Source organism: Eubalaena glacialis, chromosome 19 (assembly GCF_028564815.1).
Source record: "Eubalaena glacialis isolate mEubGla1 chromosome 19, mEubGla1.1.hap2.+ XY, whole genome shotgun sequence".
NCBI lineage: Eukaryota > Metazoa > Chordata > Mammalia > Artiodactyla > Balaenidae > Eubalaena > Eubalaena glacialis.
Genome location: NC_083734.1, coordinates 51960160 through 52015495, shown reverse-complemented (window position 1 = coordinate 52015495; position 55336 = coordinate 51960160). Strand labels below are relative to the sequence as shown.

General features: G+C 55.1%; 1 long non-coding RNA gene across 1 annotated transcript; it reads right to left on the bottom strand.

Annotated features, from left to right (window-relative positions):
* Nucleotides 1-49724: 49724 nt before the first annotated feature.
* LOC133080284 (uncharacterized) lies at nucleotides 49725-53410 on the bottom strand. The gene is made up of 3 exons (XR_009698450.1): nucleotides 53289-53410; nucleotides 51349-51444; nucleotides 49725-49807 (listed from the first exon to the last, which is right to left on the bottom strand). It is a non-coding gene; the product is annotated as an uncharacterized LOC133080284 (long non-coding RNA).
* Nucleotides 53411-55336: the final 1926 nt, after the last annotated feature.

The window sequence follows — 55336 nt, the reverse complement described above, 5'->3', positions numbered from 1 at the left end:
TTCCTCCTCCTCTTCCTCGCCTCCGCCTGAAATCCTTGATATTAAGTGCTGGGTCTCAGGCGGCCCAGGCACAGGCTTATGTAGGACAGGCCTCAGCTCCCCAGGGGCAGCAGACTCAGAAAAGCAGGTTACAGCCAGTGAGCCTCAGGGCCGGCGCGTTCTTAAGAAAGCATCAGGAAATGCGGGTGGGCACCGTCGGGCCTCCAGGGCCTCCCTAGCATCTCGGGACAGCTGGAAGGTGGTGGCTGAATAAACAATTGCCAGTGTCATTTAGGATCCTCTCATCCAGGGGCTCTGGGCCTGCAAAGGGCTGCATGAAGAGCAGGCATCGAATATATCCCCGTTTAGGCCCCAATTTTGGTGGTGTGGTTGCTTTTAATACACTGTATTTTCCCATGCCTTCGAAACATTGTTTCCTAACTGTAAACAGACAAAGAGAAAACTCACGAAGCCAAGGGGGGTTAGGTGCCCACATCTGGATTGACACCTGCAGGGCCACCCACTGTCCCACAGTGGGGGGTAGTTACAGAGCAGTGAATCATCTGGGAATAAAAATTCGGGGGGGGGGCATGCATAGGAGACCTTGGGGGTGGGGACTCCCAGGCTGGTCCTGCTACATGGGGGGAGTCCGAGGTTCCTCTTCATTATCTCTCAAGGCTGAGAGCAGGAGTCCCTCCCCCAGGCTCCACTCGACAGCCCGCCTGCTCACACCTGACCCCAGGCCCCCAGGGAAGCCGGGCAGGACCACAGCTCCCCTTTCCCAAACACACCTCTCTCTCCCACAAAATAATTTAATGCAACTTAATGGCTTGAAGTTGATGTAAAAATTACAGGCGTGTGAGGGTGGGGTGGGGTGGGGCCCATGTAAGAAATCCTTTTGAAAATATAATTGAGTTAATGGAGCCATAACCGTGTCTCATTTTGGGGGGTAATTGGCCTGCTTTTTGTCACTCTGTCCATTTACATACTCCTGTTTTCTTTTAGCTATTGATTTTTTTTCTTTATAAAGTGGGCCACTTCACTGCAATTTTTAAAGCCCCAGTGATGAATAAAAACCTCATCTTCCCACTCATTAAGACACAGGAATTAGCCAGGCTCAGGGCCCCACCAGTCCATTTGCGTAACAACCCTGGGCTGCTGTGTTTTGGTTGGGGCCCAGGGGCTGCCTGCTAATGGCAAGGGGTTCAAAGGCAGCAAGAGGGGCCGAGTCAGTTTCCGGGAGGCGGGTCCTGGGTGAGGGGCCCGGAGCACCGAAGGGATCTTCTAAGCCCTGATCTAGGGATGGCTCTTTCCCCCCTCCCCTCCAGGTCTTCCTCCGCTGCTGAAGAGGCCTCAGGCCCCTCCCTCGCCCTGTACCTGCCTCCCTGTGGCTGTAATTCAGAGGCCCCACCCACCTGCCTTCGACTGCAGACCAAGGTCACACATGCAGATCAAGGTCACATGTCCTTTAGAATATATTTTTTAATTATACAACCCATACACACACAAAATAAATGAAGCCAATGGCACAAAGGATACAAAGCGAAAGTAGTATCTTCCAGAGCCTCAATCTCCAGAGGAAGCGTCTGTGGACGGCCCCACGCCACCTGCAATTTGGTTGTTTGTTTGATCTCACTCACAGAGTCTCTCGGACACCTTGCCCGTTGGCACACGTAAACCTACCTGTCATTTTTCCTGACTTTGTAGTACTCCCTAGCTTATCTATACCGTGGTGTGTCCTGGTATGAGGGGGCTTGGGACCCCAGGACATGGGATTGTCAGTGCTAGTGCCAGGAAAACTGAGACGGTTGGTCAGGATGGGTCAGGTTCCGTGTATTCAGCCAGCGGCTACTGTTGGATGTTTCAGTTGTTGCTAGTTTCTCAACCTAACAAAGGACATCTCTGTTCACATATCTTTGTGCCCTTATGCACATGTGTCTGGAAGATAAAATTCCTAGAAGAGAAACTGCTAGGTGAAAAGCATGCATATTTCAAATTTTGATTGCTATTGCCAAACTTCCGGGCAAAAGTGTGCCAATATATACCCCCACCAAGTGTGAGAGCTTCCGCTTCCCTGCGTCCCTGGCAAAGCTAGAGATGATCAGTCATTTTGGCCTCTGTCATCTGATAGGTGACAAATAGTGTCCGGTAGGATTTTTTTTTAATCAGCTTTAAGTTATGACTTAGATACAATAAAAGTGCCCATTTTAAGTGTCCAGTTGGATGAGTTTTGGCAAATGGGTACAGTTGTGTAACCACCCCGACAGTCAAGATGCAAAACTTCCCAGCAGCCCGGGAATCTTCCTTCAGGCCCCTGATCAATCCCCATCTCCTGCCCAATCTCAACCCCGGGCCACCACGACCCACTCTTTCTGCCCCTGCGGAATAGTTTCACCTTTTCTAGAATTTCACATAAATGAAGAAACCATGCAGAATGTATTGGCTGCTTTGCTCAGCAAATGACTTTGAGACTCAACCAGGCCATTGCTGTGTGTGTCCTCTTCACTGCCAGGTACCGTCCACGGCCTGGTGGCTGTGTCTGCACTGTTCACCTGTGCTTGGACACTTGGGCAGGTCCAGTTTGGGGCTATTAATAAGCCAGGCTGCTAGGAACACATTCAAGTACAAGGCTGTATGTGAACGTGTTTCATCTCCTGGGCAAACACCTGAGAGCAGAACGGCTCGGTCACAGGGCAGGTGGATGTGACCTTTTCCAACGTTGTCACCTGCTTCCCCACCCCCACCCCCACCCACCAGCCTGCACCATTTTCCGTTCCCTCAGGCGGAGCAAGAGGCCGAGCCCTCCACATCCTCACCAGCATCTGACACCGACTGCTTCTTGCATTTGGTCACATGGGGAGGTGTGCAGTGCCATCTCTTTGAGGCTATAACTTGCATTTCCTGGGTCAGTTTGCTGTCTTTGACATTTGTCAATAACGATGTTTTTATCGTGGAGAAATTTCAAACATTTTGTGTAAGAAATTTCTTTTTCTGTTTGTGGTTTTGGGGTTTCATCACATTTTCCTTTTATACCCCAAGTGTGATGGCTTCAGTCCCCAGAAATTGTCCCTTCAGGCTGACCCCACTTATTTCTAGGGGTTTCCAAAGCGATGGAACTGACACCCAGGCTCACAAACCCCCCATCTCCCCAAGACCAAGCAAGCTGCTCGGTCTTCCTCTGCCAGGGTCCTCACCTGGAAAAGGGTTTGAAGAGGGTGATGGGGCACAGGCACACAACCCCCGGCCATCGTCCTTACTGTACTGAGCAGAGAGCCTCAGGGAGGAAGGCTCTGAGAGGCCTCTGCCTGGTGGGAACAGGGGCTGAGCAGGACAGGGTCAGAGGCCATTCCCTGGCCCTCACGCCCCCTCTCTCCTCTGCAAACCTGGGCCAGGAAGGGCTGTGGTAGGCAAAGACACAGAGACCTGGCAGTGTCCCTCTGAGAGACGGGCACGGGACCCGAGGCCAGGAGAGCAAAGTGCCAGTGCCTGGAGAGCACAGCTGGGCCTCCCAGGATGGACTGGGCGGGGGCGGGGCTTGAAGAAGCAGAAATGCTGGGGAGGATGGGAGAGCTGGCTTTCCACACCATGTGCCCTGGGCTGGGGCCCACAGGCCACTCACCAACTCCCAGCCCAGCCAGGTAGCCTCCCCAATGCTGGGCACACCTGAGGTTTCAGCTCCTGGACCTGTATTTCTGTCTGTTTCGTGTCATAAGGCAAGGGTCACTGGGAAGCATGAAGCTGCCCCAGGCTGGAGCAGAGGCCGGGCAGAGAGCTGCAGTTCTGGGGAAGGAACAGCGCGGGCTGAAGTGGGCAAGTGAGCAGAACTCCAGGAAAATCCCATTCGGAAAAATTTCCCTCGAGTGTTCAGGAAACATTAGAAACACTGCAACGGCAAACGAGCACTACTGGAATTAAACTGGAAACCTGACAGATACTGTGATCCCGTTGCAGAAGGCAAATCCTCCCCTTAATTCGCTTCTCCAGTGTGGGGGCACCCGCATCCCCATCTCAACACAGGTCCTGACCAAAGATGCAGGCGGGAGGCGGGGAGTGGCCCCGGTACACCCCGGGCAGGGCCTCCAGCAGGCTGGAGGATCCTATCTGCAGGAACACCACTGTCTGAGGGCTGGGGGGATTTGGGGGGCTGAGAAACGGAGCTCCAGTGACACTTGCCCACCCAACTGGGGCGGCCCTGCTACCAGCCTGGCTCCACCCCCACCCCAGGGTCCCAGCCTGGTTCCAACTTCACCCCAGAGGCTGTCCCAGAATGCTTTGGGCCAGAGCTGTTGCCTAAAGTGTGACCTGAGCTCCTCCCGAAGGGAGGGAGGTACCACACCTCCATCCCCATCACCCCCATCCCCCATTCTGCACAAGTCCCCAGACTCAAACTGGTTTCGGGTAACACCTGAATTTAAAAGTCCTCATCTGGGGCTTCCCTGGCGGCACAGTGGTTAAGAATCCGCCTGCCAATGCAGGGGACACGGGTTCGAGTCCTGGTCCGGGAAGATCCCACATGCTGCAGAGCAACTAAGCCCGTGCGCCACAACTACTGAGCCTGCGCTCTAGAGCCTGTGCTCCACAACAAGAGAAGCCACTGCAATGAGAAGTCCTCACACCGCAATGAAGGGTAGCCTCTGCTCACCACAACTAGAGAAAGCCCGCGCGCAGCAACGAAGACCCAACGCAGCCAAAAATAAATAAGCTAAATAAATAAATAAATAAATAAATAAAATTTATAAAATAAATAAATAAAAATAAAATAAAATCCTCATCCGCAGTCACCAGCCCTTCTACGCGGCCCTGCCCGAGGTATTGCTGGCTATTTGTGGGGGAGCATGTCTTGGGTCCCACTCTGCTCCCTGTGCTTGGGCCTTGTCAGTTATCCCCTTCCTAAGCCTGGGCCTGGCCCCAGGGGCCCCCTTGCATCCCCTCACCCCTTGTAGATGAACCCTGAGCCTTCAGCATTTCCCGAGGGGGTGGGTAGGGAGTGTGGTTCCCCAAAAGTGAGAGGAATAACCTGGCATCCAGGCCTCTCTGCCCATGGTGTGGTGCTAGGGGGGTGGGCAGGACAAGAGACCCCCACCCAGCAGTTGCGCCGACCTGGCCTTGGCTGTCCCCTCCCACCCTGGGGTCACTGGGCTTGGGTTTCGCTCCTGGAGCATGCAGTCTGGGGGTGCTGTTGGCTGGAGTCGGGGGCGAGGGGATGCTTAGTGCATTCCTCTGTGGGGTAGGGACAGGGATGTGCTGAGATAATGTTGGAGGGAAGGGAGTGGCCTTCCAGCCTAGAAGTCCCAGGCCCCCCAGAGCCCCCTCCCTACCTGCCCTGGGAAGCCTCCCAGCAGCTGTTTTCTGGAACAACTAGAGGCTGTGGTCAGCGGGAGGCCAGTGGGAAGAGCCCTGGTGAGGGTGAGGATGGAAGGCCCTGCCCCCCAACAGAAGGGTCCCTGGCGCCTTGCCTTGCGCCCCGGGGCCCCAGGAAGACTGGGGTGGCCTGGCCAGCCCGGGAGCCTCAAAGGGCATAGAGAGTGCAACGCTGGGGCGAGCCACCAGCAGGGCCGAGACAATGTGGTTTCAATCTAATTGTCCCAAAATATTGTTACAACAGAAACCACGTGCCATCCACTCACCTGCAACTAATCAGCGGCAAAGCTACCGAATAAATCGGTTCCACACCCGTGGGGCCGGGCAGCCTGGCGCGTGAACCCGGGCGCCCAGGCCAAGGCCACCGCCGCCAGGGCCTGTTTCCTGTGGGGGGTGAGAACGGTCAGGGGGCTCCTCCTCCCTCTGCAACCCCCATCCCACTCTTGAGGGCAGAGCTGGAAGGGCCAGCCCCTCCTGTCACACCCGTCCAGACCCCAGAGGGTCAGCCAGGGAGCTGGGGCCACACTGGGGCTAAAGCCAGGTCAGCCAAGGTCTTCCCGTGGTCTGAGGGCCCAGGGAATCCCCAGCATCCTCTCTGCGCCCTGACCATCCCATCTCAAGACTGGGGCCTTGGGGACTTCACCCCTCTGGGAAATACTGGCATGCCCACTGCAATAATAACACAACTGCCTTTGAAGGCACCGAGGGCTTTTGGTAAACACAATTGAGAGATTCCTCCAACACTCACATGAGCTGAGGATACCCTCCGTTTAGCCGACAAGGAGACTGAAGCTCACAGAGGACCCCTGATGTGCCAGGGCCCGTTGCTGGCGGGCTGGGGCACCCACCCCCGGTTCTTCCCAAGGTCCTCGTTGCCCTGCTGGTACCTTGCACACTGCCAGCCAGTTGGACTGGACACAGGCCCTCTGGGAAGGGCCTGGGCCCTGAGCTTCAGGGGAGGGGACAAAGCAGAATCTGAGTGCTGGAGTAGCGGGCGGCTCTGATCCCTTCCTGGGAGCCTGGAAGGCCCCCATAGCAGCCTTTGAGCTCAGCCTTGAGGGCAAACACTGTGTCCATGGTCAGGAAAGACAGCGCAAGAGTGAGCTCCACAAACTTACCCTCAGTGGGGTATTGGGGGGAGGCTGGCAAAGACCTTCTTTCCAAATAAGGTCACAGTCACGGGTTCCAGGTAGACATATCTTTTTTCTTGGGGGGGGGGGCTGATACCTACCATTCAACCCCCGACACAGTGACAGCCTCACCTGTAACTACCCTTGAGAACACAGTCTATATTAGGTACCATACCATGCAAATAAGCACTTTCCCACATTCATTTTCACAATATTTCTGGGATGCAGATGTTATTATCCTACTTTATAGATAAGAAAAATGAGGCTCAGAGATGTTAAGCAGCCTCCTGGAAATGGCACAGCTTGGAAACAGTGGAGCCTATTCTAACAAGGCCTGTGCTCTTTCTACAGGACATTGTGCTCTGTTACAGAATAAAGCTTGAAAACTGGCAATAAGGCCTCGTTACAGAAGATGCTGAACACGCACCGAAATGCCCCACGAGGAGGAGCAGCATCCCTGAGCGCCACCACGCGCCACCATGAGCCGGTGACTCCCATTCACATGCAGAGATGACTATTCCCTGCATGTTCCCTGGGTGACTCCGTGTAGAATCGGCGGCCCAGAAAGGTTGCAGGTGTTCCCAACGCCACACAGCTGGCAGTTGCAGAAGAGGTCCTAACTCAGGATCACACTGACCGCAGCATCAGGTCCCCCAGGACAGGTTTTCCGGCAACAGCGGTAGGGGGGATGGTAGAGAGGATACCACCCCCGAAACCAGGCAAAGAGGATGGTGGCAGCAACGCCGCCTCCGGGCAGCTACTCCTGCTATGGGTGCAGGACGTGAGAAACCCGCACAAGACCCCCAAACCTCATATGTGCCGATGGTGTCAACTTCTCCTCCATCTGTCTTTGAATAAGGAGCAAAGTGGACGGAACTGCTTTTTATCTCCTGTTAAGCTGGGCCTGCCTGGCAGGGGAGCTGCCAAGGAGGTGGACTCTGGCCCTCAGAGGGATGGCACAGGTACGGGGAGGCCGCAGGGGACCCCCTACATGCCTTTCACTGGGCCCCTTCCTTTTAAAAAAATCTTTCTTTTTATTGTGGAAAAATACATATAACATAAAATTAGCCATTTTAAGTATTTTTTTAAAGTGTGCAATTCAGGGACTTCCTGACAGTCCGGCGGTTAAGACTCCGCGCTTCCACTGCAGGGGGCACAGTTTCGATCCCTGGTTGGAGAACTAAGATCCCTCAGGCTGCGTGGCGTGGCCAAAAAAAATTTTTTTAATAATAATAAAGTGTACAATTCAGTGCCTTTAACTACATTCACAATGTTGTGCAACCATCACCACTATCAATTTCTAAAATTTTCATCATCCCAAACAGAAACTCTACCCATTAAGCAATAACTCCCCTTTCCCCCCTCCCCCCAGCCCCTGGTAACCTCTATTCTACTTTCCATCTCTATGAATTGGCCCATTCTAAGAACCTCATATAAGTGAGATCATACAATATTTGTCCTTTTTTGTCTGACCACTTTCACTAGCATAATGTCTTCGAGTTCATCCACGTTGTGACATGTGTCAGAATTCCCTTCCTTCTTAAGGCTGAATACTATTCCATTGTATGGACGAGAGCACATTTTGTTTGTCCTTTATCCATCAGTGGACCCCTGGGTTGTTTCCACCTTTCGGCTGCTGTGAACACCAGTGTGCAAATATCTGGTTGAGTCCCTGCTTTCAGTTCGTTTGGGAATATACCCCAAAGTGGCATTTCTGGGTCACACAGTGATTCTATGTTTGAGGAACCACCAGACAACCCTCCCTTTTTCAACCCAGATTTTATTTATTTATTAAGGTGTTTTTTTTTTTTCTCTTTTTTTGCTGTGGACCATTTTTAAAGTCTTTATTTAATTGTTACAATATTGCTTCTGTTTTATGTTTTGGCTTTTTGGCCGCGAGGCATGTGGGATCTTAGCTCCCCGACCAGAGATCAAACCTGCACCCCTGCATTGGAAGGCGAAGTTTTAACCACTGAACCACCAGAGAAGTCCCCTAACCCAGATTTTAACCTTTTAGAGGAAAAGATTTTGTCTCCATTCCCTCCCCTGGGCCAGAGGGGAATCTGTGAGGGTGAGAAATGCCTGGGGAGCTGCTGCAGGTGGGCAAGGGGGCCTGGAAGGCCGCACACCCAGGACCCAGGCCAGCAGGGGGACCCCAGCAGCCCAGGCCCTGTGGGCTCTGCCTCTGAGTCTTAGCTCTGACCCTCCGGGGCTTCTGCAGGGCCTGAGTGGGTGGCTCCGTCACTCAGTGCCTCAGTTTCCTCGTCTGTCAAAGGTGGATAGAACAGCACCCACCTCTTAGGAGGCTCAGCGCAAGGAGGCAGGTACAGCGTGGAGGCCAGCGTTGGTGTGTCGTGAGCACTCAGTAATATCAGCCCTCACTGCCCACAGCCTCGCTCTGGGGGAGACAGACCACGGCGAGCCGGTCTAGCCCACCCTGCACCTGGCCTGTGTCTCAAGGACCTCATCAGCTCATTTCCTGCCTCTAAACTGCTTCCAGGACCCCAGGGCAGGGGCTGAGCTCACTACCCCCCAGAAAGAAGACCTACCAGCCACCCGGAGGAGGGACCCTGGGGGCAAGGTTGTGAGCAGATGGGGCAGGGGCCTCCTCTGTCCTCCTCTGCCTTCACAGTGGCCAAGGGCTGGGGTGGGGGGGGGGGCTGCATGCCATGCAGGTTCTCTCCAGTAGGGGGCGTGCTCTGCGTCTCGGCCTCACCCTTGCTTTTCCTGAGGGGCTGCAGGGACTCTTTCTTGGTCTAGTGATTCTATCAGCTGGCAGTGGCCTGGGGCAGGCCAGGGGTAGGGCCAGTACAAAGCTGGTCACCTGGCCACATGGGGGCTCTCCCAGCTGCAGGGTTCTCAGGGGCTGAAGCCTCATCCCACACAGGAGGAGATGCCTGGAATGCAGGGGCTTGGAGATGAAGGAGGGGTGCAGCCCAGAGGGGTGAGCCCAAGGGAGGTGTGAGTGGGTGTGAGGCCAACTGGGAGCCTGCTTGGAGTGCCCCTGACCTTGCCCACTGTTCCCAGGGCGGAGGGGACCCCAGGCTGCCTGGAGAGGCTGCTTCTGGGCAGGCCTGTAGAAGGTGGGGTGGGGGGGGAGGTGCTCTGGACTGGACTCAAGACCACAGCCTCCATGCTCTGGGGCTGCCCTGGGGAGAGCCCCTTCCCAGATCATCTCAGCTGCAGCCAGACCCCCTCTGGGCTCTGCGTTTCCAAAGGAGGAGTTGGCCTTCCCCCAGGCCAGTTGTGCCTGACTTGATCCACAGATGGTCCCGACAAACTATTTTAAAACACGTGATTTCTTTTAGCGTCTGTTAAAAAAAGCAAACCCAACAGATCAAGCCCGCGATTTCACAGATCTTAACACTTGGGACAAGATCAGGTGAACTTTCAGAGCTCTGTTGAGTAAGCAGTGGTACAGGGTCTGGGGATGGTCAGGCCCGGACTGACTCAGGTTTGGGAGGTCCCCCTTTCCCACCACGCAGGGGCCTGGGCGGCCCTGGGCCCCTGACCCGGCTAGAGGAGGGAGGGAGATGCTGGGCTGGGTGGGAGGCCCCCCCCCCCCACCGCCCCAGGCCCAGCGAGGATACTCCCAGCATGGCCCCTCCCCACAGGTTTTTCCGTCTGTCAGGAGCCCTGGCAGGCTGGCGGGCAGGCTGGGCGGTGACTCACGGCTGGCCAGAGCCCATTTGCCCTGCACCCTGCCTCGGGGGGAAGTGAGAAACCTGATCAGGCTCCAGCACAGATGGGAAACCCCACCGCAGGGCCCGCAGCGGGACAGGTGTGGCTGGGCTGTGGGCTCCCTCCCACGCCCACACAGGCCTCGGGCCAGGGCGTCTGAGCCCGGCTTGGCAATGTCCCCACACTGACACAGCAGCTGCAGCTCCTCAGGCCTGGAACCCAGGATCCAGGCCGCTTTCCCGGCGCGGCTCGGGGGCTCTGCCCTGGGCAGGGAACACCTGCTCTGATGGCAGGGCTGACGAACTGGGTTTCCCACCCGAATCCGCAGTTAGCTGTGAGGCCTCAAGCAAGTTGCTTTGTCTCTCTGGGCCTCCGTGTCTGTCTCTGGGTGGGTCACCTGCTCAACAGGCATTTACAGGTGACCTCCTCAGGCTCCTGAGACCTGGAGGCTGCCCCCCTGTTCCCCTCTGCCCCCTATGTCTCAGGGACCAGGTGTTCCAGCACCAGGAGGGAGGGGGGCCGGGATCAGGGTCTTCACAGTCACAGCTCTCCCACACCCTCCCTGGTGGAGGCGCCAGGACCACGCAGGAGTTGGGCAGCCTCCCACCCAGGGAACCCCTCCCACGGGAGCTGCCTTGAGAGCCCAGGGCAGGGCCAGGCCTGGTGCCGCTGAGATCCCCCCTTCACTCCTTTCTTCCTCCACTGGTTGCGGGCACCACGCTGACACTGGGGATACGCGGGGAGGGTGGGGCAGGGTTCCGGCAGCAGCAAGGGAGGCCCAGCAGCACGAGGACACCCAGCCTCTCCAAGCAGCCGAGGCCTCACAAAGGAGGTGCTATTGGAGGGCACGAACCAGACTCCTGGCAGAGCAAAGGCTCCCAGGCAGGACCGCGCAGATGGGGGAGGGGAGCGACTAAGAACTAGGATGTGGGAGCTGTTGTAGGGAGCAGGGTGGGGGGCGGCCAGCACCCACTGGTGCCAAGCCGCCCTGCCTGCCTCCCTCTCCGGCTGGGAGCCCCACTCCTGCCCTTAGGGCTGAGGGTGACACAGTATTAGCAGTCCTGATGGGGAGCGAGGCGAGACCCAGGAGATGGGGGATGGGCTTAGAGTCTCCCCACACCCCCAGCCGGGGGGTGCTGCCAAAAGCCCTGGCTGAGCGGTCCCAATTGGCAGGTGCAGGTGGGCATCTGAATTTATAGCAAGTATCACGGGTTCCAGGCCCACCCAGCATCTTCAGAGAGTACGGGTTCTCGTCTTGGGCCCATGGACCACTGCCACAGATGCAGAGGTGCCTGCTGGCCAGAGGGGTGCCCAGGAATGGACGTCAAGGGAGGGAGGAGAGGAGGGTGGTCCTGACCAGGAAGAAGGCTGAGGAGGGGCAGGTCAGTGTGGCCAGCCATGGCCACGTCCTCAGGTGTGCCTGGCAAAATCAGGGCCTGGGGCAGCCACCAGCCTGGAGCTGGACAGGGGCTGGGCCGGGCCCACCCCTTCACCTGCCCAGAGAAGGGCACTGGGACGGCTTTCTGAGCTGTCCACCCCGTCCCCCCTATCCCCCCATCCCATCCCCCCATCCCCCCCATCCCCCCCCCCACCCCTGCCCAATGGAGCTCCTTGACCTCAGGCAGAGCAGGGGCTGCAGAGAGTGAATGAGCCAGGCCTGGAGGCTGGACTCAGAGCCTCTGTCCCGTCCCCTCCCCCTCTCCCTTCCCCTCTCCCTCCCCTCCTTCTCTCCCTCCCCTCCCCTCTCCTCCCCTGCCCTGGCCTCCCCACAAGGTCCCACAGCTACCTGCTGGGGCAGAGATCTCATTCACACATATGAAAGCAAATCAAAGGAGGGCCCCTGGTCTCCATGCTGCCCTGGGGAGGCTGAGGGGATCTCTGCAGGCTGATTGGGATCCCGAGGAGCAGGAGAAGGGAGGCCCCAAGCTCTAATGAACAAAGGTGGTGAGGAGACTCTGCATGGGCCTTAGGAAAATGCAGAAGGCCCGGGCTGCCCGAGCCACAGCTGGCTCACTGCGCCCTCCTCACAGGGACGGACCCTAGTCCCTAGTGGCACATGGCTAGTTGGGTTGTAGGAACCTGCCCGGAGCTGCGGAGCGCAGGGCGTGTTCGAGGTTCCGGGGGACCCACATCAGCCCAACAAGCTTGTTTCCTCTTCTGTGGTTTGCACTTTGCCAGCATGAGATGCCATGTGCACATGGCAGTAACACACTCAGCCCAGCACAGGGCCTAGAGCAAGCCCCCATGGGCAGGCTCCCTCTACCTCCTCCTGGAGGCATGGGTGCCCCTGTGTGGTGCCAGGTTTGTGGGCATTGACCTGTGGGAATGTCCCCAAGTCTGTGTCTCTGCAGCCGAGACCTGGAGTGCCCAGGCCCAGTTCCCTTTTCCCTGGCTGGGGCCTTGGGCTCGGCGTTTAAATTCCTTACACCTCAACTTTCTCATCTGGGAAATGGGATCCGTATTCAACACCTTTCTCACAGCGTTGTTGTGAGGGTTGGAAGAGGCCGCGTGTCTGCAGCCTTATTTTAAGGCCCTGTGCACAGTGAAGTTTAAATCAACGCCAGCTGCCGTGTCCCTTCCCCTGAGCTTTACTCTTTCTTAGCCTCAGTTTCCTTATTTAAAAATGGCTTAATAACAGCAAACTGCCAGTGGCCATGGGGACCCAGCATGTCAGTGTTTGCGACCGGACTTTGTGACTGGTTTCCTCTTCCAGCACCTTCCTGTAAGCCCCAGGAGCCTTTCTGTGTCTCAGGGTGCAAGGACAGGCACCCAGGAAGATGCAAGCACTCCTTCCAGGAGCATCTGAGCAAACAGACCCTGCCTTCACCCTGCCCCGCCACGAACAGTGCAAACACCAGCACAGCGCTGGGCTGTGCGTGGCTCTCTCTTGTCCTCTCTGGGCGCCTCCCGAGGTCCCGTGGGCAGGGCAACAGTGGCATGGGGTCTTGCGGAAGCACCTGGGATCTGGCCCCTCCAGGGCTCGGAGGGCATCTTTTTTCAAGTATATATAAAAAAAAATGTATTTGTGTATATTGACTCTGTACCCAACAGCTCTTTTTAAAACAATACTGTTGCATTTGCTCTTTCTCTCCCTTTATACAAAATTGCTGAACCACTTGGGAGTGAGTTGCAGACACCTTGACACTTCACTCCTAACTATTTCAGCATTTCAAGTCCAAGAAGGGCTTTCTAACTTCATCATGCCCCGGAAATGTAGCTGGCACCATCTCTCAGATCCCATGCGGCCCCTGTGCAAAACTCCCCAGTTCTCTCTGAAATCCTTCAGAGCCGAACCCCCATGCCTAGTGGCGTCTGGAGCCTCTCCAGGGTCCCGCACTAACCTCTTTTCCTCTAGAACAGATACCCCACCTTTTCGTCTTTTTTTTTTAATGAAAAGTTGTACTTCCTTAGCCTATTAAAGAGTATCTACCAAAAATCTTCAGCAAACATTTGTATACAAGAGTAGTGTTAGAAGCATTCATTTTATTATTTTTTATTTTTAAAATTAATTTTTATTGGAGTATAGTTGCTTTACAATGTCGTGTTAGTTTCTGCTGTACAGCAAAGTGAATCAGTTATACATATACATATACCCACTCTTTTTTAGATTTCCTTCCCATTTAGGTCACCACAGAGCATTGAGTAGAGTTCCCTGTGCTAAACAGTAGGTTCTCAGTTATCTATTTTATTCATAGTAGTGTATATATGTCAATCCCAATCTCCCAATTCATCGCACCCCTCCCTTCCCCCCTTGGTAACCATAAGTTTGTTTTCTACATCTGTGACTCTGTTTCTGCTTTGCAAATAAGTTCACCTGTACCATTTTTCTGGATTCCACATATAAGTGCTATTATATGATATTCGTCTTTCTCTTTTTGACTTACTTCACTCTGTATGACAATCTCTAGGTCCGTCCATGTCGCTGCAAATGGCATTATTTCATTCCTTTTTATGGCTGAGTAATATTCCATCATATATATGTGTCACCTCTTTTTGTCTTTTTTAACATTGATCATTTCAAAGCATCCAGAGCAGTTGTTCTGCCGAATGTCCTTCGTTTTGGGTTTCCTTTATTCTTCCCATGTGGCTCGACTCAGGTTAAGCGTCCTGGACAAGGGCATCACACAGGTGACACCGTGAACTACCTGGAGGAAACTGAGGCTCAGAGAGATGGAGTGACACAGTCACCACTGCTGGGCCTGGTCCCCCACCTGCTGCTGCGGGGGCTCCAATGGGTGCTGTCCGCCACCTGCAGGCCTGGATGGCAGGGCTCCCACTTGGAACAGTAGCTGTTTGCTCACGGATCTGTCCCTTTTGTGGACTTGGGGCTCCTTGAGGTGGCACCTGTCTTTTGCTTCACCTCTGAGCTGGCCCAGAGCCAGCAGGGAGAAGAGAGGACCCGGCATGGCTGGCAGTAAGGGGTGGGGTGCCCAAGGAGCTCGTCAAGGGTACCCCCAGGGCACCTGATCCTCAGACCAAAGCATGTGGGGCTCAAGCCAGAGCTCCTTGGAGGACTGGGGGCAGAGCAGAGCCAGGAAAAGTCCAGACTGGAATCTGCACATCCTTTTCCTAAGAAGAGTCTCAAGAAGGATGCAAAGGGCCCATGCTGAGGCCCCTGGGGCGCAGGGTGGGCCCGCAGTCTGGGTGGTACCAGCCTGCATTCCTCCCTCTGCAGCCCCAGTGCCCAGAAAGGAGGTGGGAGGCGGAGAAGGCATCACCAGTTTCCCAAGATCTTCTCCTACGAAGGCAGAATCCCAAAGGTGGCTGGAAGAGGGGGGAGCCCTGTCAGCTCACTGTGGGGGGTCTGAGGCCTCTGGGGCACCTTCACGGCACTGTCTCTAAGGCGGTCCAAGTGTGTAGGGCTTGCTGCTCCCAAGCAGGCCTCTGGCCATCAGGCTGGTGTGCGGTTTGGATCCGTCAGGGCCCCGCAGACCCACTCAAAGGGAGACGAGGGGCGCGAGAGCTTGCTGAATGACCTAGTGCAGAGGGGTGGGCAGGGCCAGGCACCCTCACCCTCCTGGGAGGAAGGGCAGGAGAGATGGTGCTGTTGGAGCTGGCGGGAGGGCACATAGAGGGCACTGTGGCCCAGAGCCTGGGTGCACGTAGGTGGGGTGCACACAGCTCTCCCCGCCCTCCTGCCCTCAGCCCTCCAGCCTGCATCTCCCCCAGCCGCACCCGCCCAGAAGCCAGAGGGCAAGGAGGTCACAGGATCAGCCCCCAGGTCAGAGCAGGGCATGGAGTGGGGCTCTGCACCCAGCGGGTCCAGCGGCAGCAAGCCACTCCCATCAATTGACTCAAATCGATAAACAGGCATAGAACAAATTCCATTTTGATGAAAGCATCACCAAACAGCAGATTCCTAAGCCCCAGGATGGAGTTCCAAGAGTTGAGGGCCCCACCTGGGGCCACTCACACCCCTGTTAGGATCCTGGCTGATGGGAAGGGGAGGAGCCTATGTCTTCCGCTGTCCACCCCGGTCCCAGGCCTTCCCACCAGGCCAGCAGCGCCCTCTGAGTGTCCCACGGTGCTGCAACGTAGGAACAGCTATCCTAGGCTGGGCTGGGCAGGTAAGGCCAGGGAGGACAGAGGGCCTCTGGGTCAGGAGCTTGGGAGTGGTTTGTGGGTTGTCAAGGTGCTCTGGCTGGATAAGGACCACTGGAGAGAAAGGCTGGGTGAAGGAAGCCGGGGTGGGGGGAGGGCAGTGACCTTGTGACACATAAGGGACCAGGCTGAGAGAGAGACTTTGAGCTAGAGACATCAGGGGAGAGGATGGGCAGGACTCAGTGAAACCCAAGGTCAGGGGCGAGGAGAGGGAGGCCACCACAACTCCAGAGAGAGCCGACACCCCTCTGCTTCCATGCTTTTGCTCCACACCCCCATGGCGCTCGGGAGGGCATGTCTTCAGGACCAGGGACCACGCCAGGATGGCTGCATCTGCAACATATCCCTAAGTCCATGGAAACTTCCCTCAGCTTTCCCGAGGCCAGGACACCATTACCTGCAGGTACCAGGACAGGGGCCCAGCATAGGTGCTCAAGGCCTCCAGTCAGGCTGGTGGTGGCAGGGAGGGGAGGGGAGGGGACCCAGATCAGAGCCGAATGGCCAAAGGGTCGCGGCAAAACTTAGAAAGCAAACAACAGGTCCGATGTGACCTCAACCAGAGCTGGAACGCCAGAGCTTGAGCGTGTCTGTGCTCCAAAGGGCCACGTTCCCAAGTTAAGGGTGCGAAGGAAGCATCAGACCAGTGAGTCCCGTGCTAATCTAACCCAGGCACCCAACGAGGCTCCGCAGGATGGGAGGTGGTCAGTGTGAAGAGGGAGATATGGTCCTGGAGGGGAGGCACCCCCTTTCCTAGGGATGTCCTCAAGGTGGAGCCTCCCACCTTCCCCCACCCCAAGGCCCTGGCCAGCTCCAGGCCCCAGAGCTGTGTGGTGAGGCGTGAGCCCCTCACCCTCAGAAGCTGCCCAGTCCAGGAAGCTGGGTCAGTTGTCTGGCTCGGGGCCATGGGCACGGTCTCAGGTGGGGATGGGGTGGGGCACCGTTAGGTGCCCGGCTGGGGTGACCACTTTAATTAATCTGCAATATGTCATGTTTTGGACAAAGGCGGGCTTCCCAGCCAGACAGGCATGGTTCAAATCCTGCTGTGTGGCCTTGGGCAAGTGAGTGAACCTCTCTGTGCCTCTTGTTTTCATCTTTAACATGCTAAGGCTGTAAGTGTCCTGAGTACGGGTGCCAGCAGAGTCAGCTTCTTTCTCTTCCTTCTCCTCTCCCTCCTCCCCCATGTTCCTGCGGCCTCAGGACAAAGTTGTTTGGCAATCCCCATATGGTGCCTGGGGCTGGCAGTGTAGGCCAGCACAAGTCCACCAAGCCCAAGGAGGGGTCTGCACCTGCCAGGTGGGCAGAAAGGCCCTGTCCAGCTATGGCAGTCAGCCAGGAGCCGATTCCACCAGAACAAGTGGGTCCTACCTGCCTCTCCTCCTTTCATCAGCCCCTAATCTTCACCACCCCTCCCTCCTTAGTCATATCCCGGCTCCTCCAGCTTCATTTTGGTCACATTTCACCAGCATGGGAATGCTGGGGTAGTGGGGTGGGGAGGGGTGCTAGATTGGCTTGGACTGCATCCCAGGCCCCGCTACATGCCCCTGCCCTTGTCAAGGCAAGGTCTCTCTTGTGTCCCTTGTGAGCTTGGTCACTGCAGGGAAGAGGCCAGGAAGCCCTCTCACCCCTCCTCCCACCCCTGTCTGTCTCCCTGGGGGGTTGATCTAATCTCATCTTCCAAAGAAAATTTCTGGGTGGAGCCACTGAGGTCAGCTCTGCCACAAACTAAAAGGGCCAAGGAAATCATTTTTGCACCTAGTGAAACATCATCATCCATCTATCCATCCACCATTCATTCAACAAAACATTTCCTTCGTGAAGACCGCCCACCCCTCCCCCCCGCCCCACTCCGCCTGCCTCCCGTCACTGACCCTGTAGCTGGTCTAGGTCTCCTGGGCAGTAGTTGGGCTGCCTGAGTCAGAACCATCTGGGGTATGTGCTGGTCACGCCCATACCTCCCAGGCCACTCTCCAGCATGGGTTTTTGCTGGGGGCCCCTGAGTACCCCTGCACTGTGGTGAAGTGCTGTTGGGGACCCAGCCATTGTGCGCTGTGCCCTTGCTGCTCCCGGGGATGCAAAGGCCTGAGCAGAGGCCTGTTTTGCCTAAGCGCTGATTCTCCACTCAGCCCCAACGGGACCAGAGTTCTAGAATGATGGGGATGGGGGGCTGTGCCTCTTTATAGGACAGGAGTCCCGGGAGCAAGGTCCCCAAGCACGAGGTACCCTCTGCCTTGGGTGGACCAGCGAGACCCTGGTCACTCGCTTCCAGAAGAAGAGCTCCAAAGCCGGGAAGGTGGTCCTGATGACGCACGGGGCCCCCACGGCCATCCTCTCCTGCCCCTCCTTTAAGGATCCCAAGGGCCCCGTCCCCCCACAGGTCTCCATGTATGCAGTCAGGGCTCCCCCTTCCCTCACCTCTATTGTGTAAGAGACCCCAGCTGGAAGCACCCCAGTGGACTCCGTGGGGCCCAGGTCACATGGCAAGAGACCCGAGTGGGAGTGCAGGGGTGGCTCAACCCCCCGCAAAGCACCCTTATCCCGCCATTGCTGCATCCAGCACTGGGGCTGCAGAGCTCCTAAACTGAGTGAGGCACCCCCTGCCCCCTCCTCCCAGCCGGCATGATTAGCAATGAGTGCATCGTTGGGAAAATTATTAATTTCCATCCGTCAAGTTTACTTCTGGGAAAGTTTGCCAATTAACTCGGCATGCCAAGGTGCCCAGAATAAAAGGGAGAGGGAGGAGGCCTGGGACAGTCCTTTCGGGAAGTGAGGGGGGCATCAGGTGTAGATTCCATGATGCTCAGGAGTTTGGAGGGTGAGGAGGAATTAGGAGGCTGCTCCCCAGCCCCGCCCACCCGTGGCAGCAAGCACAGCAGAGGTCAAGGCTGCCTCAGTCCTGGTCTTTCTGGCTGGGGCAGCAAGATGTCAGGGTGTGTGTGTCGGTGGGGAGGGGTGTTGTGTGTTGTCGGGGGAAGGGTGACAGGCTGGGCTGGGAGCCCTGGCTTTGACAGTGCCCGACAAAGTTAACGCTGGGTCTGAAAGGCAGGAGCTGGTGGCCGAGGATCCTGTGACAACCAGGGCTGGAGTGTGTTTCAGGCTTTCCGATGTTCCGCCTGCACAACAGTCCCCAGCCCTGGTCCTTCCCGCACTTTCTTTCCCTTCTTTGTCCGAAGCCAGACCCCTCCACCTTCGAGGCTGGATTCCAAACTCTCCCGCAGGCAACCCGACCTCTCAAGTGCCCACTGTGGGCTGTGGCTGGGCTTGGAATGTTGCTGTCCTGATCCTGGGTTCTCCAAGTGCCCGAGGTCTGTCTGTGGGTTGGGGAGGGGGAGGAGGAGGGGGAGGGGGAGGAGAGGGGGAGGGGTGCAGAAGGAAACCAGGGAGACACACCTGCGAGGCTGTCTGGGCCCTCAGGCCTTGGCAGTGCATATGGTGTCCCGGTTAAGCACACAGCACTGGGACAACGGGACAGCTGGACCCTCCAGAGGCTGTAGAAACGGACATCTGATCCACACACAAGGCCAGGAAAAGGGGGACAGAGCCACAGCAGGGATCCTGACACAGAGAGTCTCCAAAGACAGGCTGCTTCGGGACCTGAGGAACCTGCCCAACTGACCGTGGGGTGGGGTGGGGTAAGGAAAGCCGCTGTGCCAAAGGTCCCAGGGTCCTAGGAGACAGTCCTGCCCAGCAGGCTTCCGGATAGCTGGCTCAGGAATGCTTCCCCGGCCCACTCTGCAGCAGCCAGGGACAGAAGGGCAAGGCCTTGGAGTGACTTTTCATTGCTTTTTAAAAGGCAGCCCAGAACGTCCATCTCTTGCCAGCCTAAGGCCACAGCCGTGTCCTCTGCATTTCCTGCTGCTCCACGTCCCATTTCACCTCGGCCACTCCCTATCCCTCCAAATGGAGGAGCTTCGGCCCCTAACCCCCTCAATTTATGCCCTAGCTGCCCCCCCCATCAAACCCCAGAAGTACTTAGAAACGTAAATTAAAATAAATTGCATTTGTAAATCACAAAATAGGGGCCATTTTATCATTTTTATTGCATAACAACCATTAATGAAGTATAGTCCCTGCCACCTTAATTGCCTGGAGACTAAAGTTCAATTCCTGTCGTAGTGCAGGCCCGGGACCTGTGCGTCACAGCCACACACTGGCGTAACACAAGTGTAAATACATTTACAGGCAGGATGAGGAGCTTCAGGGAAGGTCCCGAGGACTCCGTGGTGGAGGCCCTGCCTCCTGAGGGGTCAGGGGTTCCTGGGGACCACTGGACGCGAAGAGGCCTCTTCGCCTGCCCCCCTCCCCTTCCTAACCGAGGAGGGCGCACAGAGGGCGGGCCAGGAGAGGCAGGCCCAGGCTGGGCTGTGTGAAGGCCCCCAGCAGCCCCTGTACATTCACCACCACTCCCCCAGGGACAGAGAAGACTGGTGAGGCTGACACAGGGAGGCCCAGACCAGTCATACGCTGCAAGACCAGCTGGCCAGCCTGGCTTTCCCTGGCCCGCTCCTGGGCGCAGCCGTGGCCAATTTTCTGGGCTTCTCGCGCCACTGGGGGAGGGGGCCAGGAGGGCCAGAGTCCCCTCCTCAGAAGGAGTCCCCAGGGCAGAAGCTGGAAGCCGGGTCATGCGTGTAGTTGGCCGCCAGAGTCACCCGACCTCTTCCCCGGCCAGACAGGTGGGCCCACCACTGCTGCCGGCTCGAAGCCACTGTTCAGCCCTGTGGGTGGGGGGGCAGCATTAGGGAACAGGACTATGTGCCCAACAGAGAGACTGAGGAAGCCAGCAGGGGTCTGACTGCCCAGGGAGGGGCCAGCCTCCCTCCCCAGCCCCCTCATCCCATCCCCCAGGGCCCAGGCCCATTAATCTTTAACTGTCTCTGGTATAGAGCTGACACCCAAAGCAAACAGGGGTAGGATTCCAGGGGAAGGGACACCCCGGTGAGGGGTCGCCCGGAGGGGCTGGGGGTGGGGGTGAGGTGGTGCTGGAAAGGTCTACCTCTTGCCCCACCCCCACCGATACTGGAGAAAACTACTTCTCCCCAGTTCAGAGAGCCGAGACCTCTCCCAGGGGTGATGGGGGCAGGGGCAAGACCCCAAAGGCGAGGTAGATTTGGGATCCAGACCCGAGGTAGATGTGGAAGGTTCTGAAGGCCGAGGAGGGGGTTGGGGCCAGAGCAGGGGAGGTGGTCCCCACTCCCCACAGAGGTGCCCGCAGCTGCCTGAGGGCAGAAGCGTCCCAGGAGAAAGCAGGGCAGGGGGCGCTTCCTCCAGAAATCCGCTGGGCTATTGTTACGCTTTCCGAGACCAGGGAATTTTTCCAGGAGGTTGTAACAACCAAAAATAATAATAATAACGCCCCTCCCCCAGCAGCAGGAATTCTGGAAAAAACAGCTGCTGCCGCTATCGGGCCGAGGAAAAAACAAGGTCAGGCGCTGCGAAGATTTAATTTAAGGAGCGCACCCGCAGCCCGCCAGCCGCTCACTGGAACGCATGCGGTCCTCCCAGTGCGGGGTGCGGGGTTCCCGGCCGCGCGGGCGCCACGTGGAGCGTCCGGCTGGCCCTTCAGCTCCGGGGTCCTGGGCTCGCGCCTGGCTCCCCCGTCGCAGGCTGGCTCTCGGATCGGAGTCCTACCTGGGAAAGGGTGGACCGCACTTGGGGCTGCCTACCGCCCCCGGATGCTCGGGGAGGGGTTGGGGGCTAAATCTGACTTCAACAAACCGCCCACTAAACGGGGGAGGGGCGAGAGAGGAGGAGGAGGACGTCGCAGTCGGGAGAATAGAGCCCGACCTTAATCAGAAATGACAGTAGAATGGGCCGCGGGCGCTGGCGGGCCAGGCCCGGGCAGGGCCACTGAGTCCCCCATCCCCCCTCGGTCTTCCGCTGGCCTAGCGGGCCGCGCCTTTCTCCGCCGCCGGGAGGGACTGTCAACCGCTGAGCGTGGAGAGGGCGGCCTCCGGCATACGCTCAGAGGTGGGGGGTTGACCGGCCCTGGACAGTTCCGCGCGTGATGCCCACTCCCCACGGGCCACGAGGTGGAGGACAAGGCGGGTCCTGTGGCCAGCTCCTGGGGTCGCCCTGGGCGAGCCCTCGCTGTCGGGGCGAGCCCTCGTGGTCGAGGCGGGCGCGGAGCACGCCCAGCGGGAGCGCAGTTGTTTTGCACAAAGTAGCGCCAGCCTACTCCATACCCGGTGTCCTGCCGAGGGCCCTACCAGGGGAACGCGCGCCTGGCTTTCAGAGGGGCGCCTTCTCCATCCCACCCGCGCTGTCGGGGGAAGCTGTCCGGCGCCGAGGGCGGTCAAAGGCTTCGGCCCCTGTGGGTACTCCGACGGCCCCGAGACTCCGGAGCCTGGCTGGGCATTTCGACTTTTCCAAAGACCCCGAGGAGTAGGACCCCAAGGCTTCTCGGGGAAATGGCACCGCGTGCGCGCCGCTGCCGAGGCCTGCGCGGCGTGGTGAGGGCCGCCAACGGGCCGGCGCCGGGGACATAAGGCCCGCTGCTCCGCGGAGCTCCCCGCCCGGCCCGAGTGGCTCTTCCCGGACCACCCCCTCCCGGGTGTGAGTTCCTGTCTCTCCCGCAGAAATTAACAAATAATTCTCGGTATTTCCCAAACTGGGGAACCGGGGGCGAGGAAGAAGGACGGAGAGAGGAGGGGACAGGGCCGAACCCGTTGTTTTTTTTACTTTAAAATTTTTATATTTTATGTCACAATCGCTTTTCGTTAAGACCACAAACATCCAATTTGGTTTGGCGTAATAAAATCAGCCGGAGCTCCCTTAAACGGAGCCATTCCGGTGAATTAAGTTGTGAAATCTAATCTATTATATCCATAAAGGAGAATGCTTTCATTGTAAATTCAGGTTATAAAGAAACTATACCTGGGCCGCCAGCCTCCCTTTCGGATTTGCTACTCGAAGCCTTATCAAATTACTTCAAAATGTTGGACTACCCTCTCCATATCTCACGGCAACAGAAATTAAATGTGGCAACATTTCTTCTAACTCTATGAAAGGGTCAGAAACAACCGCCACAACAAGGGGGTATAATTTAAAAAAGACACCCCTCTCAACCTCTTCTCTGTGTTGGGAAGCGCAGTTACTATTTTCCCAATTAATGCGAGTTTTTAAAACAATCTAAACGAACCAAGACTTCTTTCACTTTCTCTCCTGCCCAGGCTGGTCTGGGGTGCAGCTCCTGGGTGGATCGCAGGTGGGCCCCAGGACCTCTGGAGAAGGGCGCAGAGACCTCCTGGCTCAGCTGAACCTGCATCAGAGGTCCCCACCCACAGCCTGCACACCTGAGCCAGGGAAGGGGTCCTCGGAAGCCAGGCTGGCTCTCTAGCTTCGGTACCACGCCCTCAGGCCAGGACGCCGCTTGCTTCAGCAGTGGCCAGACAAAGGAGTCGCCAACGAGGGGTTAACGGCCGCCGGCACCCGCCCCCCCCCCACACCCTTCTTCGTCCTCCCCACCACACCCTCCTAAGGCAGTTTGGACAGGGAAATGCAGCACCCTAGTAATATTTATTTGGATAGCAAACTGGGTGAGGGTATTTGTGGCCCTTCCTTGGATGGGGGTCTTGGGCCCTAGTCACTCCCTGGCCAGACCACCCCTTCCCCCTACAACACCTTCATCCATTTCTGAGAACTAAGCCTCTGCACTGGCCAGAAATTGAGGCCCCCAAGGGCTCTTCACTCTCACCCCTGAAGAGGCGTGTTGGGGGACTGGGAGAAGGCGATCCATAGTTCCCAAATTCCCAGGTAACCGGAGGACGCAGCTTTTGTCGGTCCCGCGAAGATTTATGAGGCGCAGGCGCTGTCGGTCGGAGTGTGGGCCAGGCCTCGTGGAGGCCGCCAGCGCACCCCGTCTAATCTTTGATTTCCATGTAATTATTTTTTTCCTGCCACTTTCAACTCAGAGTCCGGAGAGGCGAACAAAGGGAAGAAGATGGGGGATGGGGCCGCCAGTCAGTGGCATGGAATTGGTCCAGGATCGCCCCCCAGAACAGTGTGTGTGTGTGGGGGGGGGTCCTTCAACGCCCCAGGCTCATGTCCTGCGCGGGCTCCCAAGAGGGTAAAGGATGAGGGTGACCAGACTGGAGCTGGGACCACGGGGGGACTCGCTCTCCGGCTTGGCTCACCCACAGCTGCTGGGCCAGGGTGGGAGCGGATGCTCGGGAGTGGGGTTCTGAGGCCCGAGTAGTCCCCACACTGAACCTAGCGCGCCACAGGGCAGTGCTTCTAGGGAAGAATCCTTGTTAACGCCCTTGGGCGGAGGGAGAAAGAAAAAATACTTTTCCCTAAATTGCAATTAAGGGGGCCGTGGAGGAGTTCGACAGGTCTGCTACGCCCAGCCGGAGGCGGCAGAGAAGGCAGAGGGAAGCCGGATTTTTCTTCCCGCACGGAAAAGGCCCGCCCAAGCGGGTAAGAAAGAGTGAAGCTTGCATTTTTCACGTTTAAAAAAAAAGAATCCAAAATGGAAAATGATTTTAGTGGTCACCCACCCGTAAGTCAACTAAAAACAGGGATAATTAGAGTGTGGGTAATTCGGAGGACCATAAATCTTCGGCGCCTTTTCCACTGGAATCGGGAGCCTTTTATGGCTTGTTGAGTTTTATTTCGAGAGAAATGAGGTCCGGGGCTTTGGTGGATGCGGGTCTGCGTCGGGAGCGCCACGCTGGGGCGAGCGGGGACAAGCGCAACCAGGATACCGCGAACCTCTCGGCTCGTCCCGGGAAGGTGGAAACCGAAACTGAGCGCTTTACCCCAAGGAGAGACCTTTCCCGCCCTCGGGGCCCCTGCTCCCCAGCCCGGTAACCAGGACTCGGGAAAAGATGGGGAGGCTCTCGGGAGCTGGGTATGTACAGATCCCGACTCTGGGGTGTTGACTCCTTTTCTTTCCAACCCAAACTCTAATGAGAATATTCGGGGGTGCGCGGGGACTGGGAGGTTTTTACAGCGTGCCCTATTTGAACCCCGACCCCATTCTGCCCCTTCCACCTCGGCCCTTTGTTCTGACTTGCGGGGGGGAGGCGGTAGAAAATTACACAAAATCACCCCCTCCCCTTTAACCACCAAATCCCTAATTTTCAGTCTCCCCCAAAATGGCAAGGAATATATTTCACTCCATAGGGGATTTTTCCCTACCGGGTGGAGACCAAATTACCAATTTCCCACCTACCTGGCACTCTTCCTTTCCGGAAAAAGTCTCCAAACAAAAACACCCCAAATGCAAACATCACCTAAAGCCCCATTAATCAAGTAAGAAAATGGGGAGAAAGTGAATGTGCATTCTCTCTCGCAAAGTCTCCCTAAATAAAAGCGCGCCCTTTCCTTCAACTCTCTCCAACCTTCCCCTTTGTTGTAAAGACTGTCCCATCCTAAGAACTGGAGCGGGGGGAACTACAGGTTCACATTCAGAAGAGTTCTCCCCAGGAAACGATTCTCCGAGGACTTCTTTTGTTTGAAGTGGTCATGGGGGAGGGGAAGGAGCCCGCTCCAGGCTGGCTACCGGGCCTCCCCAAACCACCCCCAAAAAACAAAGCCTAAGGGCCTCCCCTAACGGGCAAGTCCGGGGCTCGTGGGGCTAACTACAGGACAAGGGGAGCTGCCCACCCACCGCGGGACCAAGGTCTGGTTTCCCCATACCGAGTTTCCTGCGATCCTCCCTCAGTACTGAGCGTCCCGGCTCGAAAATCCCCGGGGTTCCAAAGAGTAGGGGTGGGAGAGACTGCGCGAACAAAGCCCTATCGTCCCAGCTCTGGGGCGGAGGAAGGGCGCATGAACTCCTCGGCAAATTAAACGGAACCTGGAGAAAAGGGACAAGCTTTTCCAAAGGGGCATTTGCACCGAGCCCCGAGATGGAGTGGAGGACAGTCCTCCGGCCCAGGCCGCAGGCACATCCTGGGCCAGTGTCCACCCCGCGTTTAGCGGCCCTCCCTGAGCCCTGCAGAAAGACACGTTTGCAGCGAAAGGCTCTTACACACCAGCCGGGTTTTTATTCGTTCCCTACCCGGAGTGTGCTTTGGGGGAGCGGGAAAAAAGGAAAACGCACGTACCTGGCGGCGCTCCGAGGGCGGCCTCGCGGGCCCGCCGCTGGCGAGGGGGCCCCCAGAAGCCACTCCCCGCCCGGCCGGTCGCCCCACGGCCCGTCCCTCCCTCCCCGGCGACGCGCCCCGCCGAGCCAACTCTCCAGGAAGCGCAAGGAGCTTCCTGTCCGGGCGCCGGGTACGTCTTCCAGCGCCAAGGCCCGCGTCTCCTCCCTATGCGTGGACGCGCAGAGGATCCCCGCGGCCCGGCAATCCCGGAGAAGGGCTCCGAGGCCGAGGGGCGGCGCGTTCCGCCGCTGGGCTGCGGCTCCGGCTGCAGGTCCAGTCCTGGGCCCGGGCGCGTCCTTCTGGGCCCGGGATCCTGCCTTCCCACGTTCCCGGCCGAGCTGCGGAGACGGACGCGGAGCCCTCGGGGAAGACGAGGAGGCGGCGGCGGCCGTGGTCCGGGCAGGAGCCCCGGGGCGGGAGGGGTGCTAGGCGGAGGGGCGGGCGGGCTCCAGTCGCCCAGCACCCCACGGCCACCGCCCTCCAGGGGCGCCCGGCTCCGCCCCCGAGGACGGGCCCCGCCCCCACAGCCCCGCCTCCGCCCCGCACTGGAGTCCTCCCTCTCGAACACCCGCACTCTCACCCCAGCCCTCGTTAAACCCCTCGCCTCTACCCGGGACCTAGAGCCCCAACGCCCTACCCCGCCCGCGCGGCTCCGCACCCCCGCCCCTCCCTCGCTGCTCTCCCAACTCCCCGCTCTCTTTCACCCCTCCCCCACTCGCTCTCCTCCCGCCCTCCCCTCAGTCCGGCCCCCACTCCGCGACCCCGCCCCCGCCTGTGCGTGTCTTCCCCGCCACCCGCGCCTCCGCCCCGGCTTTCTTTCTCCCCTCCCACCCCGCCCCTTTCTCGCCTTTCCCCCCCCCATGCTGAGCCCTGCCCAATCGCCGCCCGCCGCCGCCGCTTCCTTTGTCTAGGCCGCAGCCGCAGGCCAATGGGATCTCAAGGAGTCGCGGGCGGTGCGCATCTGGGCCAATGGGCGGGTCGGGCGGGCCGAGAGGGAAGACGCCGCGGCCCAGGAGTCGTGCGCTGCCGGGCGCCTTCGGGCGGGCCTGCTCACGCGGACTGCACGATCTTGAGAAGCGGGTGACTCACCGCCCCAGCCCCCCGCGCTTTCTCCCCTGTCGGAAACCGCCCTTCGCTGTCCGGAAAAACGCCCCGGAGTGTGGAGAGGGTGGGGATAACACCTCGTGGCGGCGGCGGAGTGGGACCCCAGGGACCCTGGGGATTTGGTTAAGAACCGCCCGTCGCGTCCAGCGCCTGGGGCCGCCCCGCGCATCTCTCCTGGGACTTGCAGAGAAATGCAGCACTCCGGAAGGGAAGCAGGATGCCCTGGGAGCTTTCCGGAGCCCCGGAGGGAGGCGCCGCTCAGGGGCGTCTTCGCCCTCAACACTCCCTTGGGATGGGATTGGGGCCCAGGAGCCAGTCCTGGCCGCACTCATTGCCTGGTGACTGTCTCAGGGTCACCCCGACTGAGGAGTGGCCCCCTTTCCCCCTGGGCTGAGTCATACTGAGGGGGAAAAGCCGGCCCCCAGGGGCTCTGAGATATGGAGCCTCCGCGGCTGGGGCTGCACTTCTGCTGCTCTTTGCACCCTGCCCAGAGGTGCCTTCACCTCAGCCTTGTGGAGATGAGCAGGGTTCTGACCCTTTAATTCATTGCTGCCTCCCCAGGAAGAGGGAAGGTGATAAATCCTCTTTTGGACCCCAAATTGCTAGTTCCCATCTTTTCACAAAAAGCAGGTTGGCTTGCTTCTGGAGGAGAATTTGTGCCCACCCCAGTCCTGCACTTTCCTTGAAAGCAGCAGACAGGGTCCGTCTTATTACATGAGGAGGAGGAACCACAGCACGTGGTCCCAGGCCTAGGGAGGGTGGCTTACAAACTTTCATTGGTTTCCAAACCTCCACTCAAATTTTGATCACAAATAAAGTAGAAACCCTAACAAAACAGTCAGTGAAAGCACTGGACATAAAGATGAGGAAAGGACCTCCCTGCAGGATCCTGTCCATCCAGGGGTGAGCTGAACCTTGTACATGAGTAAGGTGCCAATGGCAGAGGGACCTGCCATGTTACAAACATCCTGGGGCCTACCGGGTTTTGCCTGAGGATTCTCAATGTCCACATCACTGGAGCTGCTGCCACCGAAGTCACGATCCAATTCCCCATTGCTAAAGCCACTAGACAGTGACCTCCAAGGCTCCACCTTGGGGTTACTCCCTACGGGCAGGGCTCATGGGGATCCTGAGCTAGGCCCCAGGAGGCCAGCAGCAGCCAGGTGGGAGCAGGTATCCCCTCCCAGCAGCCTGCCCTGGTCCGGGCCAGGTTGTAGCCGCCAGCCCCCATCAACAGGTCCTTGGAAATTCTGCTCCCAGGGACTAAGCATCCAAGGCCTGAGAACTGGACAGGTTTAGATGCCTCAAAGAGATTAAATCAAGATGATGATCCAGGTGTTTCCTAACAGCCTGTACTCCCACCCTCAATGCCTGGAAATGACAGAAAAATTTAAAGACCCACTATAACCAGGAGAACAAGAAGGGTGCCCTTGGGGACCAGAAATCCCGAGGAATCCTGAGGGTGGAGGGTTGTTGCTCTGGCTCGAGGGAAGAAACTGTTGGCAGGTGATGGTGGCTCGTAGGCAGCAGCTGAAGGGCCCTGGGCGACTGTCAGGTTGATGCACAGGGGTATCCAGGGTCAGCCCCACCCTGGCTGTGCCAAGCAGTAGGCAGTGGACAGAGGGGAAATCCCACTGATGAACAACACCTAGAAGAGCAGGGAGCCCCATGTCCCCAGAGCGGTCACTGATGCCCCCAGCAGTCGGCTGGACCCTCCACAGTCTCAAGGCCACTGACCACTTGTTGATGGACAAATAGGAAACCTTGCATACGAAGAGGAAGCAGCACCAAACACCAGGCGTGAAGGACTTCCCATGAGGCGGGGCCAAGATTGCAGCTGTCCACCCCCCTTCCTCCCAAATTCCTTCCCATGTGCTAATGGGAAGCCACTGGTCCAAGGAGGATGAGGGAGCCCCGAAGCAGACCTGAACCCACCCGCATCCACTCTCAGAGCCACGAGTGTGAGCATCAGTGACTGTTGCTTAAGCCGCGGAACTTTGGAGTGGTTTGTTATGCAGCATTGTTGTGGCAACAGCTGACTAATACGCCCAGCCTAACTAATGCAGAAATGTGTACCCAGGGAGCTGGTGTGACAAAACCCTAAAATATGTGGCGTTGGCTTAGTGGTTGGCTTGTGGATGGCAGGGAAACGGATATGGTGAGCTGGAAATAATAACGTGCTTCCCTTGTTATGCCATGGCTAAACGTTTGGGAAAACTGGGGAGGTGATAGGAAAGAGCCAGAATGTAAGTGAAAAAAAAAAATTAAAAAGATACTTTCCAAAAGTCAACTAGATATCTTAGGACATAAAAAAATTTGGACACTGAAATAAAAACTACTCAATAGGTGGGCTGAAAGGTAGAATGGACACAGCTGAGTGGTAAACTAGTGAGCTGGAAGGTCAAGCTGTGGAATTCTCCAGAACACAGAGCCAGAGACAAAAAGTTATAATGTAGGAAGGAAACGTTAAGAAACATGGGACATAAGCCCACAGTTTTCTGCATTCAGTTATTGAAAAGGAATTCTGAAGGACAGGACAAGAAGGAAAGGAATGATTCAGGAAAGAATACTCAGGAATAGCCCTGGGCTGAAGAGGACACAGGAGGACCCTTTAGAACACAGCAGAGAGAGGGATCAAAGAAAAGCTCCCAGTGGGGAAAAAACACCTTACCTGAAAAAAAAAAAAAAAAAAAGAAAAAGAAGAGGATAAGCCTGACATCAGATAACTTCTGTTTCCAAGCAATGGAGGGGTACCTTCACAGTTCGGAGGGAAAATGATTTGAGCCTGTAATTCTCCGCCGGGCCTAACAGCCATTCAGTTGGGAGAGAAAACAAACACTTTTTTGGGTCGTGCCAAGTGTTAGGAGAGTTTATTTCCAACAAATACCATCCAAAATAATTACTAGCTTATAGACTCTAGCAAAACGAAAAATAAATCCGAGAGGAAGACACAGGCTCTGGGAGCCAGTGAAACTATTTTTATCAGGGGACGCAGGCTGGAAAATACACTCAACAGTCTGGGAGGAAAATCCAAATGATCTCATCCTGGGCAGTGGAGGGAAAAGGAGGGAGGGAAATAAAACTGAAAAGTGGTGTGTCTTGTTCATGGGGACAGACATGGGTGGGGAAAGCTAAGTTCAAATATGCATGTTAAAATTTTTAAGTAACTACTAGATAAATAGAAATATAAAGTAAAACTTCTGAACCATAAGAAGAAAAAATTGGAAGGAAGACATCTTGACTTGTCTAACAAGAGCAGGAAATGGGGGCAGAGGGCATAGGAACAGCAGGAAACATGTAACGAAAACCTGAAACCAGGTCACAGGAATAGGTTTAAGTATATCAGTAATCACGATAAATACTAATAAGTTAAAAGTCTTGCATTAAAAGACAGAGACACTTGGGATAGATTAAAATTTGACATCTAGAGGGTGCTGTCAATGAGGCTGACCCCCAACAATGACTGGTCTGGGCCAGGGGTCCCTAATCTGGGCTCATGGACAGAGACTGGGCGCGTCCATGACCTTGGATAGAACCACATTATCACACCTTTCTTTTCTCTGATCTCTACAGTTTGGCATTTCCTTCTATCATGAATCCATGGCTCAACTGAAATGACAGTTATTTTCAAATCACACTGCAATGATTCCAGGTATCTTAAAGTACTGTTTCTGTCATCAGTACTTCAAAATTTTGGTAGTTATTTAATGTGTTAACGAGGAAGCACAAATATCACAGTTTTTGTGATATAGTAATACATGTGTACAAAACATACACAAGTCATGTAAAGACTTTGATTATTGTCTTATCATATAGTTGGCTTCCTTTATAATCCTATGCATTTTACGTATTTAAAAACCTTATTCTAGGGACTTCCCTGGTGGCGCAGTGGTTAGGACTCTGCGCTCCCAATGCAGGGGGCCCGGGTTTGATCGCTGGTCGGGGAACTAGATCCCACATGCATGCCGCAACTAAGAGTTCTCATGCCACAACTGAGGAGCCTGCATGCTGCAACTAAGGGGCCCGCCTGCAGCAACTAAGACCCAGTGCAACCAAATAAATAAATAAATAGATATTAAAAAAAAAAAAAACTTATTCAAAGAAGGGGTCCATAGACTTCACCACGTGCCAGGAAGGGTCCAGGCCCATCATGGTGATTCCACTGCTGAAGCCAGAGCCGGGCTGGGTGGGCGGGGGGCACAGCACGTGTAAGGGGACGTGTGCTAGGACTCCAGGACAAGCTCCTGGTTTTTGCACACGCTGCAGGAGGAGATGCCTTGGCCTTCCCCGGATCCTGTCCGACCTGGGCAGGAAGCCTGCAACTCCAGGCACCTCGCCCAGGCCAAGACCAGAACCGACGCCTCCCCACTTCCCTGAGTCGGAGCAGGGCCCTGGTTCTGGGAGACACTGTTGCATTCTGAGTTGCCAAGTCCGGCACTTGCCCACCCCTGTCCTGCAAAACATTCAACTCCATTATTGTCAATTCCAGTTTGAGGCAGAGTTTCTGCTACCAGCACACCCACCCAGAAGAAAACACCACAGAAAAAGGGGAAAAGGTGACACCAGGGGAAGCTTCTGTTTCTTGGTCTGGGTGTTGATTGCACAAGTGTGTTCATTATTCCAGAATCCGTAGGGCTGCACATTTAACGTAGGTGCATTTTTACATATGTGTATGTTGTACTTCAATACAAAGTTTTCAAGTGTTGTATCAGTGGCGATGGTGGCACAGCAGTGTGAATGTTCTGAATGTCACTGCATTGCATACTTTAAAATGGTTACAATGATAAATTTTGTATGTATATTTTAACACAACAAAAAGCAAACAAAATTTGTAGGATTACAAAAGACATGCTATATCAGACAATGCTAAGAAAAAAAGAGCAGACAAAAAGAACTCAAGGCAAAAAGCATTTAAAGAGACCCTCACCCCAAAACACCCCACTGTATTTCATTTGCAGCCATCACAGAGATATGTGGCCCTCTGTAGTAGCTGTTTCTGTAGCTTCAGTTGCAGAGACCAGACAACAGATAATGAGCGGCACAAGCAGAGTTTGTTTGTCTCAAGCAGGAAGAAGTATAGAAGGTGGAGTCCAATATTAATACAGCTGTTGGAGGAACTCATCAGAGATATAGAGTCTGGCTTTTGCTGGCATCTGGCTTTTGTCCTCATGGTTGCAAGATGGCTGCTGCACCTCTAGTTATGTCCTGTTTCAAAAAAATGAAGGGGGAAGGGCCAAGGGATAAAGCCTAAGCCTTATCTCCACAAATCTGCTCCTTCATTTTTAGGAAGAGAAGTCCTCAGAGATTTCCGCCTACATCTCCTTGGCCGGGACTAGGTCATATGGTCACCCTTTGTCTTACAGCGAGACCAGGAATCTGGGTATTTCCTTTCAATAGAGGAGAGGAAGGCAAAAGAGAAGGGGTTGGAGTAGGTGACAAACCTCTTTCTATAGCCTGTCACACCAATTGTGAACTGCTATGGACCAACCAACATATATCTTCAGAATGTATAGAGCAAAAAATGACAACCTGCCTATATTAACAAATCCACATTTAGTAGAAGACCTTAACACATCAGTTTCAGAAGCTGAGAGACCAAGTGGACAAAAAACAAATAAGGATATAGCAGATTCCAAAAGCACAATTAACAAACTTGATCCAACAGATCCATATAGTAGAACCTTGTAATCAATGAACAGAGACTCTATTATTTTCATACATGTGGACCAATCACAAAAAGTTGACCATTCACTTGGCGACAGAAATCTAATAGATTAACAGAGCAAAAATCATACAATTCACATTCCTTGACTGCAATGAAATCATTTAGAAATTAAGAGGAAGAAGATAACATAAAAATTAGTCATTTGCACATTTAAGGACACCCTTCTAAGTAACTCTTGGCCAAAGAAGGAAATCAGGGGCTTCCCTGGTGGCGCAGTGGATAAGACTCCGCATTCCCAATGCAGGGGGCCCAGGTTTGATCCCCGGTCAGGGAACTAGATCCCACACGCATGCCGCAACTAAGGAGCCTGCCTGCTGCAACAGACCCGGTGCAACCAAATAAATAAATAAATAAATATTTTTTTTTAAAAAAAGAAGGAAATCAAAACAGAAATTGCCAACTGTTTATAAATGAAGAAACAATGAGAATACTGTATCCGAAAACCTGTGGGGGGACTTCCTTGGTGGCGTAGTGGTTAAGAATCCACCTGCCAATGCAGGGGTCACGGGTTCCATCCCTGGTCTGGGAAGATCCCACATGCCATGGAGCAACTAAGCCCACGAGCCACAATTACTGAGCCCACGCACCACAACTACTGAAGCCTGTGCACCTAGAGCCTGTGCTCCGCAACAAGAGAAGCCACTGCAATGAGAAGCCCTCGCACCAGAAGGAAGAGTAGCCCCCGCTCGCCACAACTAGAGAAAGCCCATGTGCAGCAACAAAGACCCAACGCAGCCAAATATAATTTAATTAATTAATTAATTTTAAAAAAGAAATTAAAAAAAAAGAAAACCCGTGGGATATCCCGAAGTGAGAATTGAAAATGTATACCATTAAGTACATTTACTGGAAATCAAGAAAAATTGAAGAGGAACAAACCGAGCTTTCAACTGGTGAAGTTTGTGAACAAAATGACAAATCCCAACATTTTAGTTAAAATTTTTCTGTCTATGTTCATAAAGGAAGTTGAGATACAGATTTCTTTTCATGCTTCCACTTTGGGTCTGTAGAAGTGTTGGGAAGTATCCTGTCTTATTGTATGCTTTGGAGGAGTTTACATACATGGTGATTGTCTACTCCTTGAGAATTTGGTAGGCCTTGCCTTACGACCATCTGGGCCTGGTCACATTTTAATGGATTGATTCTTGACCACCTTTCCAACTTCCAGTGATTGTTTCTACTTCTTTTTGAGTCAATTTTAGCTTTTTTTCCCCCTAGAAAATAATCTAATCTAGATTTCTTTTTATTTTGTTGGTGCAGAGGTGTACTTAGCATTATCATAATTTAAGAAAAATTCTGGGGACTTCCCTGGTGGTCCAGTGGTTAGGACTCCACGCTTTCACTGCTGAGGGCCTGGGTTCAATCCCTGGTCAGGGAACTAAGGTCCCACAAGCTGAGTGGTGTGGCAAATAATAATAACAATAATAATAATAATAAAATAAATTAAATTCTGCACTTGTATTTTTGGTCCCTTTTCTTACTCTGTGTGTGTGTGTGTGTGTGCACACTCTTGATTTCTCTTCTTCCCACTAGCTCAAGAGGTGACCTCACTCCATCAATTATATCTTCTCCTGTCATATAGGTTATATCCTGTCATCTCTTTCATCCTCAACTGGCTTTTTATCTTCAGTGTGTAAACGTGCTCAAATTTCTCTCATCCTAAAAGTAAACTTCATCATCAACAACAAACCAGCCAACCAAAACCCCTCCTTTAACACTGAACGCCCTTCAGCTGATGTTCTTTCCCTCTCTTACCGGCAAAACATCTGGCAAGAGTTTTCTATGCCAGTGCTTCGTTTTGTTTTGTTTTGTTTTCCCAATCCTATGCAGACTAATACTTCTGTAAAATATAATAAAATGAATTACTGGAAAAATGAAATTAAAACCCCAAAGTCATCCAAAAGGCAGGCCCTAATTTTTATTATTGGATTCAACAGACATAAATTATTGTCCGACCGCTATAAATGTTGCTAAACGCTCCCTCTCTATTTCTGTACTTATCTCAACGTGGATGCAGCTCACACGGGGCCCTGGTTTGCAGCCACACGTGGAGGGTGCTGCCCATTCAGCAACCACCCACAGGCTCTCGGGTCCACTACCATCTGGCTTCTGCTTCCGCCCTCCTTGCTCAGGCAAAAGTCTCCAAATACTTCCTGTGGCTTCTCAGCCCTTATCTCCCCGGACAACTCCCTGACCATTTGGGCTCCCTTTCTTCACGAACTGTTCTCTCCTGTCTCCCCATCTTGATGTCCTTCATGGGTCCTTCTTCCTCCGCCCACCCTTTGAAATGTGGTGCCATGGACCCATTTCTTCTCTCTCTCCACACGCTTTTTCTGGATCTTCACTTTGCAGGTTGTATTTTTGACCACACCTATGAGCCGAGAATTCCCAAATTTGTACTCCCACCACTTTCACTACCACCTGGTCTGTTGGTCACCTCCACTCGGATGTTCACAGCACCTCATGGTCAGCATGGCTGCATCGTTAGAATTCTTGGGCCTAACTTGGAAGGATGTAGGTTGGTTGACAGACAGGAGTGGAGAGCTGTACACCCAGGCTTCCAACAGAACAGGAAGCAGGGGTGTTCCTGAAATCCAAGTAGCGGGAACCTGTGGGTCTTCTGCTTGGGCTTCATCACAGGATGTATCATCTGTTTTCCAGCTACTAGTGCTGCATAACAAACAATCCTCAACTCAGCGGCTAAAACCACCATTTCATGATGCCCACACATTCTGTGAGTTAGGAACTTGGACTGGACACAGTGGGGATGGCTTGTCTCTGTTCCATGATGTCTCAGGCCAGCTGAGAAAACAGCTGGGCGTGACTTGAAGGGCCTGCAGACTGGAATCATCTGGAAACACCTTCAGTCACACGTCTGGTGGTTGATGCCCACTGTTGGCTGTGCTCTCTCCTTATGGCCTGGGCTTCCTCACAGCATGGCAGCCTCAGGGGTGTCAGAATTCCTACATCCTAGCTCAGGGCTCCAAAAGCTAGTATCCCAAGAGAACTGGGTAGAAGCAACAAGGTTTTTCTGAATGAGCAAAGGCTGTCTGCAGAGTCAGCCCTGATTGAGGGGGCAAAGGGACAGAGACCCATGGGAGGAGTATCAGAGAATTTGTGAACATGTTTTTTTTTTTCAAACCAACACATGAGCGAAATGTCCAAATTTCAGTCATTGCACAAGAGTCAAAATTCCAGGGAGTAAGAGTCTAACTGCTGAGATTTAGTCCATGTGCAGAAGGATCCCCAGGAGAGTTCATGTAAAATGCATTTAAAATTTGGTCTATGGATTTGGGGTGGGATCCGGGAAGCTTACGTAATATGCTCCTTTAGTGATTCTGATGAAGATTCCCAGAGGAACCTCGCTTTGAGAAACATCAGCGTTTTCTCCTGTTTTTTCCCAATCCGTGAGTTGTCAAGATCGCCACACCAACCCTCATGCAGTGCTGGGCGAATGAGTGATTGAGGGGTGGCCCCCAGGACCTGGCTGGGTAGGGTGGGCTGATGAGTGGAGTGTGAACAAGGGGTCCATGAGAGTACAGAGCATAGGTGTGAGATGGGAGACATGGGAGGTGGGGCAGAGGGCCGTTGGTCCTTGGCTACCGGCCTTGCTTCCTGGTTGTCTTTGTGAATTAACCTCACCTACCTCCCCTCCTAGCCTGTGAGCCAAGGGCAGGTTTCTGGACCCCAGCTCTAGCCCACTGCCTGCTCATAGCACATTCTCAAGTAATATGAGTGGACTTGAATGGTGGCCTGTGACTTAATGGAGGTTGAGGGCTTGGGAAGACGTTTTTCTTTTCTGCAGACCCTGGAGCTCTCATGGTTCTGTCTGAGTGCGAATCAGAATCGACTTGGGAACTTGCTGACACACAGAGTCCAGATCTTTGGAGATTCCAGTCTAGAGGCTCTGGAGGATGGGGAACCAGCCCTTTTTTCTAAGCATTTATAATTTTATTTAAGTGTATGCAAATGTATGTAATAAATACAGCAATATATATTTAACAATCATATAAAATCACATTATATTATTATATATAATATTATACTATACATAAACATTATATGTACAAACAAAAACTCAGGATTTTTCTTGGTTAAGCTTTTTATTTTGAAATAATTATAGATTCATATGCAGTTGTCAGAAATAACACACAGAAGGATCCAACATACCCTTCACCCGGTTTCCTCCCATGGTACATCTTGCAAAATTATACTACAATATCACAACCAGGATTTTGGCATCAATACAGTCAAGATACAGAACATTCCATCACGATAAGGATCCCCTAGTTGCCTTTTTATAGCCACGTCCACTCCCCTCTTTCCCCCACCTTAGTCTCCCCCCACCATCCTCTCCTCCATTCTATAATTCTGTCATATCATGAATGTTAGGTATATGACTCCTACAGAATGTGACCTTTGGGACTGGCTTTTCTCACGAGATTCATCCGGGTTGCTGCGCGTGTGGAGAGCTCTTCCTCTTTATTGCCAAGAAGGATTCGGTCCCCAGTGTGGACAGATCAGTTTGTTTAACCATTCACCCCTGGAAGTTCATCTGGGTTTTTTCCCATGTTTGGCCCTTACAAATAAAGCTGCTCAAGTTCAGGATTTTGTGTGAACACAGGTTTTCATTTCTCTGAGACAAAGGCCCAGGAATGCAACTGCAGGATTTAAGGTAGCTGTATATTTATTTATTTATTTATTTATTTATCTTTGGCTGCGTGGGGTCTTTGTTGCTGTGCGCGGGCTTTCTCTGGTTGTGGCGAGCAGGGGCTACTCTTCATTGCGGTGCGCAGTCTTCTCATTGTGGTGGCTTCTCTTGTTGCCGAGCACAGGCTCTAGGCACGTGGGCTTCAGTAGTTGTGGCACACAGGCTCAGTAGTTGTAGCTCGCGGGTTCTAGAGCACAGGTTCATTAGTTGTGGCACACGGGCTTAGTTGTTCCGCGGTATGTGGGATCTTCCCGGACCGGGGCTCAAACCCATGTCCCCTGCATTGGCAGGCGGACTCTTAACCACTGCATCACCAGGGAAGTCCCGTATATTTAGTTTGTAAGGAAGCTGCCAGACCGTTTTCCAGGGAGGCTGTATATGTCATGTTCCCACCAGTAATGCACGTGTGATGCAATTTCTCCACATCCTCACCAGCATTTGCTTTTGTGACTGTTTTTTATTTTAGCTATTTAGATAGGTGTGTACCAATGTCTCATGGTGGTGTTTTTTTTAATATATAAATTTATTTATTTATTTTGGCTGCATTGGGTCTTTGTTGCTGTGTGCGGGCTTTCTCTAGTTGTGGCAAGTGGGGGCTACTCTTGGTTGTGGTGCGTGGGCTTCTCATTGCGGTGGCTTCTCTTGTTGCAGAGCACAGGCTCTAGGCACGCAGGCTCAGTAGTTGTGGTTCGCAGGCTCTAGAGCACAGGCTCAGTAGTTGTGGTGCACAGGCTTAGTTGCTCCGTGACAAGTGGAATCTTCCCAGACCAGGCTTGAACCCGTGTCTCCTGCATTGGCAAGCGGATTCTTAACCACTGTGCCACCAGGGAAGTCCCTCTCACTGTGGTTTTAATTTGCATCTCTGACAAGGATGTGGACCATCCCCTCCTGTGTTCAGTTGCCATCTGTGTGGCCTCTTCAGGGAATGTCTGCTCATGTCTTTTGCCCATTTCCTAATTCAATTGTTTGCTTTTCTACTACTGAGCTTTAAGAATTCTTTACATATTTTAGATACTAGTCTTTGGTTGGATTTGCGGTTTGCAGAGATCTTCCCCCAGCCTGCAGCTCGTCTTTTCGGCCTCTGAACAGGGTGGGTTTTGGGTTTGTTTTCTCTTTTTAAACTTTTTACTTCCGAATAATTTCCAACTTACAGAAGTTGCTAGAATAGTACAAAGAGTCCCTAGATACTGCTCACCCAGATTCCCCAAGTATTAACGTTTTACCACGTTTTCTTATTCTATTTTTTGTTTTTAATTTTTGGAACCATTTGAGAGCAAGTTACAGACACGATGCCCATTATCACTTAATGCTCACCTGCGTATTTCCCGAAACAAGCACCCACATAATGTTCAAAATCAGGACGTTCATATTGATATGATACTGCCCTTTACTCACAGACCCCAGAAGAGTTTCACAGATTGCCTCAGTAATGTCTTATCCAGAAGCCAATCTAGGATTACACGTTGGATTGTTGTCACTTTTCCTTAGTCTACTTAATTTCAGAATCAAAGTCTTTCTTTGTGGTTTTGTCACTTAGGCTCGAGAAAGCTTTTGTTCCACACTTTGGTTTGACGGTCAGGGTCAGCACCTTGGAATTCAGGGAGGAAGACAGAGCAAACAAAACATGCGTAGCAGATGGGCAAACTGAGGTGGGCAAGTGGAGGGGCTCAGTCAGAATGGTACGACTGGCCGACAGTGCGGTTTCCAGGCTCACTAGCCCCTTCCCAAGACCACATAGATCCCAAGCTAGGACTCTGAATATCTCTGTCAGCTGATAAGGCAACCCAGAAAGTCAGAAGACGAGAGGATCACTTTTGAAAAATCTAATTTAAAATCTGATTTTAGGGCTTCCCTGGTGGCGCAGTGATTAAGAATCCATCTGCCAATGCAGGGGACACGAGTTTGAGCCCTGGTCCGGGAAGATCCCACATGCCGCGGAGCAACTAAGCCCGTGCACTACAACTACTGAGCCTGCACTCTAGAGCCCACGAGCCACAGCTACTGAACCCAAGTGCCACAACTACTGAATCCCGCGCACCTAGAGCCTGTGCTCCGCAACAAGAGAAGCCACCCAATGAGAAGCCCGCACACCGCAGTGAAGAGTAGCCCCTGCTCGCCACAACTAGAGAAAGCCCATGCGCAGCAACGAAGACCCAGTGCGGCCATAACTAAATAAATAAATTTATTTTTTAAAATCTGATCTTAAAAATCTTTACCTTTAGAATTGGTCTTTCTTTATATTTCATGACTATGATATTTTTGAAGCGCCTTTGTAAAATATCCCTTAGTTTGGGTCGGTGCCTAGATTCTGCTTCTGCACTTTTGGCAGGACTATATCAGAAGTGATGCCGCGTTCTCCTCGGTGCATCATATATGGAGGCACGCAACATCTGAAGTTCCAGCGCTGGTGGCAGTAACGTTCATCACTCAGGTAAGGTCGCGTCTGACAGGTTTCTCCACTGTAAAGCTAATCAATAAGAATTTGAACTCACTAGTGAATAAGGGATAATTAGTAAACACTCGGTGAGGAGAAAAGTGGAGTCTATGTAAATATCCTGTTTCCCATCAGCCTTTCACCAGCGGTTTGAGCCTTTGTCATTGATTCTTCCCTGAATCAGTTATTAATGTGCTGCTTGCCAAATGGAAGTTTTCTAATTCCACTATTCCTTCTACATTTAAGAGTCAGCTTTTTCTCCCATTTATGTATTCATTCATTTATTTATATCATGAATTATTTATATCATAAATAAAGATAACAATCCATTACTATCTTTATTTTGTTGCTCAGATTGTTCTGGATTTGGGCAGCAGGAGCCCTTTCAAGCTACTTCCCACCTTTTGACACCTCCATCGTTCTTTGAAGCTTCCTTACCTTCTGCCACCCCAAGACATTCCATTTGTAGATTCCCTGCCCCAGCCCTGGAATCAGCCATTTCTCCAAAAAGCCCTGGTTCCTTCTAGTGGATAAGGGCATTTAGAAACCAAGATCTGGGCACTAGGTGTGCTCGTTGCTATTGTGATTTCATTGTTTCTGGGTCCTTTTGGCAAGCAGAGCCAAGAAACACATACACACTCACACTCACACACACACACACACCCCTACATCTATTTCTATATTAAAAAACATGAGTTCATACCAATACCACAATTGTAGTCTAGCTCCATAGAACTGATTCTAGGCTTCCTCCTTCCCACATTTGAAATTCCCTTCTCCAAAGGTGAGAAGCCTGGCTTCTCATCTTCAAGACACGTACCAATGACTGTTCTGCCCTGTGTCTAGCTCTCCAACCACATGCCTGCGTGGGCCAGTTCCTCGGCCCCTACTAAAAGGAATGGAAAAGAAAAAGTGAAGAGCAAAGCAGAGGAGAGTGTATTACCTTTCTGCTGCTGCTGTAACAAATTACCACAAACTGGGTGGCTTAGGACAACAGGAGTCTATTCTCTCACAGTCTGGAGGCCAGAAGTCCAAAATCAAGGTGTCAGCAGGGTTGTTTCCTTCTGGAGGCTCTGAGGGAGTATCTGTCTGTTCCGTACCTTTTCCGGCTCTGCTGGCTGCTGACAACCCTTGGTGTTCCTTGGCTTGTGGCTATATCACTCCAGTCTCTGCCTCCATCATCATGTGGCTTCTCCCCTCTGTGTGTCTGCATGCAGAATCCCTCTTCCTATAAGGACACCAGTCACTGGATTAGGGCCTTGGTTTATAACACTGACTTCCTGTTCTAGTTCAGTAGCCAACATAATCACAGGCAGGTTAACTAATCTTAACTCGATCACATCTGCAAAGGCCCTATTTCCAAGTAGGGTCACATTCACAGGTATGGGGGTTTAGGACTTCGACAGTTCAGCCCACAGCACGGTGGAAACTGTATTTGTGAGAAGCCCAGGGGCTCACTGCTGCACAGTCTCGCAGGACCCCTGGGCTTGGTGTCCGAGTTCAGTAGGAGGAGGCCCTGGAACCAGAGGCAGAGGGGCAGCCTTGGGGCAGGGCTTTGGGAGGAGCCAGAGGAACCACGGGCAGCGCCCACCTGGAGCGCTGGAGACGAATGGGGTGGGCTGTGGTCAGGGCGGGCAGGGCGTAGGAGCCCCGTCTGGGACAACGTTGGATCACTCTACCTGTAGCCTGGGAAGTGCTGGCTCGGGGACCCTCCACTCCGCAGCCCGCCTTGAGCCCCAAGCCCCAGGAGGGAAGTTTTGTCTTGGTTCTTTCAGCCTCGGCGCTGCAGAGGCCTAAGGCCTGGGGTCTGGAGGGGCCAGGGCAGGCCCGAGAAGTTCTTCCTGGGCTGGGAGAGAGGTAGGCAGCATGCTGGCCGAGGGGGTCTCTGCAGGTTCTCTCAGTCCTAGGTCTGCCCCCAGGTGTGACAGCTGAGTGGCCTTGGACAAGAGCCAAACCCTCCCTGGCTCAGATTCCTACCTGTAAGATGAGGCGCTGGACCTGAGGCCCCTAACCTGGACGGCTGCCATGTCCCCCTCCCCCCACATTCAGGCTCTGCGGTGGCATCAGGGCCATTTTGAAACCCATCCTGGGCCTAAACCTTAAAAGACAGCCCTGGCCAAATGAGCACGTGCTCTGAGCAGAAAGATGTCGGCTGCTCAGGCCTGTTGGGGATGAGAGGACCGTATGTCTGGAGGTCAAGCAGGGGTGCTCCCCAGAGGCACTGCTAAGCGCTGCCAGCCCCTGGAGAGACTGGGGTTCCGGAACAAGAGAACTTGCTCTCACGTGTGTGTCGGGGGTGGGGATTGTGTTCAGGTGTTAGCAGCATCTGGAGTTCAAGAAGGAAACCAGACGATGCTGAGCCATTTGTGGCGGAGTGGGCTCTCACCAAAGAGATGGGACTCAGAGCGAGATCACTGCCAGTCTGGACACTAGGACGAGCCCCAGGTTCTGCCCCCTTCATGGTTTTTTCTGGGGCCTGGATTTTGGGGAAGGGACTAGAAATGGCTGGAGCACTCCTCATTCCCGACACATGGAGGCGCCTGCCCTCTGTGCTCATGGGTTCATTTGTTTGATGAATTTGTCATAACTTGAAAGGCTCTGGTTTATAACACTAACTTCCTGTTCCAGCTCAGTTGCCAACATAACCACAGGCAGGTTAATTGCACGTCCATCAAGCCGCCTGGGGAGGTGGCCTCCCTACCATGTGGCTCGAGCTCACACGCGGGCCTAGCCTTGGTGTGGGGAGGCCGGGCCAGCCCTGGTGGCTCAGCTGTGTGAGCTCCCCAGCCATTTCCACACCCCAGAGAGCCACACCTCATGGCCCACCGTGCTCCAGAGCCCCCTTCTCCAAACTTTCCTGAGAAGTGGCCCAGATGTGGGGTACCCTCAGTGTTTGCTGGAGAGACTGAGAATTGGGACAGCCGTCTTAAAGAGTCATTTAGCAACAGTTGTCCCCAAAATGTGAGTGCTCTTAACTAGCAACTCTGCTTCCAGAGATTTTCCCAGTAGCTGAGCCCACCAGGAGCCCGGATGTAGAGCAAGGACATTCACAGCCCCTAAGACTGGACAGCAGCTGAGCACCCAGGGGAGGGGGGGAGAGTCAGTGACTCTGCTGTTCAAAGCTTGGCCTCAGACACTTCCCTCTACCTCTCAAACATCAGTCTCCCCATCAGTCAAATGGGCGTGTGAGCCCTGCCTCATAGATGGCAACTCGCACAGGTGCACACAGTGTTTGCCTCTAATTCCATCTGCTCCGGCGAAGGGACCAGGGCCAGGTTAAGGCAGGAGGCTGAAACCAGCATTTGCAGGTGTGCATGCATGAGTGTGCATGCGTAAGCACGCGTGTTCATGTGTGCACATGCGTGAATATTTTAACTGGAAATTAATGTTGGGGAGGGGGAGATGGAGGCCTGTGGCCACTAGAAATGCTTAAATTCCCTAGGTGTGGGTCACGTAATATTTCTGTCGGTTGGCACAGCTCTAAAAGATGAGTCAGGGAGGAGACCAGCTGCAGGAGGACAGGATGAGGATGTGACCAGAGGAGAGAACAGCCCTTCTCCAGGGAGAAAATCAACTGCTGTCTGAGCCCAATTTGAATTGCCCCAAACCCAACCAGACCTCACCACAATTCAGAGCCCCTCATCCTCCCTGACTGGCTGGTGGTCGCTCCCCCGACAGCGTGTGCTCCCCTCTGCCTCCATGAGCCCTCTCAGACCGCGCCCTCGCCTTCCACCCAAGATGGGGAGAGCTGCCCACTTGCCAGGGCCAGTGAGGGAGTTGGTGTCCAGGTGCTGCCATAATAAATGACCAAAAACTGGGTGGCTTAAAATAGCAGAAATTGATTCTCTCAGTCCTGGAGGCTGGGAGTCCAAAATCCAGGTGTCTGCAGGGCCACCTCCTTCTGAAGGCTCGAGGGCACGTCCTTCCTCATCTCGTCCAGGTTCTGGGGGCCCCACAAGTCCCTTGGCTTGTGGCCACATCACCCCAACCTCTGCCCCCATCTTCCCATGGCCTTTTTCTCCTACCTCCCAAATCTCCCTCTGCTTCTTTCTTTTTTATTAATTAATTAATTAATTTTATTTATTTGGCTGCGTCGGGTCTTAGTTGCGGCACTAGGGCTCTCTAGTTGTGGCGCGTAGGCTCCAGAGGGCGTGGGCTTTGTTGCCCCGTGGCACGTGGGATCTTGGTTCCCCGACCAGGGATAGAACCCACATCCCCTGCATTGGAAGGCGGATTCTTAACCACTGGACCACCAGGGAAGTCCCTCTTTGCTTCTTTCTTGAAAGGACACGTGTCATTGGATTTAGGGACCCTCCTAATGAAGGATGATCTTGTCCTGAGAGCTCCACCTCAGTTACATCTGCAAAGACCCTTTTTCCAAACAAGGTGCCATTCACAGGATCTGGGTGGACACATCTTCGGGGTACCCCCATCCAACCCACGGCAGTGGGATTACCAAGATATCACAGGCTCAGGAACAGAGCTGCTCCTGGCTGTATGGTTAAGAATGTGTGGTGTGGGGACTTCCCTGGTGGCTCAGTGGTTAAGGCTCCACCTGCCAATGCAGGGGACACAGGTTCGAGCCCTGGTCCGGGAAGATCCTACATGTCGCGGAGCAACTAAGCCCACGCGCCACAACTACTGAAGCTCACGTGCCTAGAGCCCGTGCTCCGCAACAAGAGAAGCCACAGCAATGAGAAGCCCGTGCACCTCGATGAAGAGTAGCCCCCGTTCGCTGCAACTACAGAAAGCCCACACACAGCAATGAAGACCCAATGCAGCCAAAGATAAATTAATTAATTAATTAATTTTTAAAAAGAAGAATGTGTGGTGTGGGGTCTGAGAGCTGTGGGCAAGCCACCAAATTCCTTAACCAAAATGCCAGGCGTGAACAAGCCTGCAGTGGGGGCTGGGCCTGGCCCAGGGGGCCCTTCAGCGACCATGACTGTGGTTCTGACCGAGAAGGAGAGTGAGGAGAATGAGCACATGGGTGGCCCTCGTCCACAGACACTCCCCTCCGGGCTTCCCTGTGTCACCAGGGCCGCCCCAACATCCACCTGGCTCCTCTAATCCCCACCGAGAGAGAGTCTTCCCCGTGATTGTGGGGGGACAGGTGAACTCAGGGAGGTGAAGTGAGCTGCCTGGCTCACCCAGCCAGTACCTGGCAGACCTGGGTTTGGGCCTGGGTCTGTCTGAGCCCGGGGCCCTGCTGCCTCCTGACACCAAAGAGGCATTTGTCTGGGGGTGGAGGCCCTGCACCTCCCGCTGGGCACACAGGAAGTGAAGGGTCCCTTCCCGTGTCATTGGAGGGCTTGGGCCCTGTGGATGCTAGGCTGCGCCTTAGAAACTAGAGCAGGAAGGGCCTCAGGAGTGTCGCAGCAGGAATGGGATCCAGGGCACACGGCAGGCCTGTGGGTGTCTGGTGTGGTGTGGACCCTGGGTGTGGTCTTGCACGATGTTCGATGGGGGACAGGGGCACAGGTGTGGGTGCCCACGGGGGCCACATATGGCCCGGACAGCTTGAGACATGAGGGGTGTATGGGGTCAACCTCCTGGCTACACAGAGGAGGGCAGGGTTGGCTGGGGCCTGGGGCAGCCTCTCTCCTTGATCAGCGAGGGATGGATGGAGCAGGCAAGGCTTGGGGGCCACCGGCCTTTTTGCTGCAGATATGCCACTCAAACCTTTGAACTTTGGACCTTGGGTTCATTAATAATGTAAATCACCCAACAGGAGAAAGAAGCAGGAACTGGGCTGGGCCTGGCCTGCCAGGTGTGCCATCTGCCTGCCCCCCACCGTAGGGCGGGACCCCAACCCTGTTCTCTCCCAGGCACCCTTGCCTCTGGCTCAGCCCATTCCCCAGGGACCCCATTGCTCAGCCTTGGCCTCCCCACTAGAGGCCTTCCCAGGTGAGGAAGGCCGTGGGCACCTGGAGCCAAGGTAGATGGAAGGTGAGAGCCCACCCCCCAGCCCACCCTACCTGCTTCTAAGGGCTGGGCCCAGTGAGGAGGGGGACAGCCCCCCAACACTTCTCAGAGCCCCCCTTGGCCATGTGGACGTCTGGTCCACTCTGTTTGTCCTGAACCAGAGGCCAGTAGCGGCCCTCTCTGAGGCTCGTCCACCAGAACCCAAATCCTGCATTTCTTGAGGTTTGTGGGGCTGGGTTGGGGTGCAGGTGGGCAGCAGCCTTAGCTCAGGCTGGGACGGATGGCCTGCATCCCAGTCTTGGCTCCCCTCCTTTCTGCCTGTGTGAGCCGGAGCGGGGATGGGGATGGGGATGGGGATGGGGATGGGGATGGGGATGGGGGGAAGCAACCAACCCAACCAGATGGCTGGGGGGACGCTGTGCCCTGCGTGCCTCTCAGCGGTGGATCCTGACCCCTGGGTGAGCCTTTCCAGTGGCCCCTGACCCTGCGGGGGAGCCTGGTCTCAGCCCAGGGGAGTGGGTCCCACAAAGCCCACCATCACTGGGCACCCAGTGCCCTCGGCCATGGCATAGCATGTTCAGGGTGTGGGCCTCTGGTGGGCAGGGGTCTAGCCGCCCAGGGCTCACCATGCTGTGGGTGCTCAGGAGACAAGTGTTCAGTCACCAGCCGCACCCCAGCTTTGGGGGAGTGGGAAGGACTTCTAGGGGCTGGTCTGCGTTTCCGCTGGATGCTGTGGACTGAGGGGCAAGAGCTAGAGCAGATGGCACCCTCCCTGAGTCCAGCTGGTGGCCTCCACAGGGCCTGGGGGAAGAGGTAGGGCAAACTGAGGCACCCCAGGGCCTATGACCTGTGGGGCGAAGCTGGGGCCTCGGGAGAACCATGACCACTGAGCCAGGGCAGATTCACAGGGCAGCCAGTGAGGGAGTGGGCGCCCCAGGTCTCCCCAACAGAGTGGCTGCAGGACGGCATTCTGTGGGCCCCACTGTCACCTCCACTGCTCACTGAGAGGGATCAATGCTTAGTCACTTCCTAGCCCAGACCCACTGCAGCAAATTCAAGCCATCAGGCCCGCAAATAACCCTCGGGCCTCCCCACCTCCATCTGCCCTTCCTGCCTCTTGGAAGTCTCTCCCGACCCACGCCTTCACTTGCTGTGGAGTCACTGCAAGGTCCTCCGGCTTCCAGGGGAGGCTCTCCAGCAATTCTCCCCTCTGTAGTTGGGTCTCCCTGCTCTCCCCTGCGGGGCTGAGATCCAAACCTGGCCAACGGAACGGATGCCTAGTATGCGGCGTCCACCTCTGGATGACCAAAAACTCCTCAGAAGCAAAGCGCATGCCAGAGCCAGGCCAGGACTGGGATGCTGCCGTGTCCAGCTCGTTCCCAGCTGGACCTGCTGTGGGAAGGGGATTCTGTGGCGAAGGCTGAGTATTTCTCAGCCTTACCCCCACCTGGGTCCCCCTCACCCAGGGCCACCCTCTCATCTCCCCCAAAGGCTGCCGCTATTTAAATCGGGAAAATATTGGGTTTAACAACGCTGTTTTGAACCTTGGGACTTGACACGGATATTTAACCCTTGTCCTGTGTGCCCCCTGGACCCCAGCCACAGAGTTGGGGAAAGACAGTGCATCCAACACCCACTCCAGGGTTAACGGAGGCCAAAAAGCAGCCACTCTAGTTCTGAAGCACCCCCAGCCGCAGGCGCTGATCCCTGGTCCCGTGGTCACCACGGGAGTGTGGGTGCAGACAAAGCTGTGTTCATCCAGCCCTGGGTTTGATGATAGCAGCACAAGGACCCCATTCTCTGCTGTCCCCAGCTGCATTCCCTCCCCAGCGAGCCTGACATCCCGGGAGGGCCCCTGAGGGTGCAGGCTCAGCTGCTGGGGCTCCAGGAAATTCACAAGGGGCCTGCACTGGGGAGCCCGTTCTGCCTGAATGGTAGAGACAGCTGCAGGTCGGCTCATCACGTCTTCAGTGGGAAGCTGCCCGCATTTTTACAACTGATTTTTGAACCTAAAAGTGGAGGTTCACATCCAGCCTGTTAAACGTAATCGTGTTGGTTTCAGTCCAATGTGACCTTCTGGAATCTGGCTTCCAGATTCTTGCCATATATCAGCAGTTCTTCCCAGCTGCAGCAATGGTGACCTGCCTTGCTGTGCCTTCATCCCAGTGACTCAGACAGGCTGGCCTGGCAGAGCCTGTAGAGGGGGCTTTCCAGGGAAAACGGGGCCCTGGTGGCACCCTTCTGTGTGTGCTGCGGCCCAAAGCACCCAACTGTGGTCATGAGGCCCACATTTTTCTGTTCTCCATCTACAAGGGTAGGAGGCATGTGGAAGTCAGGACACAAGTCTGCCCCCAGGAGTCTTGGGGCTGTCAGGGACCCAAGACCAGCCAACCATGTCCTGACTTTGCAGAAGAACCTGGGGCACAGGTACCTAGCCCTTGGGTGAGAACACAGGAGAGTTATTCACTGTCTCAGTCTGTTTGCCCATCTCTAAAATGGGCATGATCATCATTACATCTGCATCCCAGTCTGTCCGGAGGATTAAGTGGGTGTTAAGGACACCATCTGGCATCCCGATGCACATGTTGTCATCTAGGCCAAAGAGGTAGACCAGTAGAGTTGCCCAAAGTCTGCCCTCTGAATCCAAGTCTGGGCCCCCAACCAGGACTTTGTCCATCCCCTGGGGCTGCCCCTTATTGGGGGGGGGGGTGTGGGCAGCGAGGCAGCCAGGCTACCTGGTTGGTTGGTGGGGCTGTGTTCTCTCTTGGGAATATGGGCAGTTCTTTCTCCCAGCGGCCCCACTGGGGGTCCCTCATGCATTCTCTCTCTGAGAAGCACCCCCCTCAACCCCCACTTGTTAAAAGGCCGCTCCTCAGCCCCAGCTGTGTACCCCAGCAGAACAATGTATCTTGTCCAAGCCTGGAGGTCTCAGGCAGCACGTGGCCAGGTGGTTGCTAAGTGGGGACCTCCTCCAGGCCAGCGGGCAGGGCAGGGAGGGCCATAGTGTAAATTTTGGAGGTGGAGGAGGGTGGGGGGCAAGTGCTTCGAGGGGCCATGCGGCTGCCCAGAGTCCCCGGCGTGACCTTCCCAGCCAAGGGGACAAAGGCCGGCAGGACTGGCGGCGCCTTTAAGGACGTGGCGCGGCGGGGTCAGTGACTGAAAGGGCCCGGGGCGCCCCGGTGGGGGGGGAACCTTCCCTCGGGCGGAGGAGAGCGGACTCTCTCGGCCAGAGGCCCCAGGAGTGCCCTGCGTGGTCGCTTGCCCTCTTTTCCCCACTTCTTTTGGGTGGGGGCTGGGTGGCCGGGGTCCTCCCCTCTTCTCCCGGCGCCGGTTCGTCTTGGGGGGGGGGGCGGGGAGCTCCGCGCTGGATGCGAGGGGTGGGGAGGGCCGGGGGCGTGTTGGCGCCCCTATCCCGGCCCGGGGCCCTCCGAGCAGGAGAGAACGAGGTGCTTCGCTCTCCTCTCTGCCCGGGGCGCGTGGAAAGGAGCGGAGATTCCGCCCGAAACTCGGCGGAGAGTCGGCGGGCCGCGGGGGATGGGGGCCAGGGCGAGGGTCGCGGTCCCTCCCCCAGTACGCCGGCCAGGAGCCTGAATTCGGGAGGAAGCATTGGCAGGGGGCTTCCGAGCGCACCAACTAACGCGGCCACTCGGCCTCTCGTCCCCCAGCCCCTCCCCGAAGGCGCGGAGAGCCGGCGTGGGGGAGAGAGATTAGATTTCGCTCCGCTCTCATCAATTTTCTGTTTAATGTCACCGGGTCCCATTGTGGGAGAGGGAAGCACGTCACCCAGGCCATAAATTTGCGATTATGGCGCCTCCGGCCGCCTCCCCGTTCTAGGGACCGGGCGGACTCGGGCGAGCAGGTCGGACACCGGCTGCCCGGACCGGAGCCGGAGCCGCTTTGAAGCCGCCGAGCGGTAGGTGCTGTGCGCCGCTTCTCCTGACGCGGGTCAGGGGCGCCCGGCTCCGCCCGCCCTGCGGCGCAGTTCCAAAGGGCTTTTGTTTCTGGCTGGGATGTAGGGACGCCGATTTTTCCTCACCCGCCTCGGGAGGGTTTTTGCATCGAAAATTCCTCCTATTAAAAAATACAAATGCAAACCAAACAAAATCAATTCTGGTGGAAAGAAAAACCCATATTTGCGTCTGCGCTTCCACCCGCAAGAGCAGAAATCGGCCGGTCAGCCTTGGGGTGTGCTTATTGAAATGGACCTGGGCCCAGAGCCTGCCAGAGACCCAGTCCTGGTGGAATGTGCTCGAAAAGGCTCTGGCAGAAGTGGCCGGGTGGGGGGGGGGGGCAGGCAGCACAGAGCCCGGCTTGGTGCTGGCCCCAGGGTAGGCTCCTCTGGCCATCCTGTTTTGAATCATTGGAAGAGGGAGTTTTCTGGGGAGTCACCCTTTGGGACACTTTCCTGCCCCCCCCCCATTACCGCCTGTAGAGGGTATTGATGAATCATGAATTGGGGTGGAATATGCATTTGTACAGGTCAGAAGAAAACAGACCTATTGAATGATTTTTAAGTAAATGGTTCGACTGTCCTGTTAACAAAAGAGGCGGTGGCCATGCTTAGGCCAGGCCTGATCAGTGGTGGTGTAGCTGAGACCGCCAGACCAGCTACCTGCCTCTGAGGACTGGGAGGAAAGGGCTTTGCTGCAGGCCCTGGCTGTTCTGTGGGAATTTTGATGGGAGTAATTTATTTTTGGTCTATATATGCCGCAGGTAACCAGGCCAAGGACTCAACACCCACCTTCCCCAGAAATAAGAAACAGGAGGAAAAGGTGTGTTTGTCGCCTTCCCAGCCCTCATGCCCAGCCCTGGATTCTTCCCAAAGGCAGCCTGGGGAGGGAGCCCCCAGACTTGGTCATCAGACACAGGAGAAAGTCCTAGGGCTACAGGACAGGATGGGGGTGTGACTCAGCCCAAGGGCAGGAGGTTTGTGGGGTGGGGGCCCAGATTGCTGGGCCCGGGTGTGAGTGGGGAGCTTGGCAGGCACAACTTTAGAGCAGGAAGAGAACTGGAGGGTGGGTGTGTGGCCCCTGAGACAGGAACCGCCCAGGCCTTCGTTTTGTGTGTCAGAAGCCAGTCTGAATGGGCAGCCCCTTACCCTCTGGAGCCCTCTGCTGGGGCAGATTTGGGAGGGGGAGTCTGGTGGGGGCTGGGGCTTTTCCAAGTCTGGGAATTTGAAGAAATCCAGTGGGGAAGCTGGCTTCGAGGTTCCTGCCCATCGTGGGTGGGGTGGAAGGGGCAGGTGCCGCTCCTGCTGCCTGGGCTCTGAAATTGGTGCTCAGAGGAATTTGCTGGACACGTGTGGTGGGGGTGGGAGCTGATGAGCTGTGGCCCAGCAGATTAGGGGTTGCCGGTCCCAGTCCCTGTCCTTTAGGTTCTACTCCTGGCCTGGTTGGCCTGCTCTGGCTCTGCCTGGGCCAGCTGGATTTTATCAGGGGAGACCCTGACACCCACCCTGCGCCCCTCTCCCAGGGCCCTCCCGCCAGTGTGAGACCAGGCCTGGGAAGTCCGGCCCTGGAGGCCCTGTCCAGACATACTCTGACAGTGACACGTGTAAACACACCCAAACACAGCCGTGAATGAGCAGAGCAGCCCGGGGAACAACTGCTTACTCGGCACTTCCTGAGGCTGGGCTCCGAGGATGGGTCTGGAGGGAGGCAGGTGTCTTTCCAGGGAGGGCGGCAGCCAGGCTCTGGTTGGGGGTGTGCCTGGAAGCACCAAGTAACCTGTAACCCACCCCTCATTAGGCCCTGCAGAGCTTTTGTCCCCAGGAGGGGCAGTTCCAGCCACTAAGCCATCTGTCCCTATACCCGCAGACCGGGTCTGGGCTCCGGTCAGTAGGGTCCTTCCTTACAAGCAGGAAGACAGAGGGCCCAGTTTGGGTCAGCCTCCTGCGAGGAGACACCTCAGTGCATCACCCCCAATTTCAGCTTTAGAGGGTAAGTATAGGTCCCCAGAGAACCTGCTTCCCTCTCCCTCCCACTGCCTTCCGCAGCCACCCCCAGACTTCCTGTGGGGAAGGAGCAGGGCTGGCCTTTGGGGAGGGCAGCCTGGCACTACTGATTTCTTTTCAAGACTCCCTGACGAGTCCCCTGCCTTCCTCCGGCCTAGATGAGAAAGTGACTGGGAGGCTGGAGGGGCAGGACAGAGGGGAGTAGGGAGGGCAATGGGGAGGCTCCCCTTCCCCCCTCCCATGGGGTCTCAGGAGTCCCCCACTCCCATTATCCCCTTTAACACTAATAACAATCACCCTGTTACTAATAAAAAGTCAGGGAGGAGCCTGGCAATGGGATGCTCCTACCCATTTATGAAAATCACTTCAATTTAACCCAGATGGGCCTCCTGGTTGATAACCTCACACAACCAGCACCCTGAATTATACTTTCCGTGTGAACACACCGGCTTATATTTAGCAGCAGCCACAAGTTATGACTCTGTGTTTAACAAGCACCTTTCCTGAGCGGAGGGGGCTGGGCAGCCTCCTGACCTGGTTGGACAAACCAGCAACAGAATTACACCCCCCCCAGGAGGGCGGGGCCGGGGGAAAGCTGTTCATCTGCCTTCAAAGTCTGGCTCCCCTGCTGCTCTTGTTGCCTTTTAAAACTTCCAGCCACATCCCCAAGTCTGTCTTGGAGCCTGTCTGTGGCCTGCAGATACCAGCTGTGCCTCCCTGACATTCCGGGGGCTCCAACTGAGCAGGGCTCAGGCCTCAGCATGCAGGCCCCTTGCTCAGGCCTGAGCTGGGACCTCTAGGAAGGGGTTCAGCCCAGCGCACAGGGCCTGGGAAATGTTGGAGGAAGGCTTCGTGGGCGGGCAGTGTGACTGGAGGACCCTCCTGCCTGGCCTGGCTCCTGACAACTCTTCATCCTCTGTCGGCTGCTTCCCCTTGACCCTGGGCCTCAGAGTGGCCCCCTCCCCTGCCACCTAGCCCCCTGGGCCCCTGCAGGCCCTGCTAGATAATGAAGAGGCTGTGACTGGAGGCTTTGTTTTCGGTGGGGGCAGCCCCCTTCCCTTGGTAGGGGGTGTCTGGGAGATCTTTGCCTTCCTCTCCCCTCCAACATAGGCCTGCCCCAACAAAGCTTAAGCCCGCAGACAGAAGATGGGCCGAAAAGAAGGCGCCCCCCCCCCCATCTAGGCACAAATTCCCCCTGCAGCACCTTGGGGAGGACCCTCGGGGATGGGGTGGGGGCTTCTCAACCCCACTCATAGCCAAAGCTGAGGGCACCTGGGCAGGCAGGGGTGCAGGCTGCTGTGATGAGTGCCTAGTGAGTGGGAGCCAGGGTGGGACGTGGGGGTTTCTGGGGCCTGGGCTGGGCTGGCGCCTTCAGACCTTCCCCCCACACCCCTGCCCCCTTCAGTCCATCAGCCAAAGGCCTTGGTGAAAAGAACCACCTCCCACATCTGGTGGCAGAAGACCTCCTTCAGGGGGTGGGGTGGGGCCCAGGGTGGGGCCCAGCCCTGCCTCCTGGGGCTGGAGTGGTGCTGAGGCTGAGCTCCTCCAGCCCAGGCACCTCTGGGAGCGCATCTGATTTTTTTCTTCTACCCCACTTACTTGAGAGGAAGGATGCAAACCCCTAATCCCTGCACCAGATGCCATGTGGGGGTGGGGTAACGCTGCCCTCCAGCTGAGGGAGGGTGGGGGGGTACCACGAACCACACTGGGGCTCCAGTTCCCCGTGCTGCAGGCTGGGCAAGTGCAAACCGGTGATCCCGGAGCCCCTCCGGATGGGCCTGCCTGCGCCCTGGCCCAGCCTCTGGACCTGGCCCCCTGTGCCTCTGGTGGGAAAAATTAAGAGTCAATCTTTGTCAAGAAATTGTTTCTAATTTGCCCTTTGACTAATGGCCCAGGGAACAATGGAGAGACACCCGACACACAATTACCCAGCGCGCAGCTCTGCTGCTCTCTGGCCCAAGCAGGCGTTTATTCGGAGCAGCAACTAATTCACAATTTTATGTAACTCACCCAACACCTCCACCCCCTTGCGTTAAAAAATGATTAATTTCATGATTTCAGACAGAGCGGGATGGTGGTCTTTCGGGAGCGGGAGCGAGGAGCCCTGGATTTGCTGCCGCTCTCAGGGGAACAGTGTGCGGGGGCAAGTTCAGGGTGGGGCCCTAGGCCTGGGGATAGGTTCTGGGGTGACAAGGGCGAGGGAAGGCAGGTTCTCCAGAGCACTGGTGCCAGTGTGTGCTGTGAACGTGTTGGTGTGTGATGTGCTGTATGATGCTGAAGTGTGTGCCCATGGGATCTGTTTGTGTGCATGTGTGTGCACACGTGTGTGTGTGAGAGAGTGGAGTGTGGATGGGTGATGTGCAAGGGTGCATGCCCAGGTGTCAGGGTACAGCTGGCTGCGTGGGGCCATAGGCCAAGCTCGGGTACCTGCCAGGCCTGTGCCCCTGCCAGAGAAAAAGAGAGCTGGGGGTTCAAGGACACCCCGGGTAGTGTGCCAGGGTGGGTGGGCCTCGCCTGACTGGGAGCCCATTCATTTGTGAAACTGTGGGCAACTGCAGAAACCTGGACACCCCAGCTCAACCCTGACCTCACATTTCTATCCCCTCTCCTTTCTCCTTCCCCGCCCTCTCCCTGGTTCTCTCTCCCTCCCCAGTGGAAGGCTGGTCTGCAGATCCCTACACCATGTTCCTCTAAAATTAAAAACATTTGTTAGCTCTGGACAGCAGGGAGAGTAAAAAAGGAAACCGGGGAGGTTTTCTCTGACCTGATAGTGCGCCCAGCCAAACATGCCCCGGCCGGCCGGAGCCTCGGTAGGCCGCGTCTTCCGAGGGGGAACACGGGGAGCTTATTTTGGTACTGCGGGAGCTGCCGAGCGGCCAGGCGCCTGCGCTGGGCAGCTGCCAGCCCCTGCCGCATCCAGCAGGCCCGTCTGCAGCTATTTGCTGTAACAACTGTTTTGAAACAGTATTTAAAAAAAAAAAAAATCCCACTAGATTTGTTTTCAAGTGACACTGGGGAGAGAAGGTGGGAAGCCAGGTGAACAGGGGGCTGTGCTTCGCCCTCCCCACGCGGGCAGCCTCTCTCTCAGGATGCGACAGGAGGGGCAGGGGACAGCACTGGGGGTTCTGAAAGCGAGTTCTCACCCCTTGAATTAGGAATGTGGCAAAGGCGAGCTGGAAGGATCTGAGACAGCCTTCGCAGGGGAGGGAGGACCCGACCCCCTGCCGTCCTCTGTCCTCCCATCTCGCTGGCACCCTGCATGTCTTGGATTGTGTCTGGGGTGGGGCCCATCAGCCAGGCTCCAGGACCCTCAGACAATATTCTGCCCGCGGGGGATGGCGACAGGGTTGAGGGCCTCGGAGGGGCCTCGCAGCGGATGTCCCTCCTCACACACTCGGAAGGAGAGTGGGAGTCTGGAGGCCCCGCCCCCACCTGGCGGTCACAGGCTGGAGCCCCTTCCTGACTCATGCGCGCCGGCGGGATAGCAGCGGCGCGCGCTCCCGGAACTCGGAATAACTCCAGGGACGCCGCGGGTTGCCAAGGTGTTTTCTCTTAGATGGAGGATTTTTCTCTTATACACTTTTTATCATTTTTTAAAATTTCAAATGGAGCTTTAAAACTTAAGTTAAAAAAAAGTTTCTGGGCCA